General features: G+C 37.1%; 5 protein-coding genes across 6 annotated transcripts in view; 1 reads left to right on the plus strand and 4 right to left on the minus strand.

Annotated features, from left to right (window-relative positions):
* Nucleotides 1–3,121: 3,121 nt before the first annotated feature.
* Nucleotides 3,122–5,113, minus strand: Rad17 (Rad17 checkpoint clamp loader component). Its single transcript, XM_073972632.1, has 4 exons — nt 4,965–5,113; nt 4,232–4,911; nt 3,691–4,175; nt 3,122–3,630 (listed from the first exon to the last, which is right to left on the minus strand). Exons 1-4 carry the CDS (start codon nt 4,977–4,979, stop codon nt 3,212–3,214), a joined length of 1,599 nt encoding a protein of 532 aa, XP_073828733.1. The 5' UTR covers nt 4,980–5,113; the 3' UTR covers nt 3,122–3,211.
* A 6,406-nt stretch (nt 5,114–11,519) lies between these two features.
* Nucleotides 11,520–17,338, plus strand: LOC141398667 (splicing factor U2AF 50 kDa subunit-like). The gene is made up of 6 exons (XM_073976193.1): nt 11,520–11,747; nt 11,854–12,480; nt 12,549–12,637; nt 14,842–14,964; nt 15,036–15,158; nt 16,830–17,338. The coding sequence occupies exons 1-6, from the start codon at nt 11,735–11,737 to the stop codon at nt 17,169–17,171; spliced, it is 1,317 nt and encodes a 438-aa protein (XP_073832294.1). The 5' UTR covers nt 11,520–11,734; the 3' UTR covers nt 17,172–17,338.
* A 531-nt stretch (nt 17,339–17,869) lies between these two features.
* On the minus strand, nt 17,870–19,216 carry LOC141398397 (uncharacterized). Its single transcript, XM_073975683.1, has 2 exons — nt 18,100–19,216; nt 17,870–17,901 (listed from the first exon to the last, which is right to left on the minus strand). Exons 1-2 carry the CDS (start codon nt 19,214–19,216, stop codon nt 17,870–17,872), a joined length of 1,149 nt encoding a protein of 382 aa, XP_073831784.1.
* A 3,439-nt stretch (nt 19,217–22,655) lies between these two features.
* On the minus strand, nt 22,656–23,992 carry LOC141396908 (uncharacterized). Its single transcript, XM_073972634.1, has one exon. The coding sequence runs from the start codon at nt 23,878–23,880 to the stop codon at nt 22,726–22,728; it is 1,155 nt and encodes a 384-aa protein (XP_073828735.1). The 5' UTR covers nt 23,881–23,992; the 3' UTR covers nt 22,656–22,725.
* A 27,856-nt stretch (nt 23,993–51,848) lies between these two features.
* Nucleotides 51,849–72,089, minus strand: part of LOC141396909 (inactive dipeptidyl peptidase 10) — a 157,032-nt gene continuing 136,791 nt past the window's right edge. For both annotated transcript variants that reach the window (XM_073972636.1, XM_073972635.1), the window contains 9 exons: nt 65,446–65,540; nt 65,178–65,263; nt 58,973–59,439; nt 58,754–58,904; nt 57,550–58,686; nt 57,287–57,481; nt 57,030–57,190; nt 56,754–56,959; nt 51,849–52,116 (listed from right to left, as the gene is read on the minus strand). In XM_073972636.1, the coding sequence (XP_073828737.1) occupies nt 51,976–52,116; nt 56,754–56,959; nt 57,030–57,190; nt 57,287–57,481; nt 57,550–58,686; nt 58,754–58,904; nt 58,973–59,439; nt 65,178–65,263; nt 65,446–65,540 (2,639 nt within the window). In that variant the 3' untranslated portion in view covers nt 51,849–51,975. The remainder of the gene's footprint in view (nt 52,117–56,753; nt 56,960–57,029; nt 57,191–57,286; nt 57,482–57,549; nt 58,687–58,753; nt 58,905–58,972; nt 59,440–65,177; nt 65,264–65,445; nt 65,541–72,089) is intronic.

A 72,089-nucleotide genomic window follows, 5' to 3' on the forward strand; every position in this document is an offset into this window, starting at 1 on the left:
GTTATCGTAGTAAAAAATAGTAGCTTCTTGCAGGTTCTGGAACAGAGCAACTGTTTTGACCTGTCTCTCTCTTTAATTTTGAAAATAGAAAAATATAAAAATATATTGAAAATACAAAATCATTCAGAATTTATGGAAAAAATGAATGAAATGTGTGTAGTTAAGTGCCGTACACATTGTCAGTTTTGACTGACGATTTTTCGCAAATATCGATTGCTTCAGTTTTGTTAAGAGCAGTACACATTGTCAGTTTTGAATGTCGATATTTCGCAGTTATCGATAACTGTCCAAACGTCCAGCAACCACAAAATATTTTGTGGTTGCATGATGAATGACAAAAATGAACGGCCACACTAGCAAGCACCAACAAGGCTGTCATTCAAAACTGGCAATGTGTACCCAGCTTTAGGTTTGGACGCCAAACCGTCAGTCAAATTATAAAATTTGCTCAATAAATATGGGTGCTGGCAACCACAAATAAATAAAATACAATTAAATGATGCATATTAATAAATATATGGCTATTTTATATTCACTTGGGAATGTTGTACATGAAAATCCCTACTCAGCGACCCATGACTTCCCATTAATATGAAAAATACACATATAATGAATTTGGAAAACTAAAAGTATTTATTTATTAATACAGCACATTTATTAGTATAGCACTTTCAATTTAGACACTGGAAGATATTAAGCACATTTTTCCATTGGCACAATACACGAATTTGTTTGTTTCTTTTTGCGTCATCCACAGAAATTGAACGGTCACACTAGCAAGCAACCGATTATTTGAGCAAAGCTGTCATTCAAAAATGGCAATGTGTACCTAGCTTTAAATATAGAGGATACATTTGAAGGAAAGTCTATTGCTTTTCCTATTCATTTAATGTATATTTTATGTGTTCTCGGTTCAAATTTTCGTGAAAACAAGGAAACAAAAATGAAGGAAATTTTGTTTATGTTTCTGTTAATTACGAATGGTGTCGTGGAAACGGGTTAACGGGAAACAACGTAATTGAAACGCCCGTGTGAACATGACATTATAAGCATTTGAATTTTACCGATTCTGCATGGTAGAACAAATACAAGGTAAAGTTAATACTACAACAAATACAACTCGAACAACAACCACAAAGGAATTTGTTTTTGTTTGTAAACCTTGGTGTCAACGTAAATGTAAACAAAACAAGGAAATGTCTATAAATTATTGGAATTTAAAAAACTAATAATTTTTCACATTTGATTGAATATTTTGGAAAACATGAATGAAAACTCGTTAGATTTTCAATTTGAATGTTTCCATATCAGTCCACTAAATGCATAATTTCTCGCAGAAAGTAGAATACTTGCAAAAATGTTTCGGGTCGCTGGTAATTCATTGAAAAAAGAGAAGATGTTTCAATCATTTGCTTTTGAAAACAAAAAAGCACATGTTTATTAGGGCTTTATTCTTTTCAAGTTTAACAAAATACCACACATATTAACAAATATTGTACCGCCTCTATAAGCGGTGTTTTAGTGTGCGGCATGTCGTTCGGACCTGGAGGAGGTTACATGTCAATGATATGAAGCCGTTTTTATGGGAAATAGTTTTTTTTCTGATGAATAAATTTGTTCTTCAAAAATATATATCCCTAATACATGGTATAAGTAAAGAGGTAGATTTAAATGAAAACAATCTATAGAACCCTTGTTTTTACTGAATTCCTAAAACGTCAAAATTAGTAAACACAACAGCAACAAGTGGGTTTGTTTCCAATACCATTTTTGAGCATTTTATAAAAAGCGCGAAAAATGAATGAAGTGTCAACGTTTTTCCACATAATCGAGTTGTGAATAGTATAAAATGTTTGTATCAATGCAAAGCTGACAAATTTCTTCCATACAAATGTTCTAAAATCAATTTTAAAAATCATTGAATTCGATTGTTTTTAAAATTGTTTGGCATATTATTCAAACAGCACACACACATACACAGATTGTGTATATTGTTTTGACGTTTTAGGAACAGTTGAAAGAAAAAATTTAAATTGACATAAAGCTTTGGCTAACCTTTCTTATTAAACCATGTCCCTAATATACATCGAACATAGAAATAAATACATAAAATGTCGAATGGAATTTGACACTAACACTACAACCCAGTTCAGTCAGCTGGGTATTGCTGCTACCTTTTCTTGTTCTACCATGCCGATTCTGTCGGTAACCAAAAAATGTGTTAGTCCGTGTTTAGACACACAAATTTCTCGGGAAAGTAAATTCAGTTTTAAGGCAATAGGGGGAAGGAAAGAGTATTGAGGAGATCTTTCCTCTCCGCTCTCTCCCAAAAAAACTCAATTTACTTTCCCGAGAAATTTGTGTGTCTAAACACAGACTTAGAGAATCTATAATGTATAAAGTAAATAAATTTACTGGAATGTATTTGAAACCTTCAGTGGTGGGAAGGTTTCAAATACATTCCAGTAAATTTATTTACTTTATACATTATAGAATTTGAAATGGAGACGATTTATAAATCTAAATCAGACACTGGATTGAGTTTTTCCAGGCGAGAGAAGATATCATATTGACAGATCTGAAGATTAAAATACCATTGTCAATTCTTTTACTAGAATTGCAGAATGAGTTAGACTTTGTAACACTTGAGGTTATCTAATGGGCCGATTCCGTACAGCGAGGCGAGTAATGTCGCGTCGTCTATCGTCTCTGCGACAACATTTAAAAAATGCACTACGTACAGCGATAGAAAATAATCGTCGATAACAAGTTATTTTTATTTTATTTTTATTCGTTAGTAAAAATGAACGGCGACACCTAATTTGTTGTCGCCGGAAAATGAACATTACGGCGACAAAATTTGACGTCGTCGTGCGACTTTTGCCATACGTAATGGAAAAATTGCAACTGGCAAGGCGACACGACTCGCCTCGCTGTACGGAATCGGCCCATAAATTCCAGACCCCTTTCCTTCTTATGCTTTTGCCAGCTCCTTGACTCTGTGATCATCATATAGACATAGATATTCGGGCAAGTCATTCAAAACGTAGAGCTATTTATTGCTTTGAATAATACTCAATCCCTCGTTGGAAATCATGCATAGAAACTTGTAATCAGGATATGCACTCATAATATAAATTACTTATTTATTTGTATCAGATTTTGAGATTTACAATTAAATTCTTAACAATTAACAAATATTGAAAAACAATCAATTTGCAGCTGATACTATATTTACAAATGTCTTATATTCTATAGCATATTGACTCCTAGATATATTATGATGTGGAGGCAAAAATTTATTAGCCTTTGCAGGAATAATGCTGGAATTATCTGTGTTTAAACGTTTTGGGCCTTTAACCGGCATCCACCCAGAAACAGGGCTTTTGTTTGCCAACATGACATTACGTACACCTAAATCGAGTCCACATAAAGCTAAAGTATCTTCACGATATTCATTTAAAATCAGATCGCACAAAGTAAGACCATTAGCTGCATCAACCAGTGATTCAATATCCGAAAAGTGTGGCATATAATTGGCATGTATAAAATCAACAAATTTCTTGGGTTCTGTGACAAAAGCCTGGGCTATATCTTCGGGTGGGTGGAGTAAAACATTGCCATCGGTAACTGTAAAAGCAAGAAAAATGGAATGGAAACAGCATACATTTTATTCTATGTAATACTTACATTTTGGATTAAATATTCTACCCAAAGCATGCATCATGGTCACCGACTCATCACGGCCCACAGACTTAAGAGTGGATTGGTGTTTTCTCTTTCTTGATGTCTTTTTGCCCGCATCCTGCGACGATGATTCTTGTGAACATTCCAAAGGTTTTGTTAGTAACTGAGGTGCACCTTTTAATGAAGAAAAATGTAGGTTTATAAGAGCATTTCGTACATCTCCCTGGGCAGATAGTATTATTGAATCTATCAATTCTGTTGATGGTGGCCGATACAAGTCATTGTATGGTGGTTGACGCATTAAACTACAAAAGCGCTTCATAGCTGTTTGCATTATAGTTGTGGCCACCGGATTCAAGCTGATGTGATTAACGAGAAATTTCTGTTTCAACTGATCGTTGAATATATTGTAGCTTAAATTTAGACCACGTCGTTTGGTGTCGGTTACAATGAAAACAAGTGGAGCCTTTCCATAGATGATATAATCACTACGAGTTTAAAAAGGATAAACATTGAATTGACTATTATTTAAATTTATACTCACTCAAGTATGGTCTCAAGTGCTGTTGGGTCCCTTAACAGGAAATTAGGAAAATCTTCTATAAGCAATAAACGCTTATCATTTCCAGCCATTTCCAAAAGTGATCTGTAACGTGAAGCTTTGAACAGGAAAGCCTTAAAAGTATCGACCTGTGAACTTGAAAAATTCGATTCTCCAAAAACTTGATCACCCAAGTTATAGATCACATCTTGATCGATGGGATTTGTCCATTCTTGTATTGTAAATTTCATCTCTTTGGCTAGAACTTGTACAGCAGCTGTTTTTCCACAACCCGAAGGACCAGTTAAAAGACAAAGCTGAGCCGGCTGTTTCTTCTTTTTCATAATTTCACAATGTTTCAGCCACTGTTCCAATTCCTGTAACTTTTTAGGATGAACAGCCAAATCCTCAGTCTTTTTTGGAGCGTATAAATCTATCCAATTTTCATTTTTAAGACAGATGCCATCTTGCGATGTTTTTGCATTCGGCTGCTGCTGTTTATTGTCTTCATCATCGCTATCCAAACTAACAACTGCTGTGACTTGCTGTGGTTTTTCATTTGTAGATCTACTTCGCAGGGATCTCTTTGACTTTTGTTTTTCAGCTCCGATGCTTGGACTTGACACGGAATTATTATTAGTTTCCACTGGCAACTGAGAAAATGCAGACTTGACCCATGTTTTCTAGGAATATTTATGTTTTAGTCATTTAATAGCAAACATTTACATTCCCATACCTTTCTTGTGTTCATCGCAAATGCGGGCAATTTTTGCTTCTTGTGGCGTTATCTGGAATATAAACAAACTAAAAAATTGCAATAAAAACGAAGTAAATATGAAGGCATTCACATTAACTGACATCTTTTGTTATATGTTCTGTTTTGTTCTGTTTACATGCCAATCACAAGGAAATGACAACAGTAATAAACAAATGACAAATCAGTCACAGACAGTTTCAACGAGACGAATAAATAAAATAAAAAAATTAAATAAATTTGGGCGTCGTTTCTGATAAAAGAATAAAGAAAATCTTAGATAAAAATATCGTTAATTACCGAATTTATAATTTATAAGCATTTTTATTTTTTCCGATTTTTGTCGGCTAAGGTGTGAACAGAATGAAATACGCTGCGTTTTTCACGCTCAGTTTCATGTAAAAGATTAAAGGCCAAGTACTACCTAATTCAAATGCTGCCTAATTAATTTGAATTAGGTAGTACTTGGCCTTTAAGGCCTGCGTACATAAGCTGCCTTGCCTGCTTACCTTGCTTACTTCTGATAAAAGAATAAAAAAGAAAAGGGCAACCAGTTCGAAATTTGCTCGGCCACCTTTATTCTTTTATTTTTATTATGTCAGAAATGAGGTAGAAAGCAAGGCAATAAGTCGAGGCAGCTTATGTACGCAGGCCTTAAGTCTTTTAAATGAAACTGAGCGTGGAAAAGCGGCGTATTTCATTCTGTTCACACTTTTAATGTGCCGTTTTCACGGTACGTCGCACAGTGGTCCCACTTGTATGGGAAGGTGCCACAAAAATATTTATAATCGTCAAGCAATTTTTAAGGCTACTAATCTCTAGATTCGTTTCAATATATTGTGTTTTAGTGCACATTCAATAGCTGCATTCTAGACATTGCTGCATCAACATTTTGGGGATTTTACTTCAATCTGACTGTTAATTTTGTATATATCTGCACATGGTAGAATAAAGTAAAGGTAGGCCACAGCTAACAGCTGATTACAATTTTTTTCTTTTTATGGCCTAATCTGTCAAAAGCAGGGTTGACATTTTGTACCATTTTTGACATTATGCAATCATAATGGTAGATGCATCGCTGAATTGTTCCAACAAAAAAATTCTGCTGTAACACTATATCTTAAAATTGACAACAAGGACAAATAATGTGTATTCGCGTGGCAAAATAAAATTGTTAATTTTTGGCAAAACTTACGAATGAACAATTTATCAAATATTGATATTAATTTAAATTTGTTCCAAAAGTACGGGAATGTAAAAATTAAAATTTTTGTAAAAATTCTGCTGACATTTATCAGCAAATCGGATGCCAGCAATCACGATGTCAGATTAGCCAAACTTGTCAAGTAGAAAATAAGTGAAAGACATTTTTCATTGTCATAAGTTTGGGAAGAACTTTTGCTATTTTTGGAACACTTATCCAACAAGAATATTCTGGAGCCTAGGTAAAGAAATGTTTTTACACTATATGGCACTTTTAACATATGTATAAAAAGTGAAGCTCTTAGTTCCATATGTTTTTGTAATACGGGATAGCTATGCAGGTACATCTACCATTATTATTTTACCATGCCATTTGACGTTTTAAGCCATGGCTGCAGGATGGCATTTCTCAGTGATTTTCATACCTGGCCTACCTCTACTTCATTGTACCATGTATCTGCACAAGAAAAAAATTAAGTTTTTTGCGAACTCAAAACACGAACAAAAGTTCAACCACTTCGATTTTGTATTGATATGAAGTGTGCAAAACAAAGGCAACACAAAAAAGAGAACGCAAAGTAAAAAATTATAAAGTTTTTTCTCCCGATCTTAATAGTTTTAATTTTAATATTATTCAAACACTACTTTTTGCTGCACATCACATGCACGTACATAAGTAATATTGAAGATATCTGCACATGGTAGAACAAATACAAGGTAAAGTTAATACTACAACAAATACAACTCGAACAACAACCACAAAGGAGTTTGTTTTTGTTTGTAACGTTACTGCCAGTTGTATTTGTAAACAAAACAAGGAAATGTCTATAAATTATTTGAATTTAAAAAACTTATAATTTTTCACATTTGGTTGAATATTTTGGAAAACATGAATGAAAATTCGTTACATTTTCAATTTTTATGGCTCCACATCATTCCACTAAATGCATAAATTCTCGCAGAAAGTAGAATTCTTGCAGAAAAGTTTGGGGTCGCTGGAAATTCATAGAAAAAGGAGAAGCTGTTTCAATGTTTTGCTTTAGAAATCAAAGAAGCACATGTTTATTAGGGCTTTATTTTTTTAAATTTTAACAAAATACCTCACATATTAACAAACGTTGTATCGCCTCTACAAGCGGTGATTTACTGCGTGGCTTATCGTTTGAACTTGGAGGAGGTTACATATCATTGATATGAAGAAGTCTTTCTGGGAAATGGTTTTTTTCCGAATGATATATTTTTTTTCTCAAAAAATATATGTCCCTAATGTACATCGAAATAGAAATGAATGTATAAAATGTCATATGAAATTTGACACTAACACTACAACCCACTTCAGTCAGCTGGGTATTGCTGCTACCTTTTCTTGTTCTACCATGATATCTGCAGGTATTTTGAAGTTTTTATCTACATTTTCAGTTCGAATTGGTTGTAATTTGCTATTTGGTGCTCTTAGTGGTCAAAAAACGCTTCCGACTGGTATCGTGGACAAGAAAGGAAACAAATTATTCCATTTCAGGTCAGAATATTTCATGGTAGGGGATATAATAAAGTTCGGTGTGACCGAACTTAACATTTTTTTTCATATTATTGCTTCGTTTCCGTACTTTTTAATAGTAAAACTCGTAAGAGAGAGAACTGTAAAAAATTGTTCTCACACAAAAGTTATTTGAAATAGTTCGGGAGCGGAAAAATGGAAAATACGTCAAAAAAACTGGAATAAATGTCAAAGTCGGCGTATCAGCCAATCAGACGCCGCCAACCATGTTCTGATTTTTTACACGCTCAAATTTGTCTAGTAAAAAGTTTTTAAAGAGAGAGTAGTTCAGCGCCATTTTTGTTTAAAGGGAAGTTAACATTTTACAACTTTTTTGTGTACGGGAACGGTTTTTTTCGGGTAAAATGTGTAAAAGTCGTAAAAATTCTAAAAACTTTTTAGTTCTGGAACAAAGCTAAAACTATTTCATATAACAAAAAAGACAAAGACAAAAGACTAGAAAGAAGCAAAGCAAAAACAAAATATGTGGACGGAAAACAAAAAGAAATCTACGATTCTCATTTATAATTTTACTAGGCGTTTACACAAGACAAATTGTCTTCAAATACAACTCTGATTTACTAACACATGCACATATTTGTCGGATGTCTATCAGCTGTCCATCATTTTTCACAGACAGTAGGGTTAACAAATTTTCGACATTTTTTGTAAAAATGTGTTAGATAATAATTGAAATGTGTTGGAAACAAAAGAACATGAACAAAAACAAAATATTGTTTTTTTCAAAATAGTCTGGCTTAATCCCATTGTTGTTGTTTTAATATTTTAAAACAACTATTTTATTAGTGGAAAAGATAAAAGAAAAGATAAAAAGATAAAATATTAAAACAACAACAATGGGATTAAGCCAGACTATTTTGAAAAAACAAAATTGCAAACGCTATCCCAATATAAAAAAACGCCACAATGCTTCAAATTGAAGACACTGGCACGACGTGTGTTGTTTTTGCTGTAAAGCAGACCAACCAAATTTTGGTGTGTGCATTCGTCAAAATTCGACGACACATACAAGTGGAAGAGGTTTTAATTGTTTCGCAGACACTTTCGTCGGAGTTGTATGAGGTTGCCAAGGAAAAACTACTCATTGAACTTTTTTCTTTGCTTACCTTTATACTTCGAGCTGACGATTGATGTTTGGGTATAAAAAGTTTCTTGTTGAAGAAGTTATTGAAAAATAACTTCGGTGGAGAATATCCACAAACAAGAAACAAGGGAACTGATGAGATCCAGTGGCGTGGATCGAAACTATAGTATTCCCTGCCTTACCCCTTGGCGAACAATGCCAAATCTTTTCCACTAATAAAATAGTTGTTTTAAAATATTAAAACAACAACAATGGGATTAAGCCAGACTATTTTGAAAAAACAAAATTGCAAACGCTATCCCAATAAAAAAACGCCACAATGCTTCAAATTGAAGACACTGGCACGACGTGTGTTGTTTTTGCTGTAAAGCAGACCAACAAAATTTTTGTGTGTGCATTTGTCGAAATTCGACAACACACACAAGTGGAAGAGGTTTGAATTGTTTCGCAGACACTTTCGTCGGAGTTGTATGAGGTTGCCAAGGAAAAACTTCTCATTGAACTTTTTTCTTTGCTTACCTTTATACTTCGAGCTGACGATTGATGTTTGGGTATAAAACGTTTCTTGTTGAAGAAGTTATTGAAAAATAACTTCGGTGGAGAATATCCACAAACAAGAAACAAGGGAACTGATGAGATCCAGTGGCGTGGATCGAAACTATAGTATTCCCTGCCTTACCCCTTGGCGAACAATGCCAAATCTTTTCCACTAATAAAATAGTTGTTTTAAAATATTAAAACAACAACAATGGGATTAAGCCAGACTATTTTGAAAAAACAAAATTGCAAACGCTATCCCAATAAAAAAACGCCACAATGCTTCAAATTGAAGACACTGGCACGACGTGTGTTGTTTTTGCTGTAAAGCAGACCAACAAAATTTTTGTGTGTGCATTTGTCGAAATTCGACAACACACACAAGTGGAAGAGGTTTGAATTGTTTCGCAGACACTTTCGTCGGAGTTGTATGAGGTTGCCAAGGAAAAACTTCTCATTGAACTTTTTTCTTTGCTTACCTTTATACTTCGAGCTGACGATTGATGTTTGGGTATAAAACGTTTCTTGTTGAAGAAGTTATTGAAAAATAACTTCGGTGGAGAATATCCACAAACAAGAAACAAGGGAACTGATGAGATCCAGTGGCGTGGATCGAAACTATAGTATTCCCTGCCTTACCCCTTGGCGAACAATGCCAAATCTTTTCCACTAATAAAATAGTTGTTTTAAAATATTAAAACAACAACAATGGGATTAAGCCAGACTATTTTGAAAAAACAAAATTGCAAACGCTATCCCAATAAAAAAACGCCACAATGCTTCAAGTTGTTTTAAAATATTAAAACAACAACAATGGGATTAAGCCAGACTATTTTGAAAAAACAAAATTGCAAACGCTATCCCAATAAAAAAACGCCACAATGCTTCAAATTGAAGACACTGGCACGACGTGTGTTGTTTTTGCTGTAAAGCAGACCAACCAAATTTTGGTGTGTGCATTCGTCAAAATTCGACGACACATACAAGTGGAAGAGGTTTGAATTGTTTAGCAGACACTTTCGTCGGAGTTGTATGAGGTTGCCAAGGAAAAACTTCTCATTGAACTTTTTTCTTTGCTTACCTTTATACTTCGAGCTGACGATTGATGTTTGGGTATAAAAAGTTTCTTGTTGAAGAAGTTATTGAAAAATAACTTCGGTGGAGAATATCCACAAACAAGAAACAAGGGAACTGATGAGATCCAGTGGCGTGGATCGAAACTATAGTATTCCCTGCCTTACCCCTTGGCGAACAATGCCAAATCTTTTCCACCAATAAAATAGTTGTTTTAAAATATTAAAACAACAACAATGGGATTAAGCCAGACTATTTTGAAAAAACAAAATTGCAAACGCTATCCCAATAAAAAACGCCACAATGCTTCAAATTGAAGACACTGGCACGACGTGTGTTGTTTTTGCTGTAAAGCAGACCAACCAAATTTTGGTGTGTGCATTCGTCAAAATTCGACGACACATACAAGTGGAAGAGGTTTGAATTGTTTCGCAGACACTTTCGTCGGAGTTGTATGAGGTTGCCAAGGAAAAACTTCTCATTGAACTTTTTTCTTTGCTTACCTTTATACTTCGAGCTGACGATTGATGTTTGGGTATAAAAAGTTTCTTGTTGAAGAAGTTATTGAAAAATAACTTCGGTGGAGAATATCCACAAACAAGAAACAAGGGAACTGATGAGATCCAGTGGCGTGGATCGAAACTATAGTACTCCCTGCCTTACCCCTTGGCGAACAATGCCAAATCTTTTCCACTAATAAAATAGTTGTTTTAAAATATTAAAACAACAACAAAATTGCAAACGCTATCCCAATAAAAAAACGCCACAATGCTTCAAAAACAAAATATGTGAACGGAAACCAAGAGGAAATCGATGATTTTAATTCATAATTTTACAACTGTTTTTGCAGTTGTCGGGACGCCTACATCACACAGGCAAATTTTGGGATTTTGACAATCAATACATGAAGTCAACTGTCCTGTCACTTGTAAACGTAGGGTTACAACCGTTTTTGCAGTTGCCGGGACGCCTACGTTACACAGGCAAGCTTTGGGTTTTTGACAATCAGTACATGTACTCAACTGTCCTGTCATGTGTAAACACAGGGTAAGCAGCGTGTGTATGACAGCTGTAATCGATTAGTGGTCGACGCTTATAATCGAAAAATAATCGAAGCAAACAATCGTTTTCTCAAAATCGATATTTACTTGGTGTTTCTAGAAAAAAATTAATTTCTTCCTAGGAAGAAAAGGATTGTGGTAAAAATAAAATAAGAAGAAAACTCTCAACCTTATAAAAATATTATTAAACAAACCTTTTAAAATATTAGAGTATATAATATTTTAAAACTACATCATGGGCTATGATGGTAAGTACGAAAGCAAGGGGTTATAGAAGTTAATTGATCTGTTCCAGAACTACAATAGAATTTTTTCTTTATTTGATTGCAATATTTTTTCTTTTATACAACACAGGACGCAAAAGACATCGCACACACTCCCGGTCACGCTCTCGATCGCGTTCCCGTTCTCGATCACGCTCCCGAGAACGTTTTTATCGCAAAAGCACCAAATCCCGTGATCGTGACCGTTCCCGTGATCGTTCAAGAGAACGCCGTGGTCATAAATCCTATCGCCGTAAACCATCTCTTTACTGGGATGTACCTCCACCAGGCTTTGAGCATATAACACCAATGCAATACAAGGCTATGCAAGCTTCCGGACAAATACCACCAAATACCGTTCCCGAAGTACCGCAGGCTGCAGTTCCCGTTGTGGGTTCAACAATTGCTCGTCAGGCTCGGCGTTTATATGTTGGCAATATACCATTTGGTGTCACTGAAGATGAAATGATGGAATTCTTCAATCAACAAATGCATTTGGTGGGATTAGCTCAAGCCGAGGGAAATCCTGTATTGGCTTGTCAAATTAACTTAGATAAGAATTTTGCTTTCCTTGAATTTCGTTCGATTGATGAAACCAGTCAAGCAATGGCTTTCGATGGTATCAATTTCAAGGGTCAAGTTTTGAAGATACGGCGTCCACACGATTATCAGCCGCTGCCTGGAACAACAGATACAAAAATTCTACCAACAATTGCTAGTATGTATAAATGTTACTTGTTGAAAGAAGAAAGAAAACTAAAATATATTTTTTGTTTTTATTTACAGCAAAAGTTGTGACCATTTCAACAGTTGTACCGGATTCACCACATAAAATATTTATTGGTGGTTTACCCAATTATTTAGGTGATGAACAGGTAAGTGTTATATAGCAAGAAAAGCAATCAATGTATTCTTTTTGAATGGAATTTGTATGGAATTTTTTGTTGTATTAATTTTCAGTTAGATTCCTGCTTGCCGATTTTTAAGAATATGAAGTCTGGTTTGGCAAGTTTGTTGCTACTATTTTTCAAATTTTCTATAATTGAAGCAATGCTTTTAAACCGATTGGATTGTGTTTACAGTCCTTTGATTTGGAGATCGGTTAGTTCTGTTGCATTGACAGTCGTAATAGCCTGTAATGATTATTAAAATTTTGTTTTCTATGCGGTGTAATATTCTCCATTAAAACTTATAATTGCGCCAATGAATTACCCAGCTCGCGTTTTAATTGCATGTGTAAATATGTAATTACAGTCGAACTTCCCTAAAATGTTCCTGCTGGGATTGAAAAATTACTATCTTATAGAGAACATTTGTTCGCTATTGAGAAAATCAACTTCATTCGTCGTTAGTTATACATTTTAAATGACACGATTGTTTAATTAGTGTTGACAGAGTTTCCAAAGATGTAATTCGAGAATTATTCACACAATTAGTCAAGACATTTTATGAATTCGAATAGGTATTTTATAATTTGGTCTGTTCCATAACTGCAAGAATCTACTAAATTTACTATTTTTTTCTGATAACATAAAGGAAAAAAATGTTATCGTAGGAAAAATTTTAGCTCCTTGCAGACCAATTGATATAAAGTATGTCGAAAGAAAATGATTGAGAACGAAAAGCACCTAAACTTTGCTTTTCATGGTAATATTGACTTTGTTTTTGATTCGAAACAACTACAAAATTTGAAAATCATACACGAGTTAAGTAGTTTTTCTTTCGTTTTCATTTTCTTTTGACATAGTGAAACAGGCTGCTAGATAGTGTTAGGATTGATGTAGCGTTTAGGATATCCTATGGAGAAACAGGTAAGAGTTTATTTCTTTTGTTTAAACATGATGGTTGCCAAGTAAGCATTTCAATCTGGCCTGTAAAGATGATTCCATGATGCGGATAAAATGATACAATGACATATTAATATGATGTTACTCAGGAGTATTCATTCCAAGTAACATCAGCAGTTAAACTCGATGTTTGTGTTATTAACTCTCCCAACGTCATTTTGAATTCCAATTCTATTTATTTAATTGCCAAGTGTGAATCGTGATAAAGAATTACAAGCCTAGCATTCGCAGGTTTTTCGCCAGAGAATTGCAGTATTCTCCTATTTATAATTTGACAAGAGTTGTTTGCATTACAGAGCGCTAAGATAATGACCCTTTGTAAATCATGGATATTTGCTAATTCTGATCAATATTCAAAAGTGCTAACTCAGACAATGTATAGTCCAGTCAGGCCTGTTCCCATTTTTCGGTTCTAAAATCCGTCCGTTTCAAGCTGTTCACTTTAGCGATTCTGGAGGTTGTTTTCAAGGCCAAGCCTTTTCGCATAATTTCTTCATATCTGATATAATGGGGTGATGTTTTCAGCAAGAACAAACTAAAGATAAAACATTTCCTTTCCATCGTACCATATATACTTTTCAGCAATGTGTCTTCTCATTTTCAGCAACATTTTTTTCAGCTAAGAATGTCTTCTTTCCAGCAAAACCTCTAACCTCATTTCAGGAGACTTCTTTTCAGCAAATGCGTATTTACCTTTTCAGCAAACAAAATGTCTCTTTTTCAGGGTAATACTCTACTTTTCAGCCAAACTTATTACTTTTCAGACAAATGTTACTTTTCAGAAAAAATTACCATTACCCAAAAGATTTTTTCTGCTTATATTTTTTGTACAACATTTACTGATGCGTTTTTTATTCGTTTATATAATTGTAGATTAGTATGTGCAACTCAGCAACGAATGTGACAACCTTTGTCTGTAAACAAAAAATCTGTATTTCTTACAAAAAAATGTTTTATATTGTATAAACAAAATAAACAAAACAAAAGAAAAAACACTTTACAGTCATAAACACAATGGTCCAATTTCATTGTTATACTCTCCTTCCTCTAAAGAAAATATTTTCATCAAAAGGCAAGTTGTGTTTATATAAAAATGTATAAACAAAAAATAGCCCCTCTGGGCAACTACATTCAATAACAAACTAATGTTTATAATGCTTAATAACAAATTCTCCACAAAAAAACTAATGCATTGTTTTAATATTTTTGCTTACTTTTCTTTTTTGCTCTAGGTTAAGGAGCTACTCTTATCGTTTGGCCAATTAAGAGCCTTTAATTTGGTCAAGGATGCTTCAACTGGCTTAAGCAAAGGTTATGCCTTTTGTGAATATGTGGATCTAAGCATAACAGATCAGGTAATATGTCATATGGGTAAAAATATTTATTCAGTATCCATTTTCATATGTATTTCTTTATATTTTTGTAGGCAATTGCCGGTTTGAATGGCATGCAGCTGGGTGAAAAGAAATTAATTGTTCAAAGGGCCAGTGTTGGCGCCAAGAATGCACAGAATAATACAACTGCTACTGCTGCACCGGTTACAATACAGGTAAAACGTTAATGCATCTATAGTTGTTCTTAGAAACAAAGGTCGTTTCAGAATAATTTAAAAGAATAACGTAATTTATAATTAGACTCTTATATACGACTGTAGATACGTACATACGAAAACATATGGTTAATATTTCGTAAGGTAGCAGCCACCGTGGTCAAATACCCTCGGCTGTGGCAAATACCCTCAATCTAAAGTAGGCGACATTTCCTGAGCATTTAAGCAATAAAAAACTTATCGGAACAAATTGAATACACTACCAGCTGACGGAAAAAAATCTGAAATTTTTTTTTAAATTGTAAGTTTTTTCTAAGCAGCCGACCTTCGGCCGGGGATTTAAGACTTTCTCCTATGGACATGAGCCAATTTAGGGCACGAAAACAACATTTATTTTTATTTAAATTTTTTTCTTACTTTAACAAGGGAATTTTCGGAACTTATGAAGCCGATATCTCGGGAAGTATGGACTTCCCCAAAAAACTTTATATTTTTGTAATCAGGACGTAAATATCTACCTGTGGTGAATATTTCAGATTTTTCCGCCAGCTGGTAGTGTATTCAATTTATGCCAACTTATCTACAATTGGTGTTGTAAGACAAGCCGCACTATGTCGCGAGTTCATATAAACGGTGGCCAAAAATATGAGTTAGCGTAGGTGGATTGGTACAAGTACTTATTGTTGGTTGACCATGTCGAGTGCAATATTGAGAAGGTCGGTCCATGTTTTGGTATAGCCCCCATATAACCACACTTTTCAATTTTGCATATTTTGAATGTTTTAGCTAAATGTATCGACCAAATTTTGCTGAATTTTGAGTTGCAGGGTTCTCAGTGGACAAAATAACTTTCCCAACAAAAATTATGGACGTAGTTCCACGTTTTGATATAGACCCCATAAAACGGTATCTAACGATTTTCTCTATTTTGAAGATTTTACCTAAGTTTCTCGACCAAATTGGCTGAATTTTTACATTGAGAGTTCCCAGTGGACAAAAAACTTTTCTGATACAAATTACAGTCGAAATCGCTTATAACGTCGTCATTTATAACGTCATATCGGTTATAACGACGATATCCAAAAGTCCCAAATCTCTGGGACCCTTTATAGCCTTATCGCTCATAACGACATATCGGTTATAGCGACAAATTCCGTCGCTCCCTTGACCGACGTTATAAGCGATTTCGACTGTATTAGAACGGTGCCGCCTGAATTTCGGATTCAGATATTCGACCAGTAGGTATATGGCGAGTGGCTACAGAATTGATCATATATAAGAACGTTGGCCAGATGTCTGAATGATTAGGGAACTCTCTGCAACTAGGCCAATTAGCTTTCCTATGATTGATGAAAGTGCTGAAGGAGACAATTATGGGAGATTCTGATCCAACATAAACGACTGGTTGCCAGGTGATGCTATTTGTCAGACCAGGCCGGCTTCCCACTGCAAAATAATTGCACCCAAAAAACTTACCAGCTCCACACCACTTTTTATTCGCGAGTAAATCTGAGCTCCGCATAGAACCCAACATCGTGACTGTTGCTTGTTATCATTGTCACCCATCATCCATTTATGAGAAACGACTTTACTCTATACCCTATATCCACCAATATAAAAAGTAAACATTTAATTAATTTATAACTAAACATTTTTTTTATTCTTTTTTAGGTTCCCGGTTTATCGAATTTCATTTCATCTGGACCACCCACGGAAGTGTTGTGTCTGCTTAATATGGTCACACCTGATGAGCTGCGTGACGAAGAAGAATATGAAGATATTTTAGAGGATATTAAAGAAGAATGCAATAAATATGGTGTTGTGCGTAGTGTTGAGATACCACGACCCATTGATGGTGTAGATGTTCCCGGATTGGGAAAAGTTTTTGTCGAATTCAATTCGGTAATGGATTGTCAAAAGGCCCAGCAAGCATTGACGGGTCGTAAATTTAGTGATCGTGTCGTAGTTACATCATACTTTGATCCAGATAAATATCATCGTCGTGAATTTTAAGTTAAATTTCTCTTTCATTTCTTCCGTTTCTTCAATTTAGTCCATATTCATCCCGTCGTAGTTTTTAAGTTACATATTCACGATTTATGCAAAGACGCATATTTAAGTTTGTACAAATAACATTTATCATTTAGAAATAAAATCAATGAAAACAACAAAAAAATAAATGGGAAATTTTCTTGGCAGAAAATTGCTATTTTTGGGGGTTATTCGATTTTGGCTGACGTCCGTATTGTCAGTTGCTTTGTATTCGTGCATGAAACTGACAATACGGAAGTCGACCATTCATAGCGATCATGAATACTCACGTAGGGAGCTTCTCACGAGTGAGTTGCATCCGAAAAATGCTGGCCAACTTCAACTCCGCTTCCAAATTAGTCCAAACTCGATTGAGGCATTCCTTTTTCAACATTTATGATAGCTACTTTTCTCACGAACGTGAGTTTTGTTCTCCCTTATGATGTTTATAATAAGGGAGGAGGCGAGAGTGAGAAATCTCACGGTGAGATGATGTTTATGATTGGGCTGATTACCTTGAAGTCATTGAGGTATGCAATGGAAACCATTTCGACTAAATTTTATTTAATTAAAAAAAAAGTTTTCCTTCACATAAATTAAACTTGAAAAAGTATTTAAAATTTTTATTGTTAATATTTTTACCCCCATTATTATAAGTCTTCTTTGGTTACATTTTGGTTTTACCGAGCAGATTTATAGCGTTCGGGTTCACCTAAAGTTATAAGTAATGATTGAATTTCAAAGAGGAGCATCTTTGCATTAACATTCGATGTAAATGTTATATTTTAATGCCTCCAAATTGGTTTATTTTGCGTTTTCAAATCCATCAGATAGTAAAAGAACACATATAATAATGGCCCTTAGTGTTTTTTCATTTAATAATAATTAAACAATTTTTCATTAAAATAACCGGGTATCTTATATTCATTCAATTGCCTCTGCCACATTTCAGATTCTTGTCCAGGTGGAAAATATTCTTCTGGTACTGCTGCTGCTGTCTTCAAAGCTCTTTTAGCTGCATAGAATCCCAAAGCTATGGATTGTGTAACAGTATATTCCTTTAATAGTCCCGAAATAAAACCACCAGCAAAGTTATCTCCGACCCCGGAAACACTAACAACATCTTCTACAACATACGGTGTTGGGAAAAATATTATTTTTTTTTGAATTTCCGCACGTTCAGTTGGATCGAAAATATATTTTTGATTGCGAAACAAGGACTGTCTATATGGATCAACGGATGCATTCAAAGATAATACAATACCATTTGGTCCCAATGTAACCACAACACAATCAAACATATGAGAAATGGCTTTTAGCATACTTTTAACGGATTCTAAAGTTTCTTCAATATTATTCAAATCCACAGTATTGAATTTATAATATTGCTCCCACTCAGATTTAACGATATCTTGCAGCTCGGCATAATTGGGAGTTGTAAGGCGTATGGTATTTGTAAATAGTGGTATAAAATTATAGAAGGCCTTGCCTGATACTTTCAAATCTGCAGGTTCATAAAATACTGGGACTTTTTGTGAATGAGCATTAGCTAAAATCCATCGTATATGAGCAACTGGGGTGTTGGCATCGATTATGATAACTGATGCTTGGTGGAAACGCATTCTCCCAATTTCCCAGTCGGATGGGTCAATATTTCCTTCGTCATTTACTATAAGTTTGCAATCACCTTTTTTATCAACAATTACGGTCGAAGAAGGTGTTCGACAACTTGGTTGAAATTTGTATATACAGCTTTCCAAGAGATCGGGCGTAAGTTGGTATAAAATTTCTCCGATCGTGTCATTACCAATTAACGAGAAAAAATTTACCTCACCATATAATTTATATATAACTTCGGCAAGATTTCTTCCAACTCCACCAGGGTATTGTGTCGATTTGGCACGGCACATGGCACCATCTATTGCCATCGGTATATCCTCTGTCACAGATATTATTATATTCAATGTGGAAACTCCAATAACTATGGGTAATTTCTTCTCCTCCACTTTGTTGTCGGCGTTTGCCATTGTTATTATTTATGCGAGGGCTGTTATTGTTATTATCAAAACAACAGTTTCGACAACAATGAGTAATCAACAACTGATCGATAGAAAAATTCTCGCGAAACTTATCTTATTTTTTTGGATTTAACGCTTATTGAGTACATATATTGTTATTTGATAGAGGAGAGATAAAGGAGGATATTTACCCAGTAAGCAAGTGGGGTATGTATTACATTTGGAATGATAGAAAAAGGTTTTTTCTGTTACTTAGGCAGCCATCAGACCATCTGCTTTTTCACACGTATGTTGTCACTTTGGATATACTAGTATATAGAACAGCTGATGTCATACATGTGAAAAAGCAGATGATCTGATGATGGCCTTAGGACTCAAAAACCGTTGAACAGATTCTCCTGGTTGTGCCCGCTTGATGGGTCTTCTCTAAGAAGATTCTTTCCCAGCTAAAATTTGGATCCGGTAGTCATTACGTAACCCTTTACAAAGTAATGTAAACAAGCTTCTTTTCGCATTACAAGTAATCTGAAAAGTAATGGGTTACTTCTTAAAAATTTTACAAGGTAAACCTACTTACTTTATTCCTCACTAAGTAATGACGACGGTGGCACAGCGAGTGTGTGTCCGACTATAAATCCTACCGTTGTGTGTTCAACGCTCAACGTCGGCACGCGAGTTTTTTTAATTAAAAAATAACAGTTCGTGGTGCACATGTGCACTGCACATTTAAGTTCTTAAGCAACCCTTAATATTCGTGTGTGTGGCATAGTGTGTAGTGTCCTTGGCTAGAAATCAGAGGGTTCGTGGGTTCAATTCGGGCAGACAGCGAAATAAAATAAAAGTAAGAAGTGCGATGAAATTAAAAACAAATTCTCTACATCAACTGTTCTAAAAATAGATTTTTTTTACCTTACTTTTCAACTTCTAGTGGCCACATAATAACTAGTTATTCTAGTGGTCATAAAAAAATACAAACTAAGTGCGTCATGCCCTCGTAAAAATAATAGGGAAGAAAGGGGGTTTGAGAGTAGTTACGGCTGCCAAAAATCCCTTACGAAACCCATGATTTTGGGAGGACTTTTTTACTGGGTTTGGTCTTCTATAACACTGTACAACAAAATTGAACTTTTTTTAAAATTACAAGAAACCCCGCACAGATTATAAAAGAGGACAAAAAAAGAAGACACGTGTATCGGCATTTTGAAAGTTTACGTCGAGAAGTAACCTAAATAGGCGTGGCAAATTCCGCCCATTTCTAAAGGTTTTGAAATATTCGGCATCAGATTTCTTGGAATCTTTGCATTTTAGGTATAAAGTGTCTTTAACAATATTACTGACAACGATGTGAGGTATCTTTTTATGAAAAAATTAACCCTCATGCGAGTCAATAAAGCGGTCTTTTTGGTCCATTTTTTTCAAAAACGTTTAAATACTCCTTTAAAATGAGATCGTATCAGATCAACATATTCTACAAAATTATTTATCATAAAATTTTACTATAGGTCCCCGAATACACCAAAACTCTAAATCGTACCTAAACGCCAGGAATCTGCCAAAAGTAAAATCACGTTTTAGGTTTAATGTTTTACTTTATCTGAGTTTATTAAGTTTTGTCCCACAAAACTTCATTCTAGATAGAAGACGTCAAAGACAAAAATATTCTCCATCAAATTTCAATATAAGTCGCAAAATAAATGAAATATGTATTTACAATATATATCAAGAAAATAAATACATCAAATTTGCCAACAAAACACCCAAATATTTCTTGAATAAATTAGTTTTGTTCTTTTTTCGGGTTGATGCATGAAAGTAACATGAAATTTAGTTTTAGACGAAAGTTGTTAAAAGAAGAAATATTCTACACAAAATTTCACTATAAATCCCAGAACAAACTATATATCTAAGTAAAACACTTTGTTAAGAAAATGACGTTACAAAATTAAATATTATTGGTAGAAATTATTTGTTAAACTTTTAGACTCTTAATTAAAATTTATTCCATACTGAGTCAAAATCTCCTAATATACTTCACTTTTTGGGGATTGTGTCAAAAGAAGAAATATTCCAAATCAAATTTCATTATGAGTCTCTGAACAAATGAAATTTCTAGCTATACTATTTAACATCTCCCAAAGATTTCGGTTTTTATATATGATTTAGGACCATATTCTACCGTTTTTATTCACATTTTCGTTATCTGCGGTCACAAAATATATTTTATTGATTTTTTTCATAATAAATTCTTTCAGAAGATTACGTGTGCTCGATCCAAACTCTTTTTGAAATATCTATGGTGAATATATATAGGGAAAATATTGACAACCCAGATCGGACTTTGTAAAATTACGTATTTTAGTACTGTAAACTAAAATAAAGTCATCAGGATAAGTCGTAGGTTCCTGATATTGTATGTGAAAATGCGGGGATAGTCTACGCCTATTGTCCAGTGAATATATATCTGACATACGAGTCCTAACATCCATGGTTTTGGCATGGTCCTAAATACTCTAATGATGGCAGCTACTCCTGCTATGACAAAATCGTGAAAATCTAAAAAAACCCTAAAATTGTGAATTTTGAAAAAGTTAGTTAAGGCGCACTGAGCATGATATTGTTTTATAAGGAGGCGATACAGTCAGTACATTGTCTCAATTTGAACTTCTATATCTCAAAAACGGCAAAACCTACGAAAATATCTTATAGGTCAATCATGTGGAGAATTTTCACAGCTACAACATTTTCTTTAGATCCATTAACATAGGACTCGCGGTTTCCAAGCAAAATCGAGAAAACCTAAAGAACCCCTAAAAATGTGAACTTAAATCGCGATTTGTTTAAAAATCCCTCCGGCGATTATTTTTGTTTCTTGATATTTCTCATCTATGAGCATTGTAGTTTCAGAATCTGCAAAAACTTCCCAGATGTAAGCACCTTCCATTTAAATTTGGTTAAGGCACACCGTGCTTCATATAGCCCCCATAGAACGGTACCTCCCGATTTCGGTATTTTGAAGGTTGTGGCCACAATAATCCACTGAAATGGCTGAAATTTTGATATTTAGTCTTCAAGTTCATTTAGACTACTCTGGATTTATCAATTATCTGGCTTTATTTGACGTATGTATGTTGTATGAAAATGACAACTTAAATCCACTGGATTTGCTAAATCCAGCATAGTCTAAATCGTTAGAGGTATAAAACTTTCCGTATGAAATTCTTCGGTATAGGTCCACCCCTTCATATAGCCCCCATAGAAGGATACCTCCCGAGTATCGGTATTTTGAAAGTTGTGGCCTCAATATTTCTCCAAAATGACTGAAATTTTCTTCAAAACGATTTTTTTTACTTCAATACAACTCGTGGTGGAGGTTCGGCCAGGCCGAACTTAACTCCGTTCTTACTTGTTTTCAATTTATCCAGGAAGAGCACAATGGACCAACGGTAAATTTATTATTGTTCATTTATTTCATTTTTTTTTTTGTTTAGATAAATCCTTTAAATATTTCTATAATTCTCTCAACTCAGCAATTTTTCATTAAAACAACCGCGTTTCTTACATGCCTGTATTTGCCACTGCCACAGATCACATTCTTCCCAACCAGGTGGATAATATTCTTCTGGTACTGCTGCTGCTGTTTTCAATGCTTGTTTGGCTGCATAAAATCCCAATCCTATGGATTGTGTAACAGTATATTCCTTTAGTAATCCCGATATAAAACCCCCAGCAAAGCTATCTCCGGCCCCGGAAACACTTACAACATCTTTTACCACAGACGGTGTTGGGAAAAATATTATTTGTTTGGAGAATTCGTCACACCTTATGGGTTCGAAAATATATTTTTGATTGCGAAACAAGGATTGGGTGTACGGATCAACGGATGAATTCAACGATAACACAATACCAGTTTGTCCCAATGTCACCACAACGCAATCAAACATATAATCAATATCTTTTAGCATTCGTTTCACTGATTTCAAAGTTTCTTCAATATTATTCAAATCCACTTTATCGATTTTATAATCTTCACCAAATTCAGATTTAACTATGTCTTGCAGCTCGGCATAATTGGGAGTTGTGAGGCGTATGACATATATATCATCGCATCTAATGCCAGAGAATATCTTTCCAGCAATCCGTAAATCGGTGGGTTCATAAAACACAGGAATTCTTGATCGGTTGGCCTGTTGTAAAATCCATTGAATTGTGGCAAGTGGTAAATTGGCATCGATTATGATAACTGAGGCTTCCTCCAAACATTTCCTTCCGTTGGGCAAAAGAAAACAGTTGTAATCAAATGCATCATGAATTTCCATGTCACCCAATATAAGTTTACAATCACCTTTTTTATCCACAATAACATTGCATGAAGATGTCCGACCGCCGGGGTATTTGTGTACGTTGCATCTCAACGCCTCGGGCATACGTTTTAGAAGAATTTCTCCCATGACATCATCTCCAACAATTGAGAAAAAATTTACTTTGCCATATAATTTGTAGATAACTTCGGCCAAATTTCTTCCCACGCCTCCAGCTGATTGTGCCGATATACCATGATACATGGCGCCATCCATTGTTGGCGGTATCTCGTCTATCATAGACATTGTTATATCCAATATGGAAACTCCAATAACTAAAGGTAGTTTCTCTTCCGATTTGTTGTCGGTTGCCATTGTTGTTTTTCTTTGCAAGGGCTTTTATTTTTGTACTTTGAAATAAATAAAAAATTGCAATTTAGTTCCGACAACAATGAGTAGTCAACTGATCGATAGAAAAATTCAAGTAGAACTAATCAGTTTGTTTAGAATTAATAATGCTTATTGGGCATATTGCAGTTGGAATGATGAGAGTAAAATTGTTTGTGGTGGGTAATAAAATGTTTGTTGATTTTGAATCAGTCACAACGACCAGTAATATTGAGTAAAATTCAAATTTACTATGGTTTAATAGTAAGAAGTGGAAGAGCTTTTATGGCGTATGTACAATATTTTTAATGATTACACCGTTTCGACAGCCAAAATTACACTTGAACCAGACTATATACGTTTGATACTATAGGCAAAAATGGAGTAAAATTACATTTTCGTTTTCTCATCGTTTTGACCTTTTAGAGAACAATCAAATCTTAAAGGTCAACATTTTTCAAAAATATATTTTAAATACTTGTATTTCTAAACCGCTAAAATTTTCAATTTGCTCTCGGAGGCAAAGTTGTAACTCTTGTCTTAAAGAACTGATTCACTACACATAAAATCCACCAAATCGCATCTTCAGGTCAAAATCGTCCTTTATAATTTGTTCTAGGGTTGTAACATTGCAAGGGTAACAAACTTATTTGTGTTATCAAAGGGGTTTATAATGTACAGTTGCGTTCAAAATAATAGGAGCGCCCATACAAAAAAAGAAAATTGTCAAAAAATATGGTTAAACTTACCCATTTTGGTTTATTTTGAATTTGTTTAACATTGTTGACATCCCAACAGTTAATTCATCAGCAGAAATGTGGCAATCTGTTTTAAATTATTTACTGTTTACACCAACATTATAAATCGTGTTTAAAGTTTTTGTTCAAAAAAATAGGAGTGTGGAAGAAAAAGGACGATAAAAATAGCTTTAGTTGAGTTTAGGATCAAAATTGTCAATATTTTAGTTAACAGTAGTAAATCCAATAGATTTTATGAGATTTGATTGCTGTTTGAAAACAAAGGTCCTTTGGAGGTAGCCAAGAAACAGGCGATTGTCCTTGCAGAAATTGTTTCCATAAATTGAACACTTATTGGGCAACTCAATGGATTTTGTAGACAAAAGCTTTAACGATTAGATTTGTTTGATGCTGTGGATGTTATCTATAACAATATATAATTATTGGTATCCCATAAATTTGTGTATTTTGATCCTTGAGCCAAGTTTAAGGACAGTTTACATTAGCCCTTAAGGCAAGGATCGTCCAAAAAAATCGTATCTATAAGGAATTTATTCCCCTAACCAAATAATATTTAAAAGTCCTTAGGATGCCAACCTTGTATATGCAATCAGTTTCGCTTCTATTCAAAAAATGTTTAAAACGTGAACGGTTGAAATGTACTTTGAACCATTTAGTGATAGGCAGGCTGGGATTGCACTAAGGTTGGTATACGCCGTAATATATTTTTCAATATAAACTTACGTTTTTCACTAAAAAATACTTCATTTAGGTTATTTTCATTAGAAAACTGTTTATTATACGATGCAAAACCTAATAAAAATAATCTTAGGCCAACTTCAAAAGTTTGTCTTTAAAGTTTCCTTCTCAACAAAGCGTTTTGAAAAATGTCTCATATGTGCCAATCATCCAATTATTCTAAAATGAACCATATAATGAATTCTGCGTGCAGTTAAGATGCTAAGGACCTCACAACATCACTTGATTGAGAAATTAATGCCTTATAGATACGTTTTTTTTTTACCGATCCTTACGTAAAGGGGTAACGGAAACCGGCTTTAACTTGGCTCAAGGATCAAAATACACAAATTTCTGGGATACCGATCATTATATATTGTTCGAGATAACAGTCAGAGCATAAAAAAACTCTAATCACTAAAGTTCTGTCTACAAAATCCATTGAGTTACCCAATAAGTGCTCAATTTATGGAAAAAATCGCTGCAAGGAAAATCACCTGTTTTTAGGCTACCTCCCAAAGAACTTTTGTTTTCCAACAGCCATCAAATCTCATAAAATCTATTGGATTCACTACTGTCAACTAAAATATAGACACTTTTGATCTTAAACTCAACTAAAAATATTTTTACTGTCCTTTTTCTTCCGCACTCCTATTTTTTTGAATAACAAATTTGAAGGCGATTTATAATGTTGGTGTAAGCAGTAAATAATTTAAAACAGATTACCACATTTCTGCTGATGAATTAACTGTTGGGATGTCAACAATGTTAAACAAATTCAAAATAAACCAAAATGGGTAAGTTTAACCATGTTTATTCGACCATTCCCTTGGTGTGAATGAGCACTCCTATTATTTTGAACACAGCTGTACATTCATAAAAAACGACTTTCCCTACTTACCCTAATTTTGCATATTTTGTTATGTTGAAAATTGACCTATTTTGTTGAATTTTGGAACAATATACAAATTTATTAATTTATAAACATATATGGTTGAATATTAAAATGCCATTGTTTCTCCGATCCAGGTAACTATTTGGGGCCACATCGATTTTTTTTAATATATGGGTGAATATTGCGAAAAGACTAGTTTCTGTGTCCCGAGGCAAAATATTAAAAAAAAAATTAATTCTTAGAAACAGAATAAGTAAAACAAAATATCTTTTAATGAGGTCCAAGAAACAAAATAAAATATTGTACATATTTATATGCAAAAAATTGGACGCAAGGTGCAAAACGTCATTACCGTGTGTGTCCCCAACCGTTTTGTGTTCAAAAAACACTGATATTCATTAATTTATTAAAATATTTTATATAACTGAAGCACGCCGAGATATTCTAGAAGAATGAACCAAGTCAATTTTGGTTTCATAAATATAATTTTATATGCTGTTTATATTAGAGCTTTTTGCAGGGTTAACCTTCTTTATAAGGATTTATTTGAAATATAAGCAATGGAATTGACGTTTAAAACCCAGTCGGGTTGTTAAATCCGTTTATATATAAACGGGGTATTATTTTTTAAATTATGTTTTTGAGACATTTTAGTCGTGTCCCAATTTTTTTCGTCATTCCCGTGCGCCAATGTGTTTATTAAGGGGTCGATCATCGATAACAATTATCGTTGAGTGGCGTTGCCAGTTGTCAAAATTGATCCACGTATGGCAACTCTCAACTGAAGTTGCGAATCTCAGTTGACGAAGCGGCTGTTTTTCAGCAGCCACCAATTTTCAGTTGCAGTGAACATTTTCGAAGAAACAAGAAGTAAAATAGAAGGAAAAATAAACATTTTGTTAACAATTATTGATTCTTGGCATCATTAATTAATTTTTGGTCTGTTCCAGAACTGCAAGAATCTACTAATTTTTACTATTTTTTCCGATAACATAAAGGAAAAAATGTTATCGTAGCAAAAAATAGTAGCTTCTTGCAGGTTCTGGAACACAGCATTTGTGTATTAATATGGTGAAAATAACGACATAGCAGCAGTTCGAAATATTAATTGATAAACGGAGTGAAAATCCAAACTTAGCCCTAGGAGTTCGGGAGTTTTGGTGAAACCAAAGCCACAGCGGATGAAGCGTGGAGGTCCATTTCGGACAGTTTAAACAGCCATGAACCTCCAACACGAACACCTGAAGAGTGGCAGAGTCAGGATTCACTTTAAAGCAAAGTTGAAAAAGAAAATGCCTCAAAATAAAATAAACTTCAACGACACTGGTGGTGGTCCATCACAATAAGTGAATTTATCGCCTTTGGAGCGGACAGCAGCAAATCTTTTGCAAAAGAATTTGGTGACAAATACAGTAAGTTCAGTTTAAGTACAAATGACGAACATCCTCCATCTATATAGCCAACTACACCAGGGAATTTCGTTTTTGAATAAAAATGGTTTTTATTTTGCCTTTTTTCCTCCTCTGTCAACTTCGAAACGATCCAATTTTGGCACAATTTGTCCGCTATCAAGTGGACAACTTCCTTCAATACTCTCGACAATGTAGATTGAGCCATGCAATTGTTGAAATCATTGCCATGGGACTTTTGGAAACTTCCGTCCTCCAAGAATCGCAACGCTGCGCACTCTTTTAAAAGTGGGGGTATTCCTGTTGATCTGTAACTTTCTTTGAAGTCATCCTTTAACGTTTCCACAACGTAAACTACGGCATCCTTTGGTAATCCAAAATACGCCTTAAACCTGAAATAATTTACTGATTATACAGATCTTTCCACATGATCATCAGCTTACAGTGCAGATGGCAATTCCAATGGATTTGACTTGTCCCTCAAATTTCTTCTAATAGATGCAATGTCCTGTACATTTTCTTCATCATCAAAAAATAATTCCACCGAACTTATCATTTTTTGGGACATCAAGGGGTCGATCATCGATAACAATTATCGTTGAGTGGCGTTGCCAGTTGTCAAAATAGATTCACGTATGACAACTCTCAACTGAAGTTGCGAATCTCAGTTGACGAAGCGGCTGTTTTTCAGCAACCACCAATTTTCAGTTGCAGTGAACATTTTCGAAGAAACAAGAAGTAAAATAGAAGGAAAAATAAACAGGTTGTTAACAATTATTGATTCTTTGCATCATTAATTAATTTTGTGTATCAATATGGTGAAAATAACGACAAAGCAGCAGTTCGAAATATTAATTGACAAACTGAGTGAAAATCCAAACTTAGCCCGAGGAGTTCGGGAGTTTTGGTGAAACCAAAGCCACAGCGGATGAAGCGTGGAGGTCCATTTCGGACAGTTTAAACAGCCATGAACCTCCAACACGAACATCTGAAGAGTGACAAAGTCTGGATTCACTTTAAAGCAAAGTTGAAAAAGAAAATGCCTCAAAATAAAATAAACTTCAACGACACTGGTGGTGGTCCATCACAATAAGTGAATTTATCGCCTTTGGAGCGGACAGCAGCAAATCTTTTGCAAATGAATTTGGTGACAAATACAGATCTTTCCACATGATCATCAGCTTACAGTGCAGATGGCAATTCCAATGGATTCGACTTGTCCCTCAAATTTCTTCTAATAGATGCAATGTCCTGTACATTTTCTTCATCATCAAAAAATAATTCCACCCAACTTATCATTTTTTGGGACAGCAAATAAAACTTGACGATCCGAAGATTCAATGGGCAGGTTATATTCCAATCTTGGGTTGTTTTCTCGTTTTGCTCGAAAACTCAGCCAAAATATTAAAATATTGTCCAGAATACACAAAAGAGTTATCCAAAGCGCAATTATTTTTAAAATGTTTTTTTTGCGAATAGAGGTCACAAGTTTGAAAAAACACTGATCGATAACATGTTTATCGACCACCCAGTTGAGTTGACATTAATGGTACAACATTTCGTCTCAGTCGTGCAGACAACTGACAACGCAACTCAAGTTTAGTGGCAATACAAGATAGACCCATAAGTAAAAAATGATTTAAACCAGTGTTTTTTTTTACGTGTAACCTGCCAAAGTAACGACAATTCCCGTTCGTTTTAATGATAATCGACAGAAGTGAAAAATGTAGTCAGTTGTGTTAGAGCTGTTGAAGTGTTTAGTGTTTTTTGTGCATGTTCCACAAATTTCGTCATTCCCGTGGTGAGTATTTTTTCCGTTGTTTATGTTATAATTTCCAAATTAATGGTATGTGTATGTTAATCTTTTTAGTCTGTATTTACATAATTATTTTAAATTTTATAAAAAAATAACATTTGCACATTTTAATCCAAGAATACTCACGTTTCCATCATTACCGTGCCGTCATTAGGATAATTATTAAATAAATTTATCATAGGATTTTTAAACAAACCATCAAATACAACATGGAACCATAATGAACAAGTAAAAAAGTATCAGTCGGCTTTGCCGACAGAGATATACTCAGCCTGTGCAAATTGAAACACTTTTTTCACAATAAACAAACATATGTATTTAGGGGGTTTCAAAATTTTGGTCGTATGAACCGACAAAAATGTTGATTAGGATTAAAGTTCAAAAAATTTGCGGAAAAGGTACTTAAGGGTATGGACCGACACAGACCATGGGGGTGCCATAGGGGTTTTTTACACCCTTCGGGCTGTTTTCTCAAGAAGTATGGACTTGCCACTGAAACAACTTTTACTATCGTAATTGAGGAAGCGAATGTAAGTTGCTTCAACAAAAATCAAAGTGATTCAATAGCAGGTCTTAAAGTGAACATATCCAAAATTTTGTGTGGAAGGTACGGGATGGAGTGGACAAATATAGTCCATATTCGAACCTGATCTATATCTGGAAGATATTATGAGAATGTGTAAAGTATGGACCAAATCGGTCACTCCCATCAAGAGTTATCGTGCGTACAATTTTTCCGAATATTTTTGAACTTTTGTGGGGTAGGTACCTGAAGGAGTGGACCGATATGGCTTATCTATGAACTTAAAGTAAGTTTGGAAACAATATTACGAAGGCCAAATTTTGACCGGAATCGGCATTTCCGTTCGAGAATTATCTTGCGCTTCCACCCATAACCATGGTGTCATAGGGTTTGTTTTTCAACTTTCAGGCTATTTTTTCAGGAAGTATGGACTTGCCCCTAATGAAACTTACAGCGTCGTATAGAGGACAGCGAATACAACTTGCCTAAACAAAAATCAAAGCGATTCGAGACCAGGTCCTAAACTAAACTTTTCCAAAATTTTGTGCGGGAGGTACCCGAAGGAGTGGACCGATTGAGTCCATATTGGAAGCTCATCTAGGTTTGGTAGTTTGGTACAAGAGTTATCGTGGTACAAGAGTTATCGTGCGCACACGTTTTGCGACAATTTTTGATCATTTGTGGGGGAGGTATCTGAAGGAGTGGACCTATATGGCCCATCTTCGAACTTAAATCGAATCTGGACAAAATATTTCTATACCCAAAATTTGAACCGAATCGATTGATCCGTTCGAGAGTTATCGTGCGCACCAGCCTGCCAGACAGACAGACGGACATTGCTAGATCTACTCAAAATTGTCTGAAACGGATGTCGTACAAACATACTTGGGGTCTAAAACCATTATTTCGATGAGGCACATTTTTGGTCGTATCAAAGTGTAAATACCCTCTTTAGCCTAAAGGCTGAGGGTATAAAAAGTAGAAATGCAGAGGAAAAATAAATAGTCAATAAGGAAAGGGTCATGTCGACCGGGCCCGACTATATGATACCCTACACCACTGTGAATATGTTAAATTGTATTTGGGAGCTATATCCAAATAGACCAATTTCAAAGTCAAGGCTGTAGTTAATTAAAACAATGAAAGGACAAAAGAATCTTACAAAATTTAATATTTAAATATCATTCCCGTGTGACTACCGTCATTCACGTGCTTTGAAAAATGTCTTAAAATCCATAAATATACATGCCCACCGCTAATTAATGCATAAAATAGTCTTATACAACAGTATAAACCAAAAATTGTTATTTAAAGCCATTTTCGGACTTTGCCGTTTTCGACCCCAAAAACTAGTCTTTTCGCAATATTCACCCATAAAGAGAATGTCCCGTGCAACGCGTACCGAGTCGGTGTATATTTTGATATAGAGTGTATAAATGTCGACCATTACACTTTTGTTGTTTATTTTTATTATTTTTTTAGTTTTAAGCAAGTATGTATGTATGTATGTGTATTCGACTACTTGTATAATATACACAAAATATGGAAGAGAATATAAACAAAAAGGGGGAATCCCAACAAATCTGATCTTACTCCACATTTTTTCATACCAATTTTTAATAATGTATGTAGGGATTCCACAGTGAATATATTTCAAATAGTAGTATGTTAACATACAACCGGATGAACCCACTGGGTTTTAAGTGTCAACTCCATTGCTTATAAGTCAAATAAATGCTCATAAAGCAGCCGACCAAGAAGAGGGAAGCAACATTGGCAATTTATTGACACCCTGCAAACATTTGGAAGATTTTTTCATCAGATGATTCTTCTGCGCTTCTTTCCGGCGATCTTTTAGAGAATTATTATATAAAATTCACCCACGCGAGTAATTTGCCATTCGAAGACGATTCTCAAAAATTATTGTTTATATTCAATCCCTACGACGAATCTTCTGCTATGCTTCTGGGCGATCTTTCCGCGAATTTGTATTATGTTCCGCTGTTGTTAGTGCAGGCGAATAATATATTATTCTTCCGAACCCCGATCACGGAATTGTTACTAAAATTTTTGATTTGGTTGCATATAATTCCCATATACACATTCTACATAACATTGGTATAAATGGCACGTATAATATTAGCTTCGTTCCAGAACTAGAAAGTTTTTACGCATTTAACACATTTTGCACATTTTTCCCCGAAATGCGTTCCCGTACACCAAAAAAGTTGCAAAATGTTCACTTCTCTTTGAACAAAAATGGCGCTGAATAGCTTTCTCTTCAGAAACTTTTTACACGACAAATTTGAGCGAGCAAAAATGTGCAACATGTTTGCCGGCTTCTGATTCGCTGACACGCCGACTTTGACATTTGTTCTAGATTTTTTGACGTTTCTGCCATTTTTCCGTTCCCGTGTGTGGGACTCATTTGCGACAATTTGCTATTTTGACACTTTCATCATTAAAAAAGTACTGGAACGAAGCTATTATGAGTATTGACAAACACAACACATGTCTGGGTTTTGCCAAGTGAAATTACTTGGCGTTTACACAAGACAGACTGTCTGCAAATACAACTCTGATTTACTAATACATACAAACATTTGGCTAGTTGCCTCGGCACTGTCTGGTAATATTCGTAGACAGTAAACATAGACATTTTTGAATAAATGAAAACAAAACTATTTCAAATAACAAAAAAGTCATGTCGACTTTGATGAAACAAAACAAAAACAAAATATGTGAGAGGAAAACAAAGTCTTATGCCAGACTATGAAAATTTTCATGTAGGTGAAAATGAGTTTATAGGCAAGAGGTGTGAAGGGGATGAAACTCTGTACACAGGTTCTGTAATCTGAAATTATTCTTTGTGTTTAAATTCGTAACTCTCAAACCAATGCAAAGCAATGAAAATATCAAAATTTTCATATGATTTCATATATGTGTGTGGACGTCAATGAAAATTTGGAAGAAAATGGCAAAACGTTTTCAACGAAAATTTTCATAGTCTGGCATAAGACAAAAGGAAATCTACAAATCAATGGAAATGACAATCAATACATGAACTCAACTGTCCTGTCATGTGTAAATGCAGGGTTAAGAAAGTGACCGAGAACCAGTATAAGCCACTACAACATTAGGAATAATTAAAAATAAATATCCTTTAATTTGTTCTTTATGTATATTTTCTTCTTCTAAATATCTTCCAAATGATTCGTCATCGAATCTGGAACAACTCTAGTTTAGTAAAAACTCTCCGATTTTTTTTAAATTTTTTCCCGAGGTAAATATTGTTGCGCTGATCACGGAAATGTATAATTTTCTTGGGGGACGGACCCGGTTACCCGGTTATTGGACCCGAAAGTCCGGGTACAAAACCCGGGTTAGACCCGGCTCTACTGAACCGATTGTTACAAAATTTAGAAATTTAAAATTTCCCATAGACACCTATAATGTAAAGAAATGAGCCCTACAGAACCGAGTTCTGAAAATTCTAAGTGCCATATCTCTGGATCCAGAGAAGATATTACAACACATAGCACCATTTTGAAAAGGTTAAAGTGCGAGCTATAATCTGACATACATTAAGCTGGCGCCCATAATGGACCCATTTTCGACTTTTTGAGGGTTTTATGGAAAAATCCGGGTCCAAAAATCAGTTCTTGGGTTATATCACATGAACCTCTGAAAATAACCCCATCATTTTGTAACAATCGGTTCAGTAGAGCCGGGTCTAACCCAGGTTTTGTACCCGGACTTTCGGGTCCAATAACCGCGTAACCTGGTCCCTCCCCCAAAAAAATTATACATTTCCGTGATCAGCGCAACAATATCTACCTCTGGAAAAAAAATTCAAAAAAATCGGAGAGTTTTTACTCAACTAGAGTTAAGCCGCGAATCTTGGTAGCGATTCGCATTGCATATCCACTTACACTATGTTTACATTTACGAAATCCACTCGATTTCAACTATCAATTGTATTGCTCAAACGTCAAATGAAATCCAATCGATTTCAGATAAGTTTTCATTTGACGTATACACAAAGGAATTGGCAGATGAAATCGAGTGTATTTCGTAAATGTAAACATAGTATTACTTTAGGTTGGTGTTACGCGGAAAATTATTCGCCCAGGTGAATCGCGAATTATTCTTAGCTGATAGAAAATGTTTGCAGGGAACAAACAAATCAAAATATTTTCTCTCTCTATCTTGTACGCTCTTTCTTTGTGGTTGGGTCGTGTGTGTGAATTGCCGAAAATCTTCGTAACTAGCGACAAATGTCTGATCGGCACTGTCATAAAGTAGGTTAAACCGACAGAAAGCTATAATATAAACAGGCTATAATGTAGACAAAAACAAGATCAATATATTTTTTTAATCTGGTCCAAATCGGCGGTCGATACTATGCAGCGATTTGACATAGAGGAATCTTTGAACAGGGACCGTCACCTCAACAATTAGTGTTCGCAATGTTCTTGTGACGTAGGAGCCTTGACAATTGAGAAACCAATTGTGAAATCTTTAATGAACAAGTAAAAAAGTATCAGTCGGCTTTGCCGACAGAGATATACCCTCAGCCTGTGCAAAATGAAACACTTTTTTCACAAAAAACTTATGTATTTAGGGGGTTTCAAAATTTTGGTCGTATGAACCGACAAAAATGTTCATTAGGATTAAAGTTCAAAAATTTTGTTGAAAAGGTACTTAAATGAATGGACCGACATAGACATTGGGGGTTCCATAGGGGGTTTTTACACCCTTCGGGCTGTTTTCTCAAGAAGTATGGACTTGCCCCTGAAACAACTTTTACCATCGTAATTGAGGCAGCGAATGTAAGTTGCTTCAACAAAAATCAAAGTGATTCAATAGCAGGTCTTAAAGTGAACTTATCCAAAATTTTGTGTGGGAGGTACGGGATGGAGTGGACAAATATAGTCTATATTCGAACCTGATCTATATCTGGTAGATATTAAGAGAATGTGTAAAGTATGGACCAAATCGGTCACTCCCATCAAGAGTTATCGTGCGCACAATTTTTTCGAATATTTTTTGAACTTTTGTGGGGTAAGTACCTGAAGGAGTGGACCGATATGGCTTATCTACGAACTTAAACTATGTTTGGAAACAATAATACGAAGGCCAAATTTTGGACGGAATCGGCATATCCGTTCGAGAATTATCTTGCGGTTCCACCCATAAACGGTGTCATAGGGTTTGTTTTTCAACTTTCAGCCTATTTTTTCAGGAAGTATGGACTTGCCCCTGAGGAAACTTGTACCTTCGTATAGGGGACAGTGAATACAAGATGTTACAACAAAAACCAAGGCGATTCGAGAGCAGGTCCTAAACTGTACTTTTCCGAAATTTTGTGTGGAAGGTACCAGAAGGAGTTTACCGATTGAGTCCATATTGGAACCTCATCTAAGTCTGGTAGAAATTTTATAATGTGCAAAGTATGGACCAAATCGGTTACTCCCTTCATGAGTTACCGTGCGCACAAATTTTCCGAACATTTTCGAACTTTTGTGGGGGAGGTACCGGAAGGAGTGGACCGATATAATCCATCTTTGAACTTGAACTAAGTTTGGACAAAATATTACGAAAGCCAAATGTTGGACCCAATCGGCATATCCGTTCCAGAGTTATCTTGCGCTCCAACCACTACACACGGTGTCATAGGGTTTTTTGTAACTTTCAGGCTATTTTCTCAGGAAGTATGGACTTGCCCCTAATGAAACTTACAGCGTCGAATAGAGGACAGCGAATACAACTTGCGTAAACAAAAATCAAAGCGATTCGAGACCAGGTCCTAAGCTGAACTTTTCCGAAATTTTGTGTGGGAGGTACCCGAAGGAGTGGACCGATTGAGTCCATATTGGAACTTCATCTAAGTTTACACGATGTGCAAAGAATGGACCAAATCGGTTATTCCCTACAAGAGTTATCGTGCGCACAAATTTTGCGACAATTTTTGAACATTTGTGGGGGAGGTACCTGAAGGAGTGGACCTATATGACCCATCTTCGAACTTAAATCGAATCTGGACAAAATATATATATATACCCAAAATTTGAACCGAATCGATTGATCCGTTCGAGAGTTATCGTGCGCACCAGCCAGCCAGACAGACAGACGGACAGACAGACAGACGGACAGACGGACGGACATTGCTAGATCTACTCAAAATTGTCTGAAACGGATATCGTACAAACATACTTGGGGTCTAAAACCATTATTTCGATGAGGCACATTTTTGGTCGTATCAAAGTGTAAATACCCTCTTTAGCCTAAAGCAGGGTCGAGCTTCTTTGCTTAGACCGTATAGTGAGGGCGCCCACTGAGTTGTTTTTGCATGTGCTTCTCTCTCTCACGTACAGTGTAAATGAATGAAACAAACAAAAACATAATGTGGTTGTTGCTTTTTTTCACTCATACGTTCATACATGTCTTCGCTTTGGTTGTATTTCTGTGGTCGTCGCTGGCCTAAAGGCTGAGGGTATAAAAATATACATATGTAATTTAATTATGTGTATCATGGTAGAACAATAAAAGGTAGCAGCAATACCCAGCTGACTGAGCTGGGCTGTAATGTTAGTGTCAAATTCCATACGACATTTTATATATTTATTTCTATGTTCGATGTATATTAGAGATATATTTTTTTTTTTTGAAAAAAAAAAAATACTTACCAATGACATGTTACGTCCTTCAAGTCCGAACGACGTGCCGCACACTAAAACACCGCTTATAGAGGCGGTACAACATTTGTTAATATGGTGTGGTTTAAAAAAAATGAAGCCCCAATAAACATGTGTTTTTTTTTTATTTAAAAAATAAAAGATTGAAACAGCTTTTCCTTTTTCAATGAATTTCCAGCGACCTCAAACCTATTTGCAAGAACTCTATTTTTTTTCGAGAAATTATGCATTTAGTGGAATGATATGGAAACATTCAAATTGAAAATCTAACGAGTTTTCATTCATGATGTCAAATGTGAAAAAATATTAGTTTTAAATACCAATAATATATAGTCATTTCCTTATTTTGTTCACGTTTACCGATGACACTAACATTACAAACAAAAACAAATTTCTATGTGGTTGTTGTTGAGTTGTATATGTTGTAGTATTTACTTAACCTTGTTCGTTCTACCATGTATGTGTATCAAAATTAGTTAATTATACCCTCCACCAAGGCACATTTATAGAAGGTAGAAGTGACAATCAGCTGTATTTTTACTTTTTTTTTGTAAATTTGGTTTTCAAAATGTAATAGGGTCTACTCATGAAATTTGAAACATCGAACTTTGCTACCAAAAAATACTTCTTTTCATCATAAACGTACATATAATAAAAATTACATACGAGAGTTCTGAATGCGTTATATTTACATTTTGATTCAAATGTGTTCTATTTTAGATGATTTTCAAAACGTATTTATGTTTTTCCAGAAAACATTTTTGGAACGACCCTATTACTCAATATTTATCTTTGACAATTAATTTTCAATAACAACAATAGCTGCGTCTTTTTACGTGATAATTAGTAATAATTATTACTAATGTTGCAGGTTTTGACAGTTGTATAAAGGAAAAGTTGCTGAAAAAATTGTTGCAGCAACATTTAGTAAGTAAAAAGACACACCAAATGTTGTTTTTGTAAATTTTTTAGTTGTTGTAATTCATGCATATACCTTCTATAAATTTGCCTTGCCCTCCACCATAATATGGAGGGTATAATTAAATTTGCCATTGCGTTTGTGAAACATCGAAATATTCATCGGAGACCCTATAAAGTATATATATTCTTGATCAGGGTAAAATTCTAAGTCGGTATAATCATGTCCGTCTGTCCGTCCGTCCGTTTGTTGAAATCAAGATACAGCTCGCAATTTTAATACCCTCAGCATTTATGCTAACGAGGGTATATACACTTTCATACGGGCAAAATGTGCCTCATCGAAATAATGGTTTTAGACCCCAAGTATGTTTGGACGAAATGTGTTTTAGACAATTTGGAGTCGTTTGAGCAATGTCCGTCCGTCTGTCTGTATGGCTGGCGATTACTCTTGAAGGAAGTAACCGATTTGGTCCATACTTTACACTTCGTGAAATTTCTACTAGACTTAGATGAGGTTCCAATATGGACTCAATCGGTTCACTCCTTCGGGTACCTCCCACACAAAATTTCGGAGGAGTTCAGTTTAGGACCTGTTCTTGAAGCGCTTCGTTTTTTGTTGTAGCAACTTGTATTCACTTTCCCCCATACGACGGTACAAGTTTCATCAGGGGCAGGTCCATACTTCCTGAGAAAATAGCCTAATAGTTACAATAAACCCCTGTGACACCGTGCGTAGTTCTTGAAGCTCAATATAATTCTTGAAAGGATCTGCCGATTCGGTCCATAATTTGGCCTTCGTAATACTTTGTGAAAATATAGTTTAAGTTCATGTACAAAAAAGTTCAAAAATGTTCGGAAAAATTGTGCGTACGATTACTCTTGAAGGGAGTGACGAATTTGGTCCATACTTTACACATCGTAATATATCTATCAGATATAGATTATGTCCGAATATGGACAGTATTTGTCCACTCCGTTGGGTACCTCCCACACAAACTTTCGGATAAATGCACTTTAATACCTACTCTCGAATCACTTTGATTTTTGTTGGAGCAACTTGCATTCGCTGCCTCCATTACGGCGGTAAAATCTTTATCAGGGGCAAGTCCATACTTCTTGAGAAAACAGCAGGAAAAGTGTAAAAAAATCTCTAAGGCACCATATGTAGTGGGTGGAGCGCATGGCAACTCTCGAAGCTTTGAGCTTTTATCCTAGTCCATATTTTTGTCGGGAAGCTCATACGCCCAAAATTTTGAATACATACGTTTTTTCGAGAAAAAAGTGTTTTCATTCACACAGGCTGAGGGTATACCTCTGTCGGCGAAGCCGATTGATACTTTTTTACTTTTTAAGATAGAGCTTTGTAATTTGGTATAGAAGTGTCTATTACCCCTAGGATGTTTGGTATTGCAAATGGGCTATATCGGTCCACGTTTTGATATAGCCCCCATATAACGGTACCACCCGATTTTCGGCATTTTTAAGGTTTTAGCTTCATTATCACACCGAAATGACTGAAATTTGGCACTTAAGGCCTGCGTACATAAGCTGCCTTGCCTGCTTACCTGGCTTACTTCTGATAAAAGAATAAAAAAGAAAAGGGAAACCCAGTTCGAAATTTCCTCGGCCTTCTTTATTCTTTTATTTTTATTATGTCAAAAATTAAGCAGGAAAGCAAGGCAATCAAGGCCTGTGTACATAAGCTGCCTTGCCTGCTTACCTTGCTTACGGTACCTCCCGATTTTCGGTATTTTGTAGATTGTGGCCTCAATATTCCTCCGAAATTGCTAAAGTTTGGTATTTAGTCTTCGATTGGGGTATAAAATTTCGATCCGGAATTTTGTCGGTATAGGTATTTAGTCTTTATTTGGAGTACAAAACTTTCCCCCAGAATTTTGTTGTTAGAACGGTACCTCTCGATTTTCGGTATTTTGTAGATTGTGGCCTCAATATTCCTCTGAAATTGCTAAAATTTAGTATTTAGACTTCGCTGGGGCTATAAAACTCCCCCCCCCCCCCCGTATTTGTCCGTATAGGTCCACGCCTTGAGATAGCCCCCATTGAACGGTACCTCCCTATTTTCGGTATTTTGAAGGTTGTTGCCTCAATATTCCTTCAAAATGGCTAAAGTTTGGTATTTAGTCTTCGATTGGAGTATAAGATTTCCCTCCGAAATTTTGTCGGTATAGGTATTTAGTCTTTATTTGGAGTACTAAACTTGTTAGAACGGTACCTCTCGATTTTCGGTATTCTGCAGATTGTGGCCTCAATATTCCTCCGAAATGGCTAAAGGCCTGCTTACATAAGCTGCCTTGCCTGCTTACCTTGCTTACTTCTGATAAAAGAATAAAAAAGAAAAGGGAAACCCAGTTCGAAATTTCCTCGGCCTTCTTTATTCTTTTATTTTTATTATGGCAAAAATGAAGCAGGAAAGCAAGGCAATCAAGGCCTGTGTACATAAGCTGCCTTGCCTGCTTACCTTGCTTACGGTACCTCCCGATTTTCGGTATTTTGTAGATTGTGGCCTCAATATACCTCCGAAATTGCTAAAGTTTGGTATTTAGTCTTCGATTGGGGTATAAAATTTCGATCCGGAATTTTGTCGGTATAGGTATTTAGTCTTTATTTGGAGTACAAAACTTTCCCCCAGAATTTTGTTGTTAGAACGGTACCTCTCGATTTTCGGTATTTTGTAGATTGAGGCCTCAATATTCCTCCGAAATGGCTAAACTTTAGTATTTAGACCTCGCTGGGGCTATAAAACCTCCCCCCCCCCCCCCCCCCCCGATTTTGTCCGTATAGGTCCACGACTTGAGATAGCCCCCATTGAACGATACCTCCCTATTTTCGGTATTTTGAAGGTTGTTGCCTCAATATTCCTGCAAAATGGCTAAAATGTGGTATTTAGTCTTCGCTGGGGGTGTAAAACATTCCCCCGGTATTTTGTCGGTAAAGACCGACGAAATTGGCTGAAATTTGGTAATTGTTAGAATTGTACCATGCTTCTTCATAAACGAAAGGAAACTAATTGGTCCATTTTACTTCAATATAACTTGTGGGGGAGTGTATAACAAGTTCGGCAAGGACGAACTTAACGCCGTTCTTACTTGTTTTTACACTATTTTTATACCCTCCACCATAGTATGGAGGGTATATTAAGTTTGTTTTTCCGTTTGTAACGCATTGAAATACTCATTTGCGACCCTTTAAAGTATATATATTCTTGATCAGGGTAAAATTCTAAGTCGATTTGAGCACGTCCGTCCGTCCGTCCGTCCGTCTGTGGTAATCACTCTAGCATCCACAAAAATAGAGATAGGACGCTGAAATTTTGGGAAAATGCGTCTTTTGTTTGCAGGCAGGTCAAGTTCGATGATGGGCTATATCGGTCCACGTTTTGGTATAGCCCACATATAACGGTACCCCCCGATTTACGGTATTTTGACGTTTTTAGCTACATTTTCAGACCGATTTGGCTATAATTTGACATTTAGGGTTCTTAAGTGTCAACAAACATATATAACAAAACTTGTGGACATAGGTCCACGTTTTGGTATAGCCCCCATATAACGGTACCTCCCGATTTGCGGTATTTTGACGTTTTTAGCTACATTTTTAGACCGATTTAGCTATAATTTGAAACTTAGGGTTCTTAAGTATCAATAAACTTATATAACAAAAGTTGTGGACATAGGTCCACGTTTTGGTATAGCCCCCATATAACGGTACCCCCCGATATACGGTATTTTGACGTTTTTAGCTACATTATCAGACCGATGTAGCTATAATTTGACATTTAGGGTTCTTAAGTGTTAATAAACTTATAAATTAGAAGTTGTGGACATAGGTCCACGTTTTGGTATAGCCCCCATATAACGGTACCCCCGATTTGCGGTATTTTGACGTTTTTAGCTACATTTTCAGACCGATGTAGCTAAAATTTGACATTTGGGGTTCTTAAAAGTCAATAAACTTATATAACAAAAGTTGTGGACATAGGTCCACGTATTGGTATAGCCCCCATATAACGGTACCCCCCGATTTACGGTATTTTGACGGGTTTAGCTACATTTTCAGACCGATTTAGCTTTAATTTGACATTTAGGGTTCTTAAAAGTCAATAAACTTATATAATAAAAGTTGTGGACTTAGGTCCACGTATTGGTATAGCCCCCATATAACGGTACCCCCCCGATTTACGGTATTTTGACGGGTTTAGCTACATTTTCAGACCGATATAGCTATAATTTGACATTTGAAGTTCTTAAATGTCAATAAACTTATGTGACAAAACTTGTGGACATAGGTCCACGTTTTGGTATAGCCCCCATATAACGGTACACCCCGATTTACGGTATTTTGACGTTTTTAGCTACATTTTCAGACCGATATAGCTATAATTTGACATTTAGGGTTCTTAAGTGTAACTAAACTTATATAACAAAAGTTGTGGACATAGGTCCAAGTTTTGGTATAGCCCCCATATAACGGTACCCCCGATTTACGGCATTTTGACGTTTTTATCTACATTTTCAGACCGATTTAGCTATCAATTGACATTTAGGGTTCTTAAATGTCAATAAACTTATATAACTAGTGGACATAGGTCCATGTTTTGGAATAGCCCCCATATAACGTTACCGCCCGATTTCAGGTATTTTGAGAATTTTACCAACAAGTTTTAACCGAATTATCTGTAATTTGAACATTTGACATTTGAAATTCTTAGTGGTCACCACACCTCTCCACCAAAAATTGTCAAGAAAGCCCCCATATAACGGTACAATATTAAACCGAACAAGCAGTAATTTGATATTTGAAGTTCTTAGTGGTCACAACAACTCTCCATCAAAAATTGTCAACATAGGTCCATGTTCGGATATAGCTCCCATGTAACGGTACCTCCCAATTTTCAGTAATTTGGCAATTTTAGCTACAATTTTTAACAGAACTAACTGTAATTTGACATTTGAAGGTTGTAGTGGTCACCACACATCTGCATCAACAATTTTCAACATAGCCCCAATATAACGATACTTCCCTATTTTCAGTACTTTGAGGATTTTACTTAAAATGTTTAACCGAACGTAGGTCCATGTTTTTGTATAGCCCCAAAACAAACCTCCCGATTTTCCGTACCTTAGCTTTATTTTTTGGACGAACTTTCTGTAATTTGAAATTTAAAAGTCAACAAAAATTGTTCATTTAAGTTCATATTTTCGTATAGCCCAGATACCTCCGAACTAGCTGTTAATGACATTTGAAGTTCCCACGTTATGTACAGATTTTCGATATTTTGAGGATTCTAGCTAAATTTTTTAACCGAATTAGGAGTTATTTGACATTAAAGGCTCCCATCAAAAACTGTCAACATAGGCCCATGTTTTATTATAACCCCTATATAACAGTACCTTCCAATTTCTAGCCCACCAAAAATTGTCAACAGTTAGATATAGGCACCATAAAAAAGGGCCTCCCGAATGAAGCATTTTATGTACATTATCTGACATTTTAACGTACTCACTTAAAGTTGGGGACAGGAATGAATATTTTATGGTGGAGGGTATGAAAAGTTCGGCCCGGCCGAACTTAATGCTTTTTTACTTGTTAATTTTGTTAATACAAATTTTAACTGTACGACATTAAACATTAAAATGTAGTTGAATCTTCCCCCTCTTAAATAAAACAACTTACATAGTTTTTTATATTTTTTGTACTTAAATTTTATTTATTTCTTTTGTTTTATAGTTACATTATATTGTTGTTTTTTGTTGTTGTTGTATTATTCATTATTTTGTTACTATTATTTGTTGTTCTTGTTGTTGTTGTTTCTTATATCTTGTGAAATGTTAAGCAAACTACACAAATCACACATATAAACATTTAAAGCTTTGCCATTATTTGTTACGTTTTTTTCTTATTGATGATATCTCCCAATCTTTGCGTTTCAACATTTCTCGAAACGATTCTTCAAATGTTTGTTCCATATGTAAATTTAAATGTTTCACTTGTTGTTGCTGTTGTCATTTTTTAGTTATTTTTAAATGTAATATATTATTTAATAATAACTACAAATTGAAAAAAAATATTACATTAATATATGTTTTTTAGTTGGTAATTATAAAAAACGGTAACAACAGAAATTATATGGTAATTTTTTTAAAAACATTCTTGTTTGGTTTCCTTAAAAAGTAAATAATAAAATTTATTAATTAATATTACACTTAAAATATATCTGTTTTTAAAAGGGAATTATATACAAAAGATTTTAAGTTTTATAATGATTACATTGATCTGTTTGAAGACTGTGGTTTAATTTAAAATTATAAATTTATTTCTTTGAAATACGTTATGGCAAGTGAGAAGCAAGCATTTATGCATAATTACAGGGTGACTCAGACATTGGTTCAACAACTGCAACGAAAGCATGCCAATGTAGATGGTTCATTGAAGACATGAGGAGGCACCCTGTTGCAGTTGTGAGTGCGACATTCTGCAATGTTTGAAAATATTTCTATCGCGTTGCACTTATCTTCGCGGACCACACCGACACGGCATAGCTTATCACAGACCGACCTATCGCGTTATATGTGGTTTCCAAAGTTTCCTTATCTGCATCCAAAGTGATGGCGGGACTTGAGGATATTGTTATTACATCTCAGCTAGTCGCAGATAGTTGTGGCATGCTCGAACAAAATTAACATGCTGTCGAATGTGACCCCTACAATTTTAGGATAGTTTTTATACCCTCAGCATTTACGCTAACGAGGGTATATACACTTTCATCGAAATAATTTTTGATCGAAATTCGTTTCAGACAATTTGGAGTTGAGTTGAGTAATGTCCGTCCATCTGTCTGCCTGGCTAGCTGAAGCGCACGATAACTCTCGATCAACCGATTTGGTCCAAAATTTGGCTTTCGTAATATTTTGTCCAAACTTAGTTTAACTTCGAATATGGGTTATATCGGTGCACTCCTTCCGGTACCTCCCCCACAAAAATGTTGGGAAAATTTGTGCGAACGATAACTCTTAAAGGAATTAACCGTTTTGGTCCATACTTTGCACATCGTGAGACTTACGAGACTAGACGAGGTTTCAATATGGACTCAATCGGTCCACTCCTTCGGGTACCACCCATTCAAAATTTCGGAAAAGTTCAGTTCAGTTTGTTGAAGCAACTTGCAAGTTTTTTCAGGGGCAAGTTCATACTTCCTCAGAAAATAGCCTGAAAGGTGCAAAAACCCCTATGACACCGTGTGTAGTGGTTGGAGCGCAAGATAACTCTCGAACGGATCTGCCAATTCAGTCCAATATTTGGTCTTCGTAATATTTTGTCCAAACTTAGTTTAAGTTCGAAGATACATACATAGGTACCTCCCGCACAAAAATACAAAAAATGTTCGGAACAATTGTGCACACGATAACATTTGAAGGGATTTACCGATTTGGTCCATATCTTACACATTCTAATATATCTACCAGACACAAGGTGGCGCAAAAGTAATCCTCCTATCAGAAAATGCAATATTTTTTGCGATTGGCCCCTAATGTCAGTTCTGTTTTGACATTTGTTTAGTAAACACATGCGAAATACACGTTAATAAACAATGTTACGCTAAACTGCTCCAGAACGCGGAATATTGGTGACTATTTATTTGACAAATAATCGGTCGGTGACTTTGGCACAACGTGAATTTCGTCGCAGACGTTTAGCCGCTAGCTTCGAAGACACTGGCACAACACGAGATGCTGCCAGGCATGGCAGACCCCGGAGTATCCGTTCTGCAGAGAATATTGCTGCTGTAGCCGAGGATGTCACGGAAGCGCCTTCGACATAGACCAGACGACGTGCAACGCAAATGGGTATCAGTTGACGGTCTTTACAGCGAATTTTGGTACAATATTTGAAGATGTTTCCGTACAAAGTCCAGACGGTGCACCATCGCTGACCGCCAATCGCGTCTAACATACGATCAATCCATCCTTAATCACCACCAAGAGGAAGATGATTTTTCATCAAAAATAATCATGAGTGATGAGGCGCTCCAGACTTATTTTTGTGGGGCTTTTTGAAGTCGCGGGTTTATATCAACAAGCCTCAGACTCTTTCAGCTCTTAAAGACAATATACCTATCGCCGGAAGTTTTGGCCAAAGTGATGTAAAATGCCATAAAAAGGGCTCAAATGACAATAAACTGTGGCGGCGGCCATTTATCTGATGTCATATTCTCGACTTGATGTAAAAAAATAAAAGACCAAATAAAAATAATCCACAAGAAAAATCAAAGTTTTTCATTTTTTATTTTAAATTACAGCCAAAAAAGTTCGGAAGATTACTTTTGCGCCACCTTGTATAAATCAGGTTCGAATATGGATTATGTCCACTCCTTCGGGTACCTCCCACACAAAATTTCGGATAAGTTCACCTTAAGACCAGCTCTCGAATCACTTTGATTTTTGTTGAAGCAACTTGCATTCGCAGCCTCAATTACGACAGTAAAACTTTTTTCAGTGGCAAGTCCATACTTCTTGGGAAAACAGCCCGAAAAGTGTAAAGAACCCCTATGGCACCAAATGTAGTGGCTGGAGAGCACGATAACTTTCGAACTGATCAACCGATTTGACCCAAAATTTGGCCTTGGTTTTATTTTGTCCAAAATTATTTTCAGTTCTGAGCATGGCAATACCGGCCAAATACTTCCGGTACTTCCCCCAATATCACTAAAATGGTTTACACGATATCTCTTGACCAGGCCAACCAATTTGATCCAAACTTTGGATCTCCTAATATTTTGTCCATATTTAGTTTAATTTTTAACATGGCCCATATCGGTTCTCTCCCCCACAAAAGTTCAACATTTATGTCTAAGTGCAGTTTAGGGTCCGTTCGAAGATCCTTTGGAAGTGTATACCGATGCTGTTCGTTGTGGTCCTGTTTACAGCGATATCATGTTTTACGTGGACAAGTCCATGATTCCTGGCATACATACGATGACCCACTGAAATGACTAGGGGCGCGATATCTATCGAAAAGATATGACTCCCAAAATATGATTCACTTCCATAATGGACTACGTCGGTCCATTGCTTTAAGTACCTTCTCCGCAACACTTTTGAACTTTAATTTTAATCCACATTTTTGTCGGCAAGTTCAAATGTCCATAAAGGTTCACGAAATTTTAAAAAGACCTTAAATGCATTCTATCTATCCGTAGTTTCAAAGTAAACCGGGGGGTAGTCGGCTCGATGTCATCAAACACCGTGGACCATCTCCATGAGGTGGCAAATATTCTTCCAGTACGGCAACATAATGAGATGCTATCGTTGCAGTACGTTGCAGACATATCAGGAAAGGTATTCATGCTCTAGAGACGGAGGTGCAGCAATACAGGAGAGAACCTCTAGATCAGCAGGCATATCAGGAAGGTTTGAACAGCATTCACACGGACACAGTTGCCAAGGCCATAAGCAATTATTGTGTGAATGCAGTCACCGGAGTACATCCCCCATCTACTGCAGCTGAAGAGCGTCAGCCGCTACGAAAAACCAGAGTAGTTTTGGCTCAATTACGCTCGGGATATTGGAGTCGCCTAAATTCCTATTGGGCGGGAATTGATTGCACCGTTCAAGACATCTGCCCAGTATGCGGCATGGACCTGTACGATACTAAGCACCTATTCAACTGCCCCGCCAAACCTACTCATCTAACTCCAGTGGATCTGTGGTTACATCCCATCGAAGTAGCCGCTTTCCTGGAACTGGAGATAGACCCAGAGCCAGATTGAACAGGAGAACGATCATAAAAACATAATAATAAAACACTGTTACAACAACAACCACACTGTTTGCTCTAGTTAGTTAGCGACAGGTGGAGAACTTTAGTGAGATAACCATGGAGATTCAGGGCCTAACGCTTTGGATGATTTAGTGATCCCGATGACATTCGCCACATATATAATTGTTCCACAAACATCCCATACGGGACAAGGGAGAATTCTCTCATATCAATGAGTGCACCCCGATTCATATTTAGGTCAATGATATGGCACCTACTATATATTGCCGAGTCCGAACGGCGTGTCTTAAAGACACCACTTGTAGAGAGGTTTTACATGGCTGAAATACTCAGGAAATGTCGCCAACATTACTGAGGGGTATTTTGTCACCGTTGTTGTTGTTGCCTGGCCTGGGAAACGAACCCACGACCTTCAGCGTGTAAGCCGGGTATGCATAACATTGCACCGCGGTGTCACCGAATTCGCAACATAATATATTCTAAATTGTCATTCGATCTCGACAAGAAGAGGTCTAATGCGACTTAGTACCCTTCTGATTTGCCCACTTCTTGGGATGAGTCAGCGTCGCCAAACGTAACTGAGGTCCTATCTTCCTTCTTTCCAGGGTTCGAGATTGACTTAACCGTTGTCCACAATTAAGTAATTAAGCAAGATACTTCGGGTGTCTGAAATATTTACTTACTTTCTTAGCTGGCCCATTACAGAACATTTGTTCCATAGACCGAACTAAGAAAAGATCTCCAATTCTCTCTGTTTCGTGCTTCGCTTTTTGGAATACCGCGCCTTGTCATCTCTTCATCCACTTGTTTGCGCCATCTATTCTTTGGCCTGCCAATTCTGCGTCCACCGCCATGTGGCTCGAATTTATACGCCTTTTTAGCGGGTTCATCATCGCTCATTCTTATTATATGGCCTAGCCAACGCAATCGCTGCATATCGATACGTTTAACTATATTGATGTCGTTGTATAGCAGATACAGCTCGTGGTTCCAACGACGTCGATATTCACCGTCAACGCAGATCGGTCCGTAGATCTTTCGAAAAATTTTTCTCTCAAACACGCCAAGCACTGCCTTATCTGCTTGCGCAAGTACCCAGGCTTCGGAACCATACATCAGCACGGGTAGTATCAGTGTTTTGTAAAACGTTATTTTTGTTTGACGAGTTGTGGCTTTGTTTTTAAAGTGCTTACTTAAGCCAAAGTAGCATCTGTTGGCCAATACAATTTTTCTTTTTATTTCACAACTGATGTCGTTTGTTTTGTTTACGGCAGTGCCGAGGTATACGAAGTGTTTTACTACCTCAAAATTATTGGAACCAACTTCAACAGTTGGTCCGGTCTCAATGGACGCATTGCGCGTCGACACCATCAGCTTGGTCTTCTCGCCGTTTACCACCAGACCCACTTTAGCAGATTCTCCTTCGACCTTCATAAAGGTATCGGTTACTTCTTTTACTGATCGTCCCATGATGTCTATATCATCAGCATAAGCAAGTAACATGTGGCTATTGGTGTAGATTGTGCCACTTCTTTTGACGTTTGCCTATCGTATAACCTTTTCTAGCAGGATGGTGAAAAGATTACACGAAAGGCTGTCTCCTTGCCTGAAACCTCTTTTGGTACAAAACTCTTTGGAGAGGTTCTTTCTTATTTTAACTGAAGATATTGTGTCAGTTAGAGTCATTTTACAAAGCCGAATGAGCTTTGCGTGGATACCAAATTCAGACATTGCTTGGAATACCTTTGAACGTAGCGGGCTGTCGAAGGCTGCTTTATAATCGACAAAAAGGTGATATGTGTCGATCTGCATCTCTTGAGTCTTTTCCAGGATTTGCCGCAGGGTAAATATCTGGTCAATGGTGGACCTGCCAGGTCTAAAGCCACATTGGTATGGTCCAATTATTTCGTTGACCACTGGCTGTAGTCGTTCGCACAATACCCCTGACACTATCTTACAGACTTAGGGAGAAGACTTATGCCCCTATAGTTGGAGCATACAGTCTTATCTCCTTTCTTGTGGACGGGACACAGGATGCTCAGGTTCCAATCGTCGGGTAGGCGTTCTTCCTGCCAGATGGTGCTAACTAGCTGATGCATACACCTCATCAGCGCGTCGCCTCCGGTTTTAAACAGCTCTGCTGGTAAGCCATCAGCTCCTGCTGCTTTATTATTCTTCAGTCGGTTGATTGCTGTACCAAAGCCATCTGTTTGATGTTTCACTCTTTGGTAGAATTTTTGGACTTCATTCTGGCTCCTGTACATCTCGATTTTTTCACTCTCCCGCTTTTCTATTTCTCTCTTTTTCTTGCGGAAAAGACGTTTCTCTTCTCTCCTTTTCTCCCGATATCTCTCTCGTGCGCTACGCGTTGCTACTGATTGTAAAGTAGCTCTATCTGCCGCATTTTTCTCTTAGGTAGCAGCACGACACTCCTGGTCATACTAGAATTCCTTTGTGGAGGTCTCTGGTATCCAAGTGTGGATTTTGCGGCTGTTTGCATAGAGTGGGCAATGCTTTGCCATTGTCCTGATATGTTATTGGGACGAGGAGTGCTCTGATTAAGCAGTTGGGCCAGTTGAGTGGAACATGCTGTGGCTATCTGTTGTAATTGCAGCTTAACTATGTCCAACTTCCGTGTTGTGTCTGTTCGCACTTTGTTTGCTACGTTTAATTTGGTGCGTACCTTTGCTGCAACAAGGTATGTTTGCACCTTATGAATATCGAGATGCTTAAATCCGGTACTGGTAACTACCATGTTTCTTGCAGCTGCAAAGTCTATCAGCCTCATACCATTGTCAGATGTTTCACTGTGGAGACTGAATTTCCCGACTGTTGGACCTAAGATATTCTCCTTTCCAATTTTGGCATCAAAATCGCGGAGAATAATTTTAACGTCATGGGCAGGACAACGATCGTATGTTTCTTCTAAGCCCTCGTAGAATACATCTTTGGTCAGTTCGTCCTTGTCTTCAGTGGGAGCATGAGCGCAAATAAAGTTCATGTTGAAGAATTTTGCTTTTAATCGAATTGCAGCGAGTCTTTCATTCACTGGGGTGAAGCTGGAGATCAGGTGTTTTAACCTCCGACCAACTACAAATCCGCAACCAAACTCCTGCTTTATGTCATGGCAGCTATAATGCAGTGCGTCGCCTTTCCCATTCCATAGTATTTCCTCTATGGCAGTAATGTCGGCCTTGTACTTTTCAAGTACATCTGCCAATGCGTAAACTGCACCTTCTCTATAAAGAGTGCGAACATTCCAGGTGCAGATTCGCATATTATGGTCCTTAGAACGTTTTCGGGGGTCGTCAACTTTTAAGGGATATGTCTGAAATAATGAAAGCTTTAAATCCCTGGTGAGATCCTGTACCCAGAAGCAAATAATACATATTTCATAAGAATAGTACGACAAAGTGAATTGTGGGCGTGTAGTCGAGTTTGAGTGCCAACAATGTGAATAAGCCGTTCGATTTTAAAATCTCATTCAAATGACAGCCATTTTTTCTGAGTTATAACCTCAAAATGAACATTATGACAAGTCGCTAATTTGTTAAGCAATCTATTTTGTTAAAGAGGCTCTCCAATATCTTAATTTCAATATCAGTACCAGTCGAACAACAGAAAATTTAACTTGAAAATATTGTGGAACAATTTTTAACATTTTAAAACAACATGAAGAATAATAAGCATGGAATACATGGAGTTTATTTGTTTGTTCTGTTCTTAAATATTGTTTTGAGCGTTAGCTTTAAATACAAAAAAGAAAACGAATTATAACTAAATGAAAATAAATACATCTATTCTAATATCAGTTTTATGTTTCTTATAAAATATTCAATGTTTTTTAAAACTATAATTAACAACTTAAATTACAATAATTGTAACAAATATATAACAAATCTGTTTATATATACATATACATTACACACACACTAACACGTTTTAAATGCTCTTTAAGAGTAACAAAATTTCGAAAATAAAAAACAAATTAAATTAATAAATACTAATTTATATATAAATCTATAAGTACACATATGTAAGTTTATTATAATTAATATTTTATTTGTGTATGTGTGTGATTTATTTTTTATTTTGTTTTTAAATTTACTCAGTCATACAATAAAAAATGAATTATTCATCACTTTTGCTTCTTTGTTCATAAATTTGGGGTTTTGTTTGTTCTTTTCTGTTGCTGTTGCTGTACGAATGTTACACACACCGGGGCTGCAAATCAAAAAGGACATTTTGAAAAATTTAAAAGCGACTATGAAACTGCGCATATTCCTCTATATTAATTCTCCTAGTTGTGATTGTATCCTCTTTATCCTTTTTTGATTTGAAACCCCAGTGAATTTTTGCCTTAGTTTCTTTAGTTTTGTTAACAAGTTTATCATCTCTCTTTTTTGTTATATAGTTTTAGTTACTTTTTCATTTATTATTATTATTTGTATTTTTTTATATATATATAAAAATCAATTAAAATTTTCTAATTAATTACTAAAATTGTAATTGTTACAAAAAAATTTAAATGGTTTCTAACATTAACAATTATTGTTTGAACACAAACAGTCCAGTTGGATCCCATTCACCATCCTCATTGGGACCAAAACAATCTTCAAAATACCATTCCATGGTTTGGTAGACATGAGATATAGATTTTAACATTAAATGATCCTCATCAGGATAGACCTGTTAAAGAGAAGAAAGGAATTAAAAGGTTACAAATTTAAACAAAAAATAAGTCAATATTATAAAACATGCCTTCTGGTCTTCAATAAAAAGGCCTTTTTCTGTTCTTCTCTAAGAAGACCATCTTGTTTTTCATGAAAAGACCTCTGGTCTTCTATAAATATACATTCCTGCTTCTATGAGAAGATCTTCTGCTCCTCTATGAGAAGACCTTCTGCTCTTCTATAAATAGACCTTCTTCTCTTCTATAAGAAACCCGTCTGCTGTTCTATGAGAAGACTTTCTGCTCTTCTATAAGAAGACCTTTTGCTCTACTATAAGAAGATCTTCAGCAATTCCATGCGGAGACGTTCTCCTCTTCTACAAAAAGACCATCTTCTCTTTTATGACAAGACTTTCAGCTCTTCTATGAGAAGATCTTCAGCTCTTCTATGAGAAGATCTTCAGCTCTTCTATGAGACGATCTTCAGCTCTTCTATAAGAATATCTTCAGCTCTTCTATGAGGAGATCTTCAGCTCTTCTATGAGAAGATCTTCAGCTCTTCTATGAGAAGATCTCCAGCTCTTCTATAAGAAGACCTCCAGCTCTTCTATGAGAAGACTTTCAGCTATTCTATAAGAAGACCTTCAGCTCTTCGATGAGAAGGCCTTCAGTTCTTCTATGAGAAGATCTGCAGCTCTTCTATGAGAAAACCTTCAATTCTTCTATGAGAAGATCTTTAGATCTTCTATGAGAAGATCTTTAGATCTTCTATGAGAAGATCTTCAGATCTTCTATGAGAAGATCTCCAGCTCTTCTATAAGAAGACCTTCAGCTCTTCTATGAGAAGACTTTCAGCTATTCTATAAGAAGACCTTCAGCTCTTCGATGAGAAGGCCTTCAGTTCTTCTATGAGAAGATCTTCAGCTCATCTATGAGAAGATCTTCAGCTCTTCTATGAGAAAACCTTCAGTTCTTCTATGAGAAGATCTTCAGCTCTTCTATGAGATGACCTTCAGCTCTTCTATGAGAAGACCTTCTGCTCTTCTATAAGAAGACCTTCAGCTCTTCGATGAGAATACTTTCAGTTCTTCTATGAGAAGACCTTCAGCTCTTCTATGAGAAGACCTTCAGCTCTTTTATAAGAAGATCTTCAGCTCTTCTATGAGAAGATCTTCAGCTCATCTATGAGAAGATCTGCAGCTCTTCTATGAGAAGATCTTCAGCTCTTCTATAAGAAGATCTTCAGCTCTTCTATAAGAAGATCTTCAGCTCTTCTATGAGAAGATCTTCAGCTCTTCTATGAGATGATCATCATCTCTTCTATGAGAAGATATCCAGCTCTTCTATGAGAAGATTTTTAGCTCTTCTATGAGAAGATCTTCAGCTCTTATATGAGAAGTTCTCTTATAAGAAAACCTTTAGCTCTTCTATGAGAAAACCTTCAGCTCTTCTATGAGAGAACCTTCAGCTCTTCTATGAGAAGATCTTCAGTTCTTCTATGAGAAGACCTTCAGCTCTTCTATGAGAAGATCTCCAGCTTTTCTATGAGAAGATTTTCAGTTCTTCTATGAGAAGATCTTCAGCTCTTCTACGAGAAGATCTTCGGCTCTTCTATGAGAAGATCTGCAGCTCTTATATGAGAAGACCTTCAGCTCTTCTATGAGAAGATCTTCGGCTCTTTTATGAGAAGATCTACAGCTCTCCTATGAAAAGATCTTCAGCTCTTCTATGAGAAGATTTTCAGCTCTTTTATGAGAAGATCTTCGGCTATTTTATAAGAAGATCTTCAGCTCTTCTATGAGAAGACCTTCTGCTCTTCTATAATTAGACCTTCAGCTCTTCTATGAGAAGACCTTCAGCTCTTCTATGAGAAGATCTTCGGCTCTTTTATGAGAAGATCTTCGGCTCTTTTATGAGAAGATTTTCAGCTCCTTTATGAGAAGGTCTTCAGCTCTTCTATGAGAAGACCTTCAGCTCTTCTATGAGAAGATCTTCAGCTCTTCTATGAGAAGATCTTCAGCTCTTCTATGAGAAGACCTTCAGCTCTTCTATGAGAAGATCTTCAGCTCTTCTATGAGAAGACCTTCAGCTCTTCTATGAGAAGATCTTCGGCTCTTTTATGAGAAGATCTTCGGCTCTTCTAACAGAAGATCAGCAGCTCTTATATGAGAAGACCTTCAGCTCATCTATGCGAAAACCTTCAGCTCTTCTATGAGAAGATCTTCGACTCTTCTATGACAAAATCTGCAGCTCTTATATGAGAAGACCTTCAGCTCTTCTATGAGAAAACCTTCAGCTCTTCTATGGGAAGACCTTCTGCTCTTCTATGAGAAGACCTTCTGCTCTTCTATGAGAAAACCTTCAGCTCTTCTATGAGAAGACCCTCTGCTCTTCTATAGGAAGACCTTCAACTCTTCTATGAGAAGACCTTCAGCTCTTCTATGAGAAGATATTCGGCTCTTTTGTGAGAAGATCTTCGGCTCTTTTATGAGAAGATCTTCAGCCCTTCTATAAGAAGACCTTCAGCTCTCCTATGAGAAGACTTTCAGCTATTCTATAAGAAGACCTTCAGCTCTTCGATGAGAAGGCCTTCAGCTCTTCTATGAGAAGATTTTTAGCTCTTCTATGAGAAGATCTTCAGCTCTTATATGAGAAGCTCTCTTATAAGAAAACCTTCAGCTCTTCTATGAGAAAACCTTCAGCTCTTCTATAAGAGAACCTTCAGCTCTTCTATGAGAAGATCTTCAGTTCTTCTATAAGAAGACCTTCAGCTCTTCTATGAGAAGATCTCCAGCTTTTCTATGAGAAGATTTTCAGTTCTTCTATGAGAAGATCTTCAGCTCTTCTACGAGAAGATCTTCGGCTCTTCTATGAGAAGATCTGCAGCTCTTATATGAGAAGACCTTCAGCTCTTCTATGAGAAGATCTTCGGCTCTTTTATGAGAAGATCTACAGCTCTCCTATGAAAAGATCTTCAGCTCTTCTATGAGAGAACCTTCAGCTCTTCTATGAGAAGATCTTCAGTTCTTCTATGAGAAGACCTTCAGCTCTTCTATGAGAAGATCTCCAGCTTTTCTATGAGAAGATTTTCAGTTCTTCTATGAGAAGATCTTCAGCTCTTCTACGAGAAGATCTTCGGCTCTTCTATGAGAAGATCTGTAGCTCTTACATGAGAAGACCTTCAGCTCTTCTATGAGATGATCTTCAGCTCTTCTATGAGAAGATCTTCGGCTCTTTTATGAGAAGATCTTCGGCTCTTTTATGAGAAGATTTTCAGCTCTTCTATGAGAACATCTTCAGCTCCTTTATGAGAAGGTCTTCAGCTCTTCTATGAGAAGACCTTCAGCTCTTCTATGAGAAGATCTTCAGCTATTCTATGAGAAGACCTTCAGCTTTTCTATGAGAAGATCTTCGGCTCTTTTATGAGAAGATCTTCAGCTCTTCTATGAAAAGATCTTCAGTTCTTCTATGAGAAGAACTTCAGCTCTTCTATGAGAAGATCTTCGGCTCTTCTATGAGAAGATCAGCAGCTCTTATATGAGAAGACCTTCAGCTCATCTATGCGAAAACCTTCAGCTCTTCTATGAGAAAACCTTCAGCTCTTCTATGGGAAGACCTTCTGCTCTTCTATGGGAAGACCTTCTGCTCTTCTATGAGAAGACCTTCTGCTCTTCTATGAGAAAACCTTCAGCTCTTCTATGAGAAGACCCTCTGCTCTTCTATAGGAAGACCTTCAACTCTTCTATGAGAAGACCTTCAGCTCTTCTATAAGAAGATCTTCGGCTCTTTTGTGAGAAGATCTTCGGCTCTTTTATGAGAAGATCTTCAGCCCTTCTATGAGAAGATCTTCGGCTCTTTTATGAGAAGATCTTCAGCTCTTCTATGAGAAGATCTTTAGCTCTTTTATGAGAAGATCTTCAGCTCTTCTATGAGAAGACCTTCAGCTCTTCTATGAGAAGATCTTCAGCTCTTCTATGAGAAGACCTTTAGCTCTTCTATGAGAAGATCTTCGGCTCTTTTATGAGAAATCTTCAGCTCTTCTATGAGAAGATCTTCGGCTCTTTTGTGAGAAGATCTTCGGCTCTTTTGTGAGAAGACCTTCAGCTCTTCTCTGAGCAGAGCTTCAGCTCTTCTCTGAGCAGAGCTTCAGCTCTTCTCTGAGCAGAGCTTCAGCTCTTCTATGAGAAGACCTTCAGCTCTTCTAGGAGAAGAGCTTCTGCTCTTCTTGGAACAGACTTTCAGCTTTTCTATGAGAAGACCTTCAGTTCTTCTATAAGAAGACTTTCAGCTCTTCTATGAGAAGGTCTTCAGTGCTTCGATGAGAAGACCTTCAGTTTTTCTATGAGAAGACCTTCAGCTTTTCTATGAGAAGATTTTCAGTTCTTCTATGAGAAGATCTTCAGCTCTTCTTCGAGAAGATCTTCGGCTCTTCTATGAGAAGGTCTTCAGTGCTTCGATGAGAAGACCTTCAGTTTTCTATGAGAAGACCTTCAGCTTCTCTGTTCAGAATATCTTCTGAACTTTCTGGTTTTCTACGAGAAGACCTTTTGGCCTCATATGTGAACACCTACTACTCTTCTATAAGAAGATCTTTAGATCTTATATTAGAACTGTATAAATCATTATATATGTATATACTTCGTTTATTTCTTACCTGATGTCTAAACTTGACTTCTTGATCTACTAAAGCTTTAACCAACATTAACGTATGGTCCTGATGCACTAAAGTATCTGCTGTACCATGTATTAACATAAGATTTCTGCCCTTTATATTGCCAGCTTTCATTGTTAAATCCGCCTCTTGCAGAGCACGTAGATAGTCACCCTTCAAGGGTATATAACGTTCCGTAAAGAATGAATCTAAAAAGCAAAAGAAAAACATTAAAACCCATACACACACAACCATACTCCCTCCACTCCTACAACTTACAGTGATAGGCAAATGATGAGATAGGATTCACGGCCACACCACACTGCAACACTTGCTGGGAATCATCAATGAGCGTCATTGCAGTTGCATAGCCACCATAACCCCAGCCATAAGCACAGATACGTGAGGGATCAATGAATTTTAAATTATCACGTAAATATCTGAAAAAAATTGAAGAAGACAATGTTATTTAGCTTAGCTTAATTGTATTTGTAATGGGCTTCTGCTGGTGTTGTTGTTGCTGTTGTTATACTTACGTTAATACGGCCAATTGATCCTCAACCTCCACAGTACCTAGTTTACCATGAACTTGTGTACGCAAAAGTTCACCTTGGTAACCGCTGCCACGGCCATCAATTTGTGCCACCAAAAAGGAACGTTGACTACTTAAATACCAATTCCATGTGACTTGAAAACGTTCACTAACCAATTGGGAGCCGGGTGAGGCATCACTATAAGAGAGAGGATGTGTGTGTGATTTCGAAAAAGGAACATTGATGAGCGTGTGTTTTAGACTTACATTTGCAATATCAGCGGGAAGGCCACCTCCTCGTCCTCCTTCATGCCAGGCGGCAAATATAACTTAACCTGAGCATGGAAACCATGGCGTATTTCTACATTAAATGTGCGTATCTGTGGCAATGCATACTGCATCAGCCGATTCCTTAAACTATCGCCGGCATTTAAAACCATTGTCTTTAAGTTCGTTTGCGTCTCAACGAGATAAACGCTCGGCGATTCTGGTCCCAAACATTCCTGTACATAATATGAGAAATCTTTACTGAAATACACCTTGTTGTAGAGACAATTTTTGGGTATGACATAGACCAAATCCTTTTCATCTTCATCCACATCTTCGGGTTCCATGGCAGGGCTACCATTTTTCAGCTTAAACGTTGAGGGTGTATTGTCACATGTGAGACATGTGGGTTGCGATGAGGTAATATACGTTCGATTGGTTTTCGTGACATTCAACTTAAGGCTGATCTTGTAGAGGTGTCGTTCACCCGGACGCTTCTCAGGAGCAGCCATAAAGTAGACAATTTCGTTGTCCTCATCCCAACCAACAATTTCAGTCACCTCAAAGCGGCCCATGGTTAGTGGCACCGGACGCCTGTCCAGCGATGAGGTGAACACAACATGTCGGAAATGACCATGTTCACCATCCCGCACCGGAAGACGTTTAAGTAGATAACCACCTTTGGTGATTTCATATGTCGTTTGGCCATTCGTAATGTTTTGGAAGTTTTCGTTGCCCAGCGTTTGATTGCCGTTCCACAGATTTTTGAGAAGACTATTGTGTTTCTTGGAGAAAATGGGTTTTTCGTTTGGCAAAACCCAGCCATCGTTAACTGTCACCTCGGTGTGGGTGATATTGCAGTGAAACTCTGGTGCCCTACAAATGACGGTTGTGGCCTTTGTTTGGGCACGATTTGTAACAATTACCGACAGATCAATGGGTGTGGCCCAGGTTAGGCCACCAATATAGCTGCCATTGGCCAGCTCGGCTGGAAGTTTAATTTGTGTGGGAAAAATATACTTAAGGACGGAAAGATTAACAACGTTGACAGTAATATTGGGATTTGTGGAACCAGCTTTGGGATAACGTTGTGTTAGAACCGCAGGGTACTTCAGATCATCACCCATCCATGTGTATCTGGAAAACAAAGAAAAATGATACAAATTATAAAATTCATTTTCATTTACATGACTCCGAAACTTACTTGTATTCACTAACTTCACTGTCATTGAATGTCAAAAAGGCCAAATAAAGGGCATCGGGAGAGAATGCCATGCTGCTGCCTTGACTATCCAACTCGGGTACATTTTCATAGGTCCAATCGGGTATGCCATTATAAATAACTCCGGGTTGGCCTGAAAGGTAATGGTAAAGAGAAATCTTTTAGTCCATCTCCGGGATCCTAATGGGACTTTGAACCTACCCGTCATTGTTATTCGACACACCAATTCACCCTGCACCTTGGGCTTATAGTAAATGTCATTCTCATGGACAAACGCAATGGCCTGATTTTGGGCAAGGGCACGATTATTTTGTAATAATTGCTGTGGATTTTGTTGTTGCTGTTGTTGTTGCAATTGTATAGGTGGTGGCGGTTTCACTAAATTTGCAGCCACATTTACACCATTAGCTAAGCTACTGAGAAGTATACTACTTGTTGGTGTGGCGGAAGTTGTTGCTATTGTTGCAGCACCCGACGGTGTGGTAGAAGATAGTAAATTGTTGCTGTTGTTGTCAACACCACTACTGTGAATATTACCACCACCATTGTTGGATGGCAATGGATTATACGGTGCCCACAAAACATATTGTAGACGCGGAGCTTCGGCAATATTTTCAGTTGGTCCCAGGGGGAATGTGTTTGCTGTTTGCACCTCGTAGACATGGTGCCTGAAAAATAAAAAAAAAATAATAAAATGATTACAATTACAGGACATCCATTTCGTATTCGACATATGTATATTACAATGGTTTTAACTCATAGGGAAAAAATCGATGTCGGATAAAAAATCCGACATCGATTTTTTACAACCACCCTACCATTGAGATCTTCTATAGATAAAATGCCATCCAAGTTTTCTAAATATTGGTCATCGTTTGATCTTTTTGAGCTCAAACAGTCCTTTTATACTTCCGAAAATTTTGAATTTTGTGGGAGTTGAATTTTGAAAGAGTTGCACGATATAGCCCATATTCGAACTATATTGAAATTTGAGAGACAAATTTTAAGATTTGTAATGTTTAGGCCAAATCGGAAACTAAAGTCGTAAGTTTTCGAAGACAAAATTCTCATTGAAGAGCAGGCCATCCCAGGGAAAGTCAGAAGATCTTCTTAAAAAGATCCTCTTATAAAAGTTCAGAAGGTATTCTCATAGAAAAGCAGAAAGTTTTCTCTTTTAAGAACAATAACAGAACAGTGGAACTTCTCCTCAAAGAAGACCAGGACTTCTTATAGAAGAGCATAACCTATTCTTATAGAAAACCAGACGGTATTCTCATAGAAAGTTAGAAGGTCCTCAGACGATCTTCCCATAGAAAGATAGTTGGTCTTCTCAAAAAAGAGGACCATGTCTTCTTTTAAAAGGGGTCTTCTTACACAGAAGGTCTTTTTATTGAGGAGTAGAAGGTCTTCTTATAGCAGGACAGAACGTACTCCCATAAAAAGATGAAAAGACTAGAAGCTCTCCTTCTAGAAAACTAAAAGGCATTTGAATAGAAGTCCAGACCAGATTTTCCCATGGAAAGTAAGAAGGTATTTTCATAAAAGACCGGAAATTCTTCTCTTATAAGGGCTACACCGTTTTTTTCATAGAATATGGTCTGTTTATTGAAGACTAGAAATTCTTCTCATATAGAGCCAGAATATTTTCTTATAGAAGGATAGAGGTATTCTCATAGAAGGTCCGAAGGCCTTCTAATAGAAGGTCAGAAGGTCTTCTAATAGAAGGTCTGAAGGTCTTCTCATAGAAGTTCACCTCAAAGGAGAAGGTTTCCTCATATAGGGCCAGAAGGTCTTCTAATAGAGGGTCAGAAGTTCTTCTCATATAATACCGGCAGACCTTCTGATAGAAGTCCAGAAGGTCTTCTCATAGAAAGCCAGAAGGTATTTTAATTGAAAGCCAAAAAGTGTCCTTCTCATAAGAAGCTCGAAGGTCTTCTCAGTGAATGCAAGAAGGTCTTCTCATTGGAATTCAGGAGGTCTTCTCATTGAAGCCAGAAGTCTTCTCATTGAAGGCCTGAAGGTATTTTCATTGAAAGACAAAAGGTGTCATTCTCATAAGAAGCTCGAAGGTCAGAAGGTCTTCTCATAGAAGATCACCTCTAAGGAGGTCATAAGGTCTTCTTATACAGGGCCAGAAGGTCTTCTAATAGAGGTTCAGAAGTACTTCTCATAGAATACTAGCAGGCCTTTTCACAGAAGGCCATAAAGTCTTCTCAAAGAATGTCAGAAGGTCTTTTCATTGAAAGCCATAAGGTCTCCTTCTCATAATAAGCCCGAAGGTCTTCTCAGTGAAAGCCTGAAGGTATTTTCACAAAAGGCCAGACGGCCTTCTCATAGAAGGTCAGAAGTTCTTCTCAGTGAAGGCTAGAAGGTCTTTTCATTGAAAGCCAGAAGGTCTCCTCATAAAAAGCCCGAAGGTCTTCTCAGTGAATGCCAGAAGGTCTTCTCATTCGAAGCCAGGAGGTCTTCTCATTGAAGCCAGAAAGTCTTCTCATTGGAGGCCTGAAGGTGTTTTTACAGAAGGCCAGAAGGTCTTCTCATAGATGACCTTAAGATCTTCTCATAGAAGGTCAGAAGTTCTTCTCAGAGAAGACCGGGAGGACTTCACATCGAAGGCCAGATATTCTTCTCATAGACCGCTAGAAGATCGTCTCATAGAAGGTCAGAAAGTTTTCTCATTGAATGCCATAAGGTCTTCTCATAGAATGCCAGAAGGTCTCCTCATAGAAGGCCGGAAAGTTTTCTCATAGAAAGCCAGATAGTCTTTTCATAGCAGGCCGGAATGTCTTCTAATATAAGGCCAGAAAGTCTTCTCATTGCAAGCCATAAATCTTCTCATAGAAGGCCAAAGGGTCTTCCCACAGAAGACCAGAAATTCTTCTGATAGAAGTGCAGAAGTGCTCTTCGTAGAAGAGTTTTTATTGAAGACCAGAAAAACTTCTTCTCATTGAAGACCTGAAGGAATTTCACAGAAGGGCAGAAGGTTTTCTCATAGATGACCTTAAGATCCTCTCATAGAAGGCCAGAAGTTCTTTTCAGAGAAGGGCAGAAGGTCTTCACATCGAAGACCAGATATTATTCTCATAGAACGCCAGAAGATCTTCTCAGAAGGCCTTCTAATAGAAGGTCAGAAGGTCTTCTCATAGAAGATCACCTCTAAGGAGGTTAGAAGGTCTTCTTATGCAGGGCCAGAAGGTCTTCTAATAGAGGGTCAGAAGTTCTTCTCATAGAATACTAGCAGGCCTTCTCATAGAAGGTCATATGGCCTTTTCAAAGAATGTCAGAAGGTCTTTTCATTGAAAGCCACAAGGTCTCCTTCTCATAAGAAGCCCAAAGGTCTTCTCATTGGAAGTCAGGAGGTCTTCTCGTTGAAGGCCTGAAGGTATTTTCACAAAAGGCCAGAAAGTCTTCTCATAGAAGGTCAGAAGTTCTTCTCAGAGAAGGCCATTGAAAGCCAGAAGGTCTCCTCATAAGAAGCCCGAAGGTTTTCTCAGTGAATGCCAGAAGGTCTTCTCAGTGGAAGCCAGGAGGTCTTCTAATTGAAACCCGAAGGTCTTCTCATTGAAGGCATGAAGGTATTTTCACAGAAGGCCAGAAGGTCTTCTCATAGAATCCCACGCGGTCTTTTCATTGAAAGCCAGACGGTCTCCTTCTCATAAGAAGCTCGAAGGTCTTCTCAGTGAAAGCCAGAAGGTCTTCTCATTGAAGGCCAGAAGGTATTCTCATTGAAGGCCAGAAGGTCTTCTCATTGATGACCTTAAGATTTTCTCATAGAAGGTCAGAAGTTCTTTTCAGAGAAGGCCAGAAAGTCTTCACATTGAAGGCTACTCATAGAAGGCCTAAAGCTGTTCTCATAGAAGACCAGAAGATCTACTCATAGAAGGCCGGAAAGTATTCTCATAGAAGGTGAGAATGTTTTCTCATAGAAGTCCAGAAGGTCTACTCATTGAAGGCTAGAAGGTCTGCTCATGGAAGGCCGGATGGTCCTCTCATATAAGGCCAGAAAATCTTCTCATTGCAGGCCATAAATCTTCTCATAGAAGGCCAAGGGTCTTCTCACAGAAAGCCAGAAGGTCTTCCCACAGAACATCAGACGGTCTTCTCGTAGAAGGCCAATAGGCCTTCTCATAGAAGACCAGAAGTTCTTCTGATATACGTGCAGAAGTTCCCTTCGTAGAAGAGTTTTTATTGAAGGACAGAAGGCCTTCTTATAGAATACCAGAAGTTCTTTTCATAGAAGAGCAGAATTTGCAGAACGTCTTCTCATAGAAGGCTAGAAGATCTTATTGAATGCCAAGGAGAAGGTCTTCTCATAGGCGGCCAGAAGTTCTCATAGAAGACCAGAAGTTATTCTTACAGAAGAACAGCAGTTCTTTTCATAGAAGAGAAGGTATTTTCCTTGAGGGCCAGATTGTCCTGCCGTTGAAGGCCAGAAGGTCTCATTAAAGGCTCGGAGGCCTTCTCATTGGAAACCAGGTCTTCTCATTGAAGCCAGAAGGTCTTCTCATTCTTCTAATAGAAGCTCAGAAAGTCTTCTCATAGAAGGCCTTCTCACAGAAAGCCAGAAGGTCTTCTCATAGAAGATCGAAGGTCTTCTCACAGAAGATCGAAGGTCTTCTCATAGAAGATCGAAGGTCTTCTCATAGACGATCGAAGGTCTTCTCACTGGAGACAAGAAGGTTTTCTTGTTGTTGCAGTAATGTTATTTGACATAAAACCACTCGTGATTGACTTGGGAGCGTTCTTCTGCTGCGATGGATGAGGACTTGTCCAAGCCTGTCAGTTAGGCTTAAATGTTCCCCTATATACCTTTGGATCTCTCCCTAGTTTGTGAAGATCTCTTCTGACGTTGGAGGGAGAAGCCTGTCTACTGCATCGACAACGTATTGTTGTGCTGATGCACCAGCAAAATCTTCGTCTACTCATGCAGGTGGTCCACCTGTGGCATGAGGACACTTGCAATCATCAGAATAATAATAATAATAATTTCCCATGCGTAGCGCAACAGACTTCCTTGGCTGAGAGCGATCTTATACGTCCTATCAATCTCGGGGTAATCTATAAACTTCCAGATAAAATAACAAGAGCATTTCTTCAGATCTGTAACAGTTATTCCTTTGAATGTAACAGCCGTTCAATCCTTCTTTCAGGGATTCAAGAATTATTTAACTGTTGCCCACAATTTACTGAATCCTTTTCTAATGTTGCACAACTTCAGGGAGTCTACACATTTCTTCCGCTTATGCTCTTCTACTAGCCTGGTGATTTCCACCATAAGGTCCCCAACTCTTGTGTGTTCAAGATTCGTATGAAGAAGCTCATCACGCTTATTTGCTAGTCCCGTCATCACTGTTGGAAAATGTGGTCTAATTTCGGGTACTTGAACAGGAGATATGTAGCGAGTGGCTGCCGCTGTGATGATGTCCTGGAAAATTCTCGCAACTACCCTTGTCAATCAGTTTTTCCATGGTTAAGAAAAGTACGGCGGTCAGAGGTTATGAATTTGTTTGGTCCGTTAACGGAGAATATGCTAGGTTTGCTGGCCACGTCATTTATCAGTCTATAAACGGAATGTGGTCTGAGCCAAGCGAAGTGACGAGTAGCCAGCACATGTCATTTATCAGTTCGGGTGTCAAAATGGTTATTATCATCTTATCCTTGTAGGGGTGTCTTCATTCACCGTGCAAAATGTGGGACTATCAATTTTCTAAACCCATAAATTCCATGTATGGGTCACCTGAGTCAAGCTAAAGCCAGATATGTCTGTACTCAACGTACTGTCTTCTGTTCTCAAAGTCCTTAGGGTTCTCCAAAAAATCTTTAAAAAAATCACGTTCAGTTGTCCATTAGGGTCCTCCAAGTAATCTTATCCAAATCCTCATATGTATATTTTGCGCTTAGGATCCTCCTAAAAATCACTGACCCTTCGGGAAAATTGCAGTTTTTTATTTGCTTTCTTCATATCAAAAATCCACCTCAAAAAAGTTCTGAGATTTTCTAACCGTAAATTAAATGTACGTACAAGAGCAGGTGATGTGATGGACGAACTGCTGGAGATCAAACGATTTGCAGTTTCAATTAAATATTTGTGGGATGCAAAAGCAACAAAAAAAAAATCAATTAAACTAAGTGCGTATTCCCCCATTCCACTTATTGGACAATTTATACCCCCCATTCTAATACCTTACAGACAGACAAATGGTCGTGTATGTTTATATATTGACCAATAAACAAATGTAGAATTATATTAAAATTTTATATCGATTCTGCCCCTACTGCTGCTGCTGCTATTCTCGGACATTGGCTGATGTGGTTGGTGTCTGGCATTTAGTTTTAGCGTCTGCTACTAGCTGCAATGTTTGCTTATTTCGCGTTTTGGTTTTTTTGTTTTGTCCATTTTACTTACCTTGATCCCTCCGCACTGCTATCGGATTGCAGCAAAACGTATTTTAGATCTGGAGCTACTAAAAATGATTCAGCATTCAATTGCCTCTGTAAAAGAACAATATAAAAACAGAAACAAATGAAAACCAATTTAAAATTTTGCATGCTTTTGTGAATTTGTTGAAATATAAACAAACAACAAATGTTATTTTTACAGTGTTTTTTGTTGTTCTTGTTTTGTTCAACAAGTTTTCTATTAATTTCGCCCATTTAATGGAGGGAAAACTTACAAATGATGAGTTGGTCATTAAAACACGTGTTGTATAGTTTTCTAAGTTTAATATAGACAGACCACCAGTGGGATCTCGAAAAACTAATTCATTGTCTGTGGGTAAAAAAGTAGAAGAAAAGAGATGGAAGAAAAGCCACAATTAACATTACAAAATTATGGGAAATAATTTGCAGTTTTTAATATCAAATTGAAAATGGGGAACAAGTGCTAAGTTGAGTTCGCCATAAAGTACAATTTTATTTGAATTAAAATTAGATGCAACAAGTAAGAAAAGCGTTAAGTTCGGTCGGGCCGAACTTTTTATACCCTCCACCACAAATTTCAGCCATTTCGGTGGATTAATGTGGCCACAACCTTCAAAATACCGAAATTCGGAAGGTACCGTTCTATGGGGGCTATATGATGGCGTGGACCTATACATAAAAATTTCTGGGGGAAAGTTTTATACGCCTAAAGAAGACTAAATACCAAATTTCAGCTATCTCGGTGTGATATGAGGCTAAAACGTTCAAAATATCGAAAATCGGGAGACCTACATATATAAACATTTTATGGTAGAAATGTTTCTTAGCCTCTGGAGACACAAAATACCAAATTACAACCAATTCTGTGGTCAAATGGGTCTAATACATTCAAAATATATTAAAATGACGCGTACTTTATATGGGGCCTTATATGGGGGCTATACCAAAACGTGGACCTATATAACCCAACTTTGGTAGGAATATTTTTTGGCCTCTGGAGACACAAAGTACCAAATTACAACCAATTCGGTGCTAAAATGGGCCAAATATCTTAAAAATTCCTTAAAAGGACGACGCGTCACGCGTCATTTTGTATGGGGGCTATACGAAAGCGTGGACCTACATAGCCCGCTTTCAATACCAAAAGTCCTACGTAAATATAACATATTTTCCCAAAAGTTCATCAATCTACGTCAATCCGTTCGGACGCTAGAGTGATTTCCACAGACGGACAGACGGACGGACATCGCTATATCGATGAAGAATTGCACACTGATCAAGAATATATATACTTTGTGGGATCTACAATGATTATTTCGAGTAGTTACAAACTTAGTGACAAACTTAATATACCTCCATCCTATGGTGGAGGGTATAAAAACGCCATATCTTTAGGAATAAAATTCAAATGTCATTATAACCCAACTTGGGTTTTTATGCAAAGAAAATTTTACCACGCCCACTTTTTTTATTTTATTTATATTTTATTTTCAATTTATTCTGCAAAAACTGCTAAACCGATTTTCCTGAAATTTCCAGGGATGGCCCCGGAAACAGGCTATACTTACTTACTTACTTAGCTGGCCCATTACAGAACATTTGTTGCATAGACCGAACTAAGAAAAGATGTCCAATTCTCTCTGTTTCGTGCTTCGCTTTTTTGGATACCGCGCCTTGTCATCTCTTCATCCACTTGTTTGCGCCATCTATTATTTGGCCTGCCAATTCTGCGTGCACCGCCAAGTGGCTCGAATTTATATGCCTTTTTAGCGTGTTCATCATCGCTCATTCTTATGATATGGCCTAGCCAACGCAATCGCTGTATCTCGATACGTTTAACTATATTGATGTCGTTGTATAACAGATACAGCTCGTGGTTCATACGACGTCGATATTCACCGTCAACGCAGATCGGTCCGTAGATCTTTCGAAGAATTTTTCTCTCAAACACGCCAAGCACTGCCTTATCTGATTGCGCATGTATCCAGGCTTCGGAACCATACATCAGCACGGGCAGTATCAGTGTTTTGTAAAGCGTTATTTTTGTTTGACGAGTTGTGGCTTTGTTTTTGAAGTGCTTACTTAAGCCAACGTAGCATCTGTTGGCCAATAAAATTCTTCTTTTTATTTTACAACTGATGTCGTTTGTTGTGTTTACGGCGGTGAGGAGGTATTTTACTACCTCAAAATTATAGGAGCCAACTTCAACAGTTGGTCCGATCTCAATGGACGCATTGTGCGTCGACACCATCAGCTTGGTCTTCTCGCCGTTTACCGCCAGACCCACTTTAGCAGATTCTCCTTCGAACTTCATAAAGGTATCGGTTACTTCTTTTACTGATCGTCCCATGATGTCTATATCATCAGCATAAGCAAGTAACATGTGGCTATTGGTGTAGATTGTGCCACTTCTTTTCACGTTTGCCTCTCGTATAATCTTTTCTAGCAGGATGTTGAGAAGATCACAAAAGGCTGTCTCCTTGCCTGAAACCTCTTTTGTTACAAAACTCTTCGGAGATTCATTTTACAAAGCCGAATGAGCTTTGCGGGGATACCAAATTCAGACGTGGCTTGGAATACCTTTGAACGTAGGGGGCTGTCGAAGGCTCCTTATAATCGACAAAAAGGTGGTAGTTGTCGATCTGCATCTCTTGGGAAATATCTGGTCAATGGTGAACTTGCAAGGTCTAAAGCCGCATTGGTATGGTCCAATTATTTCGTTGACCATGGGCTTTAGTCGTTCGAACAATATCACTGACACTATCTTGTAGGCGATAGGGAGAAGACTTATGCCCCTATAGTTGGAGCATAAAATCGTATCTCCTTTCTTATGGGCGGGACATTGGATGCTCAGGTTCCAATCATTCTTCCTGCCAGATGGAGCTAACTAGCTGATGCATACACCTTATCAGCGTGTCGCCTCCGGTTTTAAACAGCTCGGCTGGTAGGCCATCAGCTCCTGCTGTCTTATTATTTTTCAGCCGGTTTATTGCTGTCTTTACCTCATCTTGGCCGGGTGGTATACATTCAATACCCTCTTCTGGGATTGGATCTGTGGTATCTTCGTCTTCGCTACTATTGGATACCAACAGTTTGGAAAAATGCTCTTTCCATATCCTTAGCACACTATCTGCATCAGTTGCCAGATTACCTTGCTGGTCTCTACAGGAGGATGAGCCAGTTCCAAAGCCATCAGTTTGATGTTTCATTCTTTGGTAGAATTTTCGGACTTCATCCTGTACATCTCGATTTGTTCACACTCCCGCTTTTCCATATCTTTCTTTTTACTTCGGAAAAGACGTTTCTCCTCTCTCCTTTTCTCCCGATTGTAAAGTAGCCCTATATGCTGCATTTTTCTCTTCAGTAGCAGCACGACACTCCTGGTCATACCATGGATTCCTTGGTGGAAGTCTTTGGTATCCAAGTACTGATTTTGCGGCTATTTGCATGGATTGGGTAATGTTTTGCCATTGTCCTGATATGTTATCGGCACGAGGAGTCCTTTGACTAAGCAGTTGGGCCAGTTGAGTGGAATATGCTGTGGCTATCTGTTGTGATTGCAGCTTACCGATGTCCAACTTCCGTGTTGTGTCTGTTCGCACTTTGTTTGCTACGTTTAATCTGGTACGTACCTTTGCTGCAACAAGGTAGTGGTCCGAGTCTATGTTTGCACCTCGGAACGATCGTACATCCAACACGCTTGATGCATGTCTTCCATCTATCACAACGTGATCAATTTGATTTCTTGTTCTTTGATCTGGTGACAGCCATGTGCCCTTATGAATATCGAGATGCTTAAATCTGGTACTGCTAACTACCATGTTTCTTGCAGCTGCAAAGTCTATCAGCCTCATACCATTGTCAGATGTTTCCCTGTGGAGACTGAATTTTCCGACTGTTGGGCCAAAGATATTTTCCTTTCCAATGTTGACATTAAAATCGCCTAGTATACTTTTAATGTCATAGGCAGGGCAACGGTCATAAGTTTCTTCTAAGCGCTAGTAAAATATATCTTTGGTCTGTTCGTCCTTTTCTTCAGTAGGAGCATGAGCTCAAATAAATCTGATGTTCAAGAATTTTGCTTTTAATCGAATTGTAGCGAGCCTTTCGTTCACTGGGGTGAAGCTGGACACCAGATGTTTTAACCTCCGACCAACTACAAATCCGCAACCAAACTCATGCTATGTGTCGTGACAGCTATAATACAGTGCGTCACCTTTAGGTGTTGTTGTGACGCCTTTCGCGTTCCATTGTATTTCCTGTATGGCAGTAATGTCGGCCTTGTACTTTTCAAGTACATCTGCCAATGCGTAAACTGCACCTTCCCTATAAAAAGTGCGAACATTCCAGGTGAAGATTCGCAGATCATGGTCCTTAAAACGTTTTCGGGGGTCGTCAACTTTAGAGGGATTTTTTTTCTTTCGTTTTTCATAGTAGGCTGTTTTTTTCTAGGGGAGGGTTACTAACCCGACGCCACATGTTAGCTCACTACCTTTAACGGGTGTTAACGGCAGTTCCCCAGGTGACACCACGGGGAGGTCAGTGTCCACTTGAAATGAAAGAGGGACCAAGATAAATCCTGGGCTTTGTCATGTTAAAGCCGGTCAGGACCGTTCCTTGGTATCTTCCATCCCCTACGTCACCCAGGCTATATATTTTATTGAAATCCAGATGGGCGGCGTACCTCCCTTATGCGATATTTTTAAAAACCCTAAATTTGCTCAAATTACGCATGTATCGGTTTAACATCGGTTGTGTTTACCCTAGATACCTATTTGGAGCCAAAATACCGGACCACGCCCAGTTTTTTATATATATTTACTTAAAAACTGATGACCACGCCCATTCTTTTCAATACATTTTTATACCCTACATAACTATGTGGAAAGGGTATTATAAGTTTGTTTTGGGAAAATTCATGTAACACCGCGAAATATTCATCGGAGACCCCCCATGTGGTATACCAATCTTCAAATCTCAACGAGATAAAGCGATTTTGAGATGTGTGTCCGTCCGTCCTTCCGTCCGTCCATCCGTCTGCCCATTATAAATTGTAATCAAACTCCAGGCCGCAATTATGGACCGATCGTCACGAAATTTTGCATGGAGGTCGGGTTCAGACCAGAATAGATCCCTATTTTAATTGGAGGTGATCGTGAAATATTTAGCGGGTGAAATGGACCAAAAACATATTATTTATTCAATTTTGCAGCGGCTCTGTAGGTCGCAATAATAGTCCGATCAGCGCGAAATTGAATAAGGTAAGAGTATATGGCAAAGAAGAAGCTTGCAATTTGAGATGGCGATCAGATAATATTTAGAGGGTTAAATGGACCACAACTTTTGTGTGAAAATTGTGAAAAATTTTTAATTTACAGCTTATATATTTGTTCCTGAAAGACACATTTCTCCCTCGTGAGTTATATTTGGAAGACAATCTCTTGACCTTTCTACTGATGTCAATTATGTTGATGTACGTGATCAGATAACAGAGTTACAGCCTAATATATCCAGTTTTTTGTTTGTAGTGTACTCATAAACACGCTAGAGGTCGCAATTATAGCTCAGTAGTCACAAAATTTTGCATGAGGTAAGAGTTTAAGTTGAAAAAATGCCTATAATTTTAGCATGATGATCTGATATTATTTAGCGGGTGACATAGACCGTTACTTTGGTATAAAAAATATACAAATTTTACTTTTGGTCCATATTTTAATTCCTGGAGGGCATATACCGGCAAAGTAGCCTACATATGGGAAAATAACTACTGCCCTTTTCCCTGATGCAAATTGTAATAATGTGTCTGCTAGATAACGGGTCTACTGCTTATATATAATGGATTTTGGGTAGAGAACCACAATTTCCTCCCATGCTACATGGGATTGTCTCTATCATGACAGAGAAATTTTCAGTTCAGTTGTCCAATTTGATTTTTTATACAAATATTGCAGCATGCAAAGATATGTATGTCTCATCGAAATAATGGTTTTAGACCCCAAGTATGTTTGAACGAAATTCGTTGGAGTCGATTTAGCCCTGTCTGTTTATCTGTGTCTGTTACTGTCTAGCTGGTTGGTGCGCACGAACGGATCTACCGATTCGAACCAAATTTTATACTTCGTAATATTTTGCCCGAACTTAGTTTAAGTTCGAATACAGGCTACATGGGTCCACACATCCCCAACAAGGGTTAAATTTTTTTCGAAAAATTGTATGAACGATAGCTGGCGAAGTGAGCAATCGATCGATAGATCGGGAAAGACTATATCGATCCAAACTTTCGGGTACGTCCCACACAAAATTCGGAAAAGTGAAATTCAAGAGTTCTTTCGAATTTTTTGAAATTTTTTCAGTAGGTTGTCCCCCCTGCCCCTTTTAAAATGGTACAATTGCAATAGCAAGTCCATACTTCCTCAGACTATGGCCCAAAAACTCCAAGAAACCCTGAAAAACAAACAAGAAACCTAAATAGAATAACACAACCGCAAGATAACTCTCAAGGGGATTTTCTGATTAGTCCAAACTTTGCACATCTTACAATTTCATCCAGTCATGTATCAGTCTGGAATTTGAAGTATATCGGTCCCGTCCTTCGAGTATCTCCCTCACAAAATTTGGGAAAAGTGTAATTTGAGGACTCGTATCGTATCTATTTGAATTTTTTTGAAGAAGGTTCTTATCAGGGTACCTATTGCAACGGTACAATTTTAAGTCCATACTTCCTGAGATAATGGTCCAAAAGTTCTAAAAACCCCTGCCGGCTCCAACTAATGTTACAAATCCGAAAAATAATTCTCAAACTTTTCCAAAAATCAGAATGTAGCTTACTAATATGTATTTAGTATAGCCTCACATTGCGATACCTACAGATTCCACGTATTTTGAAGAAAACTCGTGA

The sequence above is a fragment of the Musca autumnalis genome, unplaced genomic scaffold (assembly GCF_047663935.1).
Source record: "Musca autumnalis isolate F117 unplaced genomic scaffold, ASM4766393v1 scaffold_3, whole genome shotgun sequence".
In the NCBI taxonomy this organism is placed as follows: Eukaryota; Metazoa; Arthropoda; class Insecta; order Diptera; family Muscidae; genus Musca; species Musca autumnalis.

Bases quoted from the DNA above. Each gene is read 5' to 3' on its own strand.
- LOC141396908 (XM_073972634.1), bottom strand. From the start codon at position 23,880: ATGGCAACCGACAACAAATCGGAAGAGAAACTACCTTTAGTTATTGGA.
- LOC141398667 (XM_073976193.1), top strand. The intron at 12,481-12,548 runs GTATGTATAAAT...TTTTATTTACAG, and splicing joins AATTCTACCAACAATTGCTA to CAAAAGTTGTGACCATTTCA. The intron at 14,965-15,035 runs GTAATATGTCAT...ATATTTTTGTAG, and splicing joins ATCTAAGCATAACAGATCAG to GCAATTGCCGGTTTGAATGG.
- LOC141398397 (XM_073975683.1), bottom strand. From the start codon at position 19,216: ATGGCAAACGCCGACAACAAAGTGGAGGAGAAGAAATTACCCATAGTT. The intron at 17,902-18,099 runs GTTATTTTAATG...TTATAACTTTAG, and splicing joins GAATGAATATAAGATACCCG to GTGAACCCGAACGCTATAAA.
- Rad17 (XM_073972632.1), bottom strand. The intron at 4,176-4,231 runs GTGAGTATAAAT...TTAAACTCGTAG, and splicing joins GCACTTGAGACCATACTTGA to TGATTATATCATCTATGGAA. The intron at 3,631-3,690 runs GTAAGTATTACA...TTGCTTTTACAG, and splicing joins TAGAATATTTAATCCAAAAT to TTACCGATGGCAATGTTTTA.